The sequence below is a fragment of the Camelus bactrianus genome, chromosome 1 (genome assembly GCF_048773025.1).
Source record: "Camelus bactrianus isolate YW-2024 breed Bactrian camel chromosome 1, ASM4877302v1, whole genome shotgun sequence".
NCBI classification, from domain to species: Eukaryota; Metazoa; Chordata; class Mammalia; order Artiodactyla; family Camelidae; genus Camelus; species Camelus bactrianus.
The window spans coordinates 8,510,870-8,582,958 of record NC_133539.1 but is presented as its reverse complement, the minus strand read 5'-3'; the positions used below and the strand labels follow the sequence as shown (position 1 = coordinate 8,582,958).

Here is a 72,089-nt window from a genome sequence, read left to right as displayed (position 1 = left end):
CGGGATGTACGCAGAACTGCATCGCGGTAATCCTTTCACGACGCGCATGTGTATCAGAGCTTCATGCTGCATGCCGTAGCTACATGCCATTTTCATTTATAAATAAAGAAACCTCAAACTGGGGGGAGGGGGGAAACAGGACAAATGGGCACTGGGCCAACTGACATCGTCCAAACTACTTTGCCCCTGTCTTTTTTTCTGAGATAAAATATTCATTTGCCGTTCCTCCCTTTGCCCCCCACCATTTTTTGTACCCATAAGACGTTAGTCCCTCTACTTGTTGTCAGGCCACCAGTACTCGCAGGCTGGAAACGTTTTCTTCGTTGTTCTGTGAATTTGGGGTTGGGGCACACCCCTCATCTAACCCGTGGATGAGTTTGCGTCTAAAAGTCACCCCTATCCAATGAATGTCTTTTCTAACAATAGGAAGCAATCAGTATGATGTTAGAATAAAGCAAGATTTCTCAGCCGGGCACTACTGACGTTGTGGGCAGGGTGACTCTTTGCCTTGGGGACTCACCTGTGCACCGTAGTTCGGTTGGCTGCACCCTGGCCTCTACCCACTGGAAACACCAGTAGTCCAGCAGTGGTCCCCCAGCCCCCAGCCAGAAAGACGTCTTCAGACTTTGCTGAACGTCCAGAGGAAAACTGCTTCCACTGAGAACCACTGGAATAAAGATGCCATTTGTACACAGGTCAGAGACTTCTCTACAAAACCACACAACTGAGGCTTAGTCTTTTTTCTGTTTTGAATTGAAAAGGATCTATTTACTAATCCTACACTTTCTGGCTACCTCATCAGAAACCAAACAGAAAGCAAGAATGTTGATCTAACGTGATCATAAAGGCAACCACGACAAATGCTGATTCCTAACTCAAGCGCCTCTGAAGGGATCCTCTGAGACGATTTAACCAAGTTTTGCATATGTCATTCACCAGCCATCACTGAAGGCTACTTATTCCACTAAGGAACTTGAGTTCTTAGTTTTATGAATGTAGCCTATGAGGACTTGCAGGAGTCAGCCTCTCACTGACAACAGGTTACGCAGGTGTAAACACCCTCCCCGACTTACAGACAGAAGTCACTGAGTAAGAAGGTTTCCTCCCTCTCTCCCTCCTTCCCTCCCTCCTTCCTTCCTTTTTCCTCCTCTTCCTCCTTCCCCTTTTGACTTCTAGATTCTTTCATTCCTCTGAATAAACATCAGTTTCCTAGCTAAATGCCAAACTTAAGAACTCTTTTGAAACTTGAGTTTAGCAATTGATTTTTTTAGCATGGATTTTTAAAAAATTTTATATATTCAAGGCAGCAATATTAACGTGTAGTTAAACCTCTTAAATCTCATTTATAAGAATTCAATACTTAATAAAAAAGACAGATTTTTACTGTTGGCTCTTTAAATAATTAGATAAATTCACAGACACACACACACACACAAGAAAAAAGATTTCTGGCCCACCCCAGTACCTATATTAAAATGTTTTAAACTCATGCACTCAACAGCCCAAAGTAGAATTTAGCATTTGGAACTTTACAAATAATATGGAGTACCTCTCTGTTAAGCTGAAAACCATCTTGTTAGGGTTCCCCATGAATCAACCCCACAGTGCGCCCCCCACCAGCACCTGCTCCCTGACTGTACAACTGTACTCCTTCCAAGGCCTTCCCGAAGCATTACCTAATGCCCTTTGATTGAACTCCTTGGTTAGAGCCCAGCTCTGCTTGTGCAGCCTGATAAACCCTCTCAGTCCCATTTTCCCAGCCGTAATTTGTGAACTCACTTCATTGCACCCACTCCCAAGGGCACCCAGAAGAATGAAGGTGACGATGCACACCAGGCACTCAGTGTGGGGCTAGGCACTCAGTGCGGGGCTGGGCACGCGGCAGGCGCTCAGAAAATGTTAGCCGCTGTTGAACATCAATTTACTTTCACGTTGCATCCCACTGTTCATTGATTGTTATCAGTACAGCAGCCCCACTGTCATCTGGGACGCACAACACTCCCACCTTTGGGACACCAAGCCTCGGCCCCCATGCTTCATCCTTGGTATTTACAGAACCTGCTTTATGTCATCAGCTTTATCGTCAGTGGCTGCAGGCTGGGATGGGAATCATCCCTGGTAGATGCACAATAAACCTCATAGCTGGTACAGAGCACAGAAAGGATGCCGAAAATATTTACATTGTTTGGGTCTCTGTGCAGAGGAACTCCGCCGCTCACGTGACACTTCCAACAAAAGGGAATTCACCCTCTGTGTGCGCAGCACCTGCAGGAGCTTCACATCTGAGCTTCTGTAGTCCTGGCAAATACATTTTTCTCCCCATTTTACGGAGAGACCAGGGGCTGACTGAACAGAGGGGCCTGTGAGTCAGAGAGCAAGTGGGGAGTAAACCTACTTAGTCTTGCTCACTTCTTGTCTTGTGCCAGCAACTGCTCTAAATAATCCATATTTCTGTTGTTTAACCTCCCCGTGAGGGAGGTTACTGCTTTTATACATTTTACAGATGAGGAAACCGAAGCCAGAAGTTAAGCCCGTGGCCCAGGCTCTCCGCCCCTGCTCCCTGCTTGCTGCTTTTGTCCATCCCAGGACCTGTGTTTCTCCATTTGGTACCTGACATCCTCCCCTTGAATCTAGCACACAGGACACTGGCTGCGATGTCTCGCCTGAGCTTTGTACCGACAAAAACAACAAAAAGGAAACTGGAGATTTTGCTCCCCAACCCAATAGAGATCAGAATACACCGATGGGCACCATTTAGCTTTCTGTCCATCATGAGCTGTTTGTTTCCAATGCCGATGAGTTCTCCTGCTGGGAAAAGAAGGGATGAAGGGAACAGAAAGAGAAGTGGCATGGACGTTAGGACCGGAGGAAAGGTGTAGGCATGAAGCGGCTTCCAGGAAACAGAAAGGAGGTGAGGGAAGAGCAGCCAAGGTGTGACCTGTATCCGCCTCGTCCACCAGCCGTTAGCAGGCGGGGCTGCTCAGAAGGGCAGCGCTGATGAGGGGCGGCAAGCGGAGCAACAGCAGGCACCTGGTGGGTGTGAAGGGAGCTTAAGAGATAACTACAGCTATACTGCATTGGTTATGGGACCTGAATTTAAGTCTTTATTCCCTACCCACCTCCTTAATTTTTAGGGTAAATCCAAGCTACTCTGGCTCTTTGGGCTCTGGCTGACTCTAGAAGCCAGCAGTGACCAGGAATCACTGACCACACTGGACTGGAAAAGCAGGCTCGGGGATGCTGAATGCCAGGAGGTGCCACCCTCTGGGGAACAAGGCAAAGCGGATCTACGGTCATCTCACGGAAGCTGCAGGAAAAGGCAGACTCGGAAAGATGCATCAGAACAAGGAATCGTGGAGGTGAACTAACTTTGTGCATATAAGATGTCATTAATACCATGTTTAATGTACTATATACATTATACAGAAGTTTTATGAAAAATAACAAGTTTTAGGTCCTTCCAAGGGTTAAATCCCCTTTACCCTTGTTCCCTCTGGTTTTACAATTTCTCAGTTGTAAGTTACCTTTCAGGGGCATTTCAGGCACCTGAATCCCATGGAAGGCAGAGAGAACATCCCACAGCCACACGCTGTTTAAGCCAAGTCCTTGTGTAGTGTCTCAGACTCACAGGATTCAAGGTGGAGGGGAGGCCCGGAGTCTACGGCAGAATTTCACACTCAGGGGAACGGAGACCAAATTACAAACTGGATGAAGACACAGCTCGGGAGCGCGATCTTACAGGCTCTCTCAGAAAGCAGAAGAGAGCAGGGTCCTGACCTGGCCAGACCCTCTGTCCCAGGAGAAGCCCCTTTGAAGTAACAAAGCATGGCCACGGCTGAGTGGGCTGTCCACACGAGGGAAGTGTTGGGAACACCTCCTGTGCTTACAGAAGGACTTGCCACAGCCTTAAGTCCATCCTCCCTCATCTCCAAAGTGTCCAAGGTTTTTTTTCCCCCTCTGAGTACAAATTTCCAAATTTATAATGGATAAGAAGAAAACTAAATGTATTTCATAGCAATATTTTTGTGGTAAGAGATAAAAGAAAAATAGACTTTTTTAAATGCTCTTATTCAGCAGATGAAGACCCTGAGCAAATTCCTCAGCAGAGGTCACACAGCTCATTTGGGAAGGAACCTGGGCTAAAATATAAGTCTCATGAGTTCCAGCAAAGCATGAAGAAACATAATGTCTGCTCTCCTGTGTACAAAGAAGAGGAAATTGGAAAACATATGAACATCAGCTTATTTTTGTGAAAAGAAACACAGGAAGGAAAAACCAGGAAACCAAAAAACTGAGTTACCTCTCTGGGGAAGCAGGTGAGAGTAAGGAGGCAGGCAGGAGAGGTGACTCTCCTGGCATATTTTGACTTTTGAAGACTTGTTAATGGGATACATATTCAAAAAATAAAACAGAATTGGTAAGAATAGGAAGGGGAAAAAAAAATCTAAAATCAAAAGCAAACTGAAAAAATAAAATGAAGATAATTTCAAGTAAGTACCATACCACAATGCAGAGGGAGAAAGAAGAAAGTGAGAAAGAGGAAATCAGTGGATGAACGGATGGAAGGGAGGGAGGGAGGGCGGGCGGGCGGAAGTCCACGGCACTCACCAGCGTAGTGTTTGATTATAGATCCTCAGCTTTGGTTAGGGTGGGATGGAGGCAGGAGAATTACAAACAAATGCTGACCACTTTTTGGTAGGTTAGTGTCTTGCAGTGTATTTCTGAAATTCTGTGACTATTTTAGATGCATTAAAGCATTGAGCAAATGTGTAAGTGTTAAGATGCTGATGGGATCCAGGGACCTCACCGTGGAAGAAGAAATATGCAAATATGTAATGGGAGGAGGCAAGAAAGGATGCTGCGGGGACCGATGAGCATGAGTTCTGAAGTACGTGTGCGTGTCTTGCAGGTGTATTTACTTGCGTGTATACTGTCATCTGAAATAAAATGCACAACCTAAATTGAGAGTTATGTTTTATTTGGTGGACATTTCAGAGGACTCGAGCCCAGGATGACAGCCTCTCAGATAGCCCTAAGGGGCTGCTTCAAAGAGGTAGGGGAGGAGCCAAGATATGCTGGAGGTTTTACAACAAAGACTAAGTAGTCGGAAAATCAAAAGATTACTGTTAATTAAAGAAAACCAGACATCTCAAGTTAAAGAATTTAGTGCTTTTCAATGTATAGGAAGGCACAAAGTTCTGGGCTCATTGAAATCATTCCTTTGATATGCATCTAGCTGTCCAGGGCCAGTTTCCTGTTCTTTCACATCCTGAGTTCCCTTGGGGTGCACTGTTGGAGGTGGCTGCAGAGGCAGGCTGTCTGCTGCTCATCTGCATCCTGAGTTCCCTCCACACACTGTCAGGGGTGGCAGTAGCGGCTGATGACTTGATGGCCACAGCATCCTTTGTTTACTGATATGGCTTGCAGTATTTTCATGCACGGTACGTATAGGTGTACATACGTGCATATATGTCCTGCCTGTGTCCACAGAAAAGGCTGAGAACCAAAGCCACCTCAGTAACAATGAGCACACTTAGAACTCAGATCTTCTTTCTAATAACCTTCCCTGGATTCATTCCCTAAAATGAACCAAGAGTCTTCAGAGAAATAGCTAATTAGAAAGTTAGGATCAAAGTAAGAAAGTGCTGGGAGAAAAGAAAGTACTCAAAAAATGACAGCATGTCACAAGGACACAAGAGTCCCCTGAAGGGACCCCGCTGGCCTAACCAGGGACAACATGATCTCCAAAACGTTGAGGCAGAGGAAGGAACAATTGATAAATAGGAATTCATGATACCTACCGATAGTACATAGAAAGTGGGGGGTAAGGATGGAGCTCACTGATGGTTGAATGACTAGTAGACAGACAAGGAGTATAGCAGAGGGGAAAACCAGCATTCTGCACTTATCACAGTAAAGACTGGACCAAACAAGAATCAACAATGGATGCCAAATCGAGGGAGAATTTTTGATGAGGAACAGGATAGACACATAGTCTTAAAATGTCTTCCCATTCACTGCTTATTATTTGCAAGGGAGAAAAAAAACAGTAATTAAATAGTGGAGACATCAAACGTGACTTAAGCCGGGTGACCAATATTAACATCACCAGTGAGGCTAGATGACCATCGCGTGTCCCTGGATATGGTACCCGGAGAAGGACACAACATCCCCTATGCAGTCCTTCAGCGTGGAACACCTCATCCCCTGAATCTAATCACGAGGAAACAGCAGAGGAGCCTCGGATGAGAAATGTTCAAACAAAAGAAGTAGGGCTGCAGGACGGCTGTTTTCTTCGAAACATTAATGTCCTGAAACACACAGAAAGCCTGAGGAAATATTCCAGATTAAATAGCGAGGTTGAAGAGACAGGACAACAAATGCGATTCCAGACCCTAGAAGGATCCTGTCCTGGAGGGGAGATGCTCTAAAGGACATGAGTGGGTCAGCTGACAAAGCTGGAACACAAATGGCAGATTAGATGAAACATTTTATCAGCATTAAAAGTTACTGATGTTGGTAACTTTTTGATGGTGAGCAAGAGACTGTTCTGAGGAAATACAGAGTAAAGAGCTTAGGATGGAGTAAAGGTTGGTGACGTACCTAACTCACCCTCAAATAGTTCAGAAAAAAAGGTGTATGTGTATATACGTGTGTGTGTGTGTGTGTGCATATGTGTGCGTGTTTGTGTGCAGAAAGAGAGAGCACAAAAAATGAAGCAAAGAGGGTTAAAACGAATGTGGTAAAGGCTACCAGTTTTATTTTTATTTTTGCAACTTGTCTAAGTTTGAAATTATTCTCAAATAAAGGTTGAAAGTGATCCCTGTGCCAACTGAGTGTGTCTGTAAGTGTCTAGAATGAAACTGCACAGCCAGTGTTGCTGGGAACCCTCCTTCAGAAGTACGTGGTCATCAATATATCATTTCTGATGTTTTTTTAGGACACCTTTAGTTCTCCACTAGAACGCTGATTTCCAAACTTTGCTGATGGGCTGCACCAGAATCCACAGGGGTGCTGATAAACAATGCAAATTCCAGCCCCCGAAAGTCTGACCTAGAAGGTCTGAGATGGGCTTAGGTATCCCTTTTTGAAACGAACACTGAAAAGAAAAACATCCAAACATGCATGTATTTATAAGCCACATCTTCTTTAAATTGTAACCATTTTTTGTGTTTGTGAAGTAGGAACTCAGTGGAGTCAAGCCCTCACACTTACGCCCTTTGCCTGCCCCGGAGAGACAGACAGACCATCACTTCACCCCGGGCTGTCAACACCTCACCTACGACACGTCCAGCGTGGCTGGGTGAAACCTGGATCCAGGACGTCTTATGACCAGCATCTCTCCTCCCGGCTTCCTGCTTTAACCAGCCTATGGATTGCTGTTCCACCTGGGCTCATTACCCCGGGAATCAAATCTGAGCTACAATCATAACGTCCAAGCATCACAAGTGAATAAACTAGCTGCATCCAGGAGCTTCTAGACAGCTCAGTGATTCTAAGCAACCGATTTGCCTTTCCTGTTTGTTCTTTCTTTTTTATCAAACTATCTCCATGTGTTGAAGAGAGATGTTACCTCGGTTTCATTTTAGCAATTTGTTCATCTCATCCATCTGCCTAAAACATCTGTCGAGGATGTGGCCAAGATGGTTTCGCAAGGGGGCCGATCCCCTCTCCTTGTCGTCTTACCTCTAACTGCTCCCTGGGCTTGCTTGATAAACACTGCTGTTCTAAGATGCAAAACCACCTTGATGTGTTTTTTACACCCCACCAAATAGCTCGCAGCCATTCTCCAAAAAAAGGATGTTACGTTCTTTATTTGAAGTCATTGTTAATTGGTTAAATCATAGGCTTGTGTGATTTCAATGTTAGTATCTCTAAATTTAATCCTTAAAGGGACAAAGAAGTATCCAAGTAACTACTAAACCATCAACTCAAACGGCATCGCCCTAATTGTTTTGATGGCTGAGAGCACTGGCTCACAGGTGTTCTGTACCAGGCTGCCTGGCCTCATAGTGACTGAATTTTCTGTCTTGTCTTAGCTAAAACTAATCAAAAAGATGATTAAGCTGGCCTTAGAAGAACCTAAACTAAAAGGAAATTTCTCAGTTCATACATATCTTTGTTATCTAAATATCTGTTTAAAAAAATTTACTTCTTAACCACAGTGTCAAAGCTCCTCAGAATCAATAAAAATTCAAGATGCTCATATTTCACAATGAACATCCGACCACTCCTCTACCCAGGCTCCAGGGTGACTTGTAAAGGACAAAACTCTCAGCTTGGAAAAAGCAGCTGTGCCTACAGCCTCACTGTGGTTTCTCCAGCGAGGCTCCTGGACCAACAGCACCTTCATCCCTTGGGAACTTGTTAGAAATGCATGTTCTCAGGCCCCCACGCCAGATCTACAGTCAGGAACTCTGGGAGCAGGGCCCAGCAATCTGTGCCTTGACAAGTCCTCCAGGGAATTCTGATGTCCCCAAAGCATGAGAACTGCTGGCTAAAGCACATCACTGCCCACCTGCTGGACCCTGGAAGGTTGATCTTTGCTCCAGAAATCCTTTGATCAATGTGATATTAAATAGAAACAGAGTTGACATTCATTTTCTTGAGCTTCCTGAAGTCTAAACAGCACCTTTAATCATCCAATTGAAGTTAAATGTTGCATCATTGCTCCTGTTTTTGATATAGATTATTATAGAGAATATTTGCTACAATTTTTATTTGGCTAGAAGCAGTTGTGGAATGACTCACTTCTTGTTGGCTTGCCAGCTGGGCTTTGTTGAGTCTGTGGGGTTTCCAGAGGGACACTCAGGGGCATCAGAGAAGGAGGAAGGGAACTTATCTGAAGAGCTGGGAACTCATCTCTCACCTCTCCTCTAGCCAGACGCTCCGTGTGACAGTCATTGTCCTAAACTCTCAACACGCATCAACCCACTTGCTCTTACAATAACACTGTGAGTTAAGGACAATGTTTCCCCCATTTTAGAAATGAGGACACCGAGATCCTGGTGAATGCACCTTGCTCACACAGCTGGCAAATGGAGAAGCCAGACTTGAAACCCAGATGGTTAGAGTCAGTGCCCACATTTGGATGTCCACTCACATCTGAAGAAAAGGTTCAATAGCCAAAAATATATGAAAACTACTACACTAAGTGAGGCCAGAAGTGACACCTGTAGACTATAAATTTGAGGGAAAGACCCAAAATAACAGGCTGTGTATACATGCCCTTGCACACACACATGTGTGAACATAGAATGGAAGTAGCTAAGAGGGAAATGGAGTGCTAGAAGAAGGTCCAAAGAGAAATCTCACCACCTTACACGGTGTTCAGACTTGCCTGAGGATGTCCAGCACAATAGAGGGGCTGGAGCTGCCTGATGGTGATTTGCGTGCAGAACTTAGGGGTGTTCTGGAAAAGAGCATGTGCTGCTGGTGGAACACAAAGGCAAGCAGACAAGGCTGGCTTGACCCCAGGCCTGAGTCATCAGCAGGCATCCGTAGGTCTGAGTGTAGCACAGTGTCTGTTTTCACTAAAAACTGTGTGACACAGTCAGCCTGCAGGCTGTCCTGCTTCTGTGACCTTCTGAGGGCACGTACCACGTAAGAACCAAGGGGGGAAGAAGCTTCTCTGCGCTTCACCAGGCCCCTTGGGCAGAGAGGGCTTCAGAGCACAGAGCAGCTTTGGCGCTACAAGGCCCAGTGCTGGTGTAAGGGTGCCAGTGTGCCAAATGGTCATGGAACTGAGGGACCCAGGGCATAGGTGCTGGTACCCAGAAGAGCCAGCTGGGCACAGAGGGAGTGGTAAACCTGCCGGTGACAGCACAGAGCAAGCAGCATCTGACAAGTGCATCTGAGAACACCACCATTCACTGGGAAATACCTGGGGAAGCTTTAGCAGGGGACTGGGGACGAGGGCACTAGTGAATCTCCCCTGTGACGGGGGATGGGGATAGCAGAATATGGGGTTTTAACTACCATTGTGGGTTGAATCCACGTTGTCTCCCAAATCCATATGTTGAAGTCCTAACCCCCAGGATCTCTGAATGTGACCTTATTTGGAACTAGGGTCCACGCAGATGTAATTAGTTAAGATGAGGTCACACTAAAGAGGGCCCTGATCCAATATGATGGCTGTTCTTGTAAAGGGGGTACATTTGGACAGACATGCACACAGGGAGAACTCATGAGAGACTCAAGCGGCACGTCCACAAACCAAGGGACGCCAAAGACTGCCAGCAAACCAGCAGAAGCTGGGGAGAGGCATCCCGCCTCACAGCCGCAGAAGGACTTAATCCCTCCAAGACCTTGATCTTCGCCTTCCGAACTCCAGAACTTCGAGACAATACATTTCTGTTGGTTAGGCTGCCAGGTCTGCGGTACTTGGCCACAGCAGTGCTAGAAGATGAACACAGCTATAACTTAGCCTCATGTGTACCCTCAGACTGATGTGACCTGGGTCAGGCAACATCTACAGTTACAGGTTGAAAATCAAGACTCCTTAAACTCATCACCACGGCCTGATTGTAACAGAGTAACAAGGAGTCAACCAAGGAGCTCCTGCTGGGAGGAGGAATTAAAGTTTCCTGTTTTCACCAGAGTAAGAAGGTCTTGTTGTTCCTTCAGGAGCGATGCCATAACCCAGTTTTGAAGAGCTCGGTTTTTCCTGTTGAGCTGGGCCTTTTCTCTGGGGAAACACATGTTTTTCATAATCAAGGAAGCCTCTTCTTCACTTACTTACCTTTGGCTTGCCCCTTTCCCCACTTAGATTGTAAACTCAGGCATATATTTATGCCTCTTTATAAGCTCATTAAACAGTAGGCACTCAAAAATAAAGATTATTGAGGATATCAGTAAGATGATGGGGGTAGTGGCAATAATGCGGGAAATTCACCATTTCTTCAGGCATCTACACTTCACTCTAGGGGCTGGGTGGATGTGAAGCACTGACCCGTCCACTGGAAGGTGCCCCTGTCTCCTTATCCAACTTCCAGAATCATTCAGAAAATTTATACTCAGAGACGGGTGTTGTATTTGTTGAAACCAGACTTTAAAATATCTGGTATCAAATAAAAATATAAGCATCTTTCTATTAGTCACTGGAAGAGCTGCTGGCCTTAGAACATTGCTTTGAGCTCCTCTTTGATATGTGAGAAAATTGTGCAATCCCATCTCTTGCAGTGTAACTTTCACTAGGGTTTCAGGGAATGTTATTCCAATTTTCAAAAATTATGTAACCAAGAATTTATTTGGTGTCTTCTGTATGCCAAGCAACGCGTAACAGAGAATAAAGGAACTCAATACGTGGTTTCCGCTCTAAAGGACCTTTGTTGGTAAGCAGGGCAAGATCTCAACACCAGAAGCAATGATGGCTGAATAAGGCGACGTGTTGAATTTTGCAAGACTGAGTTCAGAGGAAGCATGAAATCCTCGGGGACAGAGAACCCAAAGCAATCTTACAAAACCAGTCTTGTTTTGGTTGGAGATTCAGTTTGGCTCAGACAATTCTTTTCACCTTTGTGTTTCTAGTTCAGTAAAAGGAAAATGTCATTGATACTCCAAAGGGTACTCATGAGAAATACACCCCAAAAATCTTTAAAACATGTGTATTTTTGGTGGTCAGCAGATGTTAAGTAAATTGTGACTGAACTTTTCCTGACAAAGTGGACATCTGTTGCCTTTACCTGTCTTAGTCTGCTCAGGCTGCCATAAAAAATACCATAGACTAGGAGCTTAGATAATCTTTATTTCTCACACTTCTGGAAGCTGAGAAGTCCATCAAGATGCCGGCAGATCCGGTGTCTGGTTGGGCCCTCTTCTCACTTTGCAGATGACTACTTTCTTGCTGTAGCCTCACATGGTGGAGAGACATTTCGTCTCATTCATGTCTCTTCTTATAAGGGCACTAATTCCATTCACAAGGGCTCCATCCTCATGACCTAGTCATCTCCCAAACCCCCGCCTCCTTACGCCATCCCATCAGGGATTGTAGTTTCAACATATGAACTTTAGAGGGACACACATCTTCAAACCATAGCAACATCTACTTCCCTGTTGCTGTTATAATGCACTTACTTTCCTTTGGAAACCACCTCTTGCCCGCTCTCAGACTAAGCACAGTGGCTGAGATGAACCCCGTTCATCCTGGTTTCCCTGTGGACCCCTGACAGTAGCCTAACCAGAGTATTCCATGCCTTGGGCCACAGTTGATGGGTTTAAGAACCAGTACTGTTTTGTCTATACGGAGCCAAAGCTTTTGGGTATTTTTGGAAGATGCAATGCTTTACAGCAGGTATTTACATCATCTGCCAGTCAATTTATAATCAGGTATTGAACTCCTAGTAAAGTATGAATTAATGTTATGATATTGAAAATGAAATTAATAGTGATATTCAAAATTATTCTATTGATGACTTGAGAGAACTGACAGAGCATTTTAGAAATGCTTTGAGTGTGTACCTTACAGACATTTGTAAAGATTTTAGATCCAGCAATCGTCAATCATGGGGCTGTTTGAGCTCTTTCGGAAGGTCACTGAAAACTTTCAGTAGATGTAATTAGTAACAGTTGTATCTATTTTCTACATATTGAAATCCCTGGAAGCTCCTTCTGTATTAAGTGCCAAAATCACTGAAATATTTTGAAGAATGTGTCAAGCTTAATTATGTTTTATAAAATACTGTAGTTAAATACAATTAAAATAAAAAATCCAAACTGTGTTAAAACTGCAAGTGCCAGTATTTCAGCAAAATAGTGTATATTTTTCTTAAAACCCAGGACTCCATCCCATCTAAATGTATTTTCCTTGGGCTTATGGTATATTTCCTCTACGTAAACAAATAGAAACAATATGGACAGTACTACTACTGTGTCACTATGTTACTAGAAAACCAGCCATCTTTCTACCCTCCCAGAGTTATTAACATGAAATTAGATAAATTAAATAAATCGTAAGAATCCTTTTTTAAAAAGTTAAATGACATATTTTAAAATCAGGGCTAAAAATTACATTGTATATATGGGCACTTTTGCTATGTTGAAAGCATTGCTATTTCTTAAGAATGAAAAAAAAAGGGCAGATGCTATGTCCTGGTTAGAGAAAAAGAAAAGATTCTGATGGCTGTGCCGACTTAAGATAAATAATCACAATTCGCCACACAATTGCAGCACATGACTGCTAGACTTCTCCCCATGAAAGCCCTTGGGACTGGGACCACTTTTAAAGGCTCTGGAGTGACCAGAACATTAGCTAATTTCAGAGAGTACAAAATGAAACACTATCTATGAATTCCAATAAGTATTGTCTCTGAAGATGACTTCTCAGAACTGCGGGATTCTTTATGGAGATTTTAGCTGGGATGATGGTGCTTGTAAGTAAACTCGCCCCAAAGCAGTTCATTTTCAAGAATACACTTACATCACTAATTGTTCTCACTCAGAGCTATTTAGTGCTCCCAGATCCTCCAGCCCCTCCCCTCTCCTCCCCTCGCCTTCCAGTGTCCATCACGTCTTCTCATAACAAGGCTCTGAGGCAGCACTGAAAGCAGCCCTGCCCCCGCATCTCCCGGATGGGGATGTGGAACTGCAGAGGGGGCTCAGAGCAATAAACGGTTCATCCTTAGTGAGGAACAAGGTCGACGAAGACTTGGTGGTAAACCTCTGTTAAGTGTGGACAGAGCATCTTAAAAAATGGTGACCAATCATAATTCAATGCAGATGCGAGTGGTAGCAGTTATCTACGTCTAAAGCAGAATTATGAATGATTTTTCTTTTTGAAAAAATTGAATTCTCTGAATAGACTCTTTTGCAATTAAAAAAAAATCAACTTTAAACCAAATTAAAATATTCTACCCCAAATAAAGGACAGCTATTGATATTGGAGAGTTTAGATCTTCTTGGAGATCTCTAAGTTTAAAAATTCCCAAAGGTGATTGTTTTAGCGCACCTCAATTTTGGTGTGAAAGTTAAAAAACTGCTTGGAATATCCAAGGAAATGTGCTTAGGGGGTCGTCTCTTGAGGAGTTCAAAGACTGTCTCAAGTAGTTAATGTTACAGGGTTTAAAATTTTAAAGCTTTTTAGCACTTAAAGGGAAAAAGAATTGACAAATTAGGTGAGGACTTAAATCATTTTAAAGAATTTTCTTGTACCAAGAGAGAAGAGGAAACAAAGTATTTTGCTTGGGGTCATGGAAAGGCATGGAACTGGTAAAAACTGTTCATTCCTTTTTTGCCCTTTTAAGCTGCATAACAGTGTGTCACTTATCCTCTGGTACAGAGCTCAGTCTAGGGCACCAAACTGCTTGAAGAATGCTGTGTTCTCAACGCGGGGATTCTCTCCGTTCTAGCAGTGAGCTTCTACAGAGAGATTCGTGAGTGACCCCTATGCTGAAACTGGGGGCGGTGGGCCTGGAGTACACAGACACTCGTGCACGTGAATTCAGATAATGCAATTAGCCAGATGTTGCCTCCAGATTTCCACTTTCCATGAGCCAATCCCAACTAAAAGAAAGGTTGGTTGAGCATCTTCAGAAAGATGAATGTTTATTGACTAAAGCAGTTCATGTTCAGCTGAGACTCCAAGAGACAGCCCCTACCCCCAGGTCTTACCAGTCAGCAGAGGAACAATGGCATGGGGACATCCCCAGAGGACAGCCAGGCTCAGCACTGACTGTGAAGACAAGAAGCACGCCCTCGGGAATTCAAGGGAGAAGGCAGTGCATGGGTCTCGGTTAGGTAGCCTCATTCTAAGCAGATCTTTTCTTTCCTTTTTAGTAAAACTTTTTATTTTGAAATAATTTTAAACTTACAGAAAAAGAATTACAAAAATAGTGCTGAGGACTCATTTATACCTGCACCAGATTTCCCAACTCTCAACATTGGATCATTTTCATTTTGTCATTTTCTATCTTAAGAATCCTTTGAGAGTAAATTGCAGACAAGATGTCCCTTTACCAAATATTTCAGTGTGTATTTCCTAAGAAGAAGGATATTCTCTTCAGTAAATTCAGTGCAATTAGCAAAATCAGGAAATGATCATTGATATGATACTAGTGTCTAACTTTGGGGATGATTTTTCAGTTGCCCCTTTTGCACCTTTTCACCCATTCCCTGGGTTTCTGTGCCTTCAAAAGAATGCAAGAGAAGACCCTCATTCTTAGATGGGTCTTGAGGATTCCCAAAAGGCAGAATCAAACCATCTACACCTCCAGCCTCACGAGTCTCTAAGGAGATGGCATTCGAAATTCTCAAAGGAAATATATTTTCAACTCATTCTTTAGCAGACTCCGTTTCTTAAAATTCCCTCTCTTTATTTAAACAGTTAAGCTTCTGCCAGAAAAGTTGTCTAGCAGTTTTTCCCGTCTCCATGCCCCTCCCAGCCAGCTTCCTCCCCCTCCCTGTCTGCCCTGTGTCTGACACAGAAGCCACATCAGACACAGGGAGAAGAAGCAGACTCACAGCCTGTCAACACATCCTTTGCCGCCTAACTCTCTGCACGGTAGTTGTAGGGGGTCGGTAGCAGACAGGACACTTCCAACACGGGGACGATTTAATCCGACGCTGTTTGCATCCAGGGAAGGCACGAAGCCCTCTCCTTGGTGGCCAGGTGATGGGAATTAGGTGTGAGCCCTGGTGAGAATAATGAGTGCCCTCCTGATTGACAAGCATCGCCCCCTTCTTCATCTGGGTTTTGCCATTGGAGGGCTCAAAATACCTGGCAACAAATATCCTCAGCTGTTAATCTGGGATTTTCATTTTAAAAGGACTTTTGAGCCTTTATATGCAGATGTTGAAATCATTTCAACATGCTTTCCCCTAACAGAGTTCAGTGTCATAAAAAACAGCACTTCCAGCAGGCTCTTCATGCTCAGTAACAGACACTCTTTGGAACTTGGCTCCTGGGATGGCCTGTTAACCGAGTACAATCATGTGATTTTTCTGATGACACTTCAGGCTCTTCCAGAAATACGAACGGATGAACAATCTAATGACCAATTCCTGGAACATGTGCTTTTCCAGAACTTTCTCACAGCCTAATACAGTTTTCTTCCATTAACAAAAGACATAACATTTAGCATCTTCTGACTTTAAAAAGAGAATAAATAAATAGAAATAGAATAAAGAATCCACAAAAATGGAAGAAGTGTGAATAAAACATTTTAATGCTAGTTTTATTTATGTTTTAGCTGAAAATGAGCAGTGGAATCTAGATACTTCACTGAAGTGTGGTCCAAAAGGCATAATGCTAGTGGTCCAATGACCAGCAGCACAGGCATCACCTGCCCAATCAGAAGCCAGGTTTTAACAAGGCACCTGAGTGACCTGTAGGCACATTACAATTGGAGAAGCAGTGTGATAGACAGTGTGCCATCCCAGGAAGGATGGTTAGCTGGTTAAAAGAAATGACTACAGGGAGAAGAGGGTGTAGCTCAGTGGTAGAGTCCATGCTTAGCAAGCATGAGGTCCTGTGTTCAATTCCCCAGCACCTCCACACACACACACACAAAAATTAAATTAATAAATAGACATAATTACCTCTGCCCTCCAAGAAAAAAAGCATTATTGGAAGAGTAGCTACTTCCTGAAGGACTAAATAACCATATCACACTTGATTTTTCCAAAATAGAATGGCCAGATTTAGCAAGTTCAGGACACTCAGTTAAATTTAAATTTTAGATCAATATTGAATAATGTTTTAGCATGTCTCATGCAGCATTTGGACATCCTTTAATAATAAATTTATCAGAAATCCAAATTTAATTAAGCATCCTATATTTTGTCTGGTAACCTTATTGCAGTCTCTAGCTTTAAATGTGTGTGTGTGTGTGTGTGTGTGTATATATATATATAATATATATATAGTGTTTCCATATGGCTTATTTGTAAACTGTGCTGATGATAAAGTTACACAAGGATTTGTCAACATATCCTGGCAACTTCCACATCCTTGAAAGCATGTTCAATTACCTAAACACATTAAAAACTTTTAAAAGAAACAAGAGCCTAAAATCCTAGTAAGATGAATAATAGTATTTTCCAGGAACATGAAAATTGTTGATTCCACCATTGTCGCTTCTGAGTTAATCATTTCCATCAGAACTGAAGCTGATCATCTGATCATCCAGTTTCCTTTTCAATGCTTGATATTCTCGCTTCCCCCTTCTGGTGTAAAAATGACCACCAAGTCTGCCTCAAGAGTTGGTGTCTTTTCTTTACCTGGTATAGTTTGTAGTTTTTTGCTGGTTCAAACTGCGGGTTCTGTTTCTGGGAACCAGCACAGCTCATGGCTCTGCAGCCTCAAAATCGTGCAAGAGGATAAACCAGCACTTCTGCCTGTCTGGTCTAGTCTGAAACGACTGCCTGTCAGAATCAAGGTCTGCACTGCGTTGCCTCAAGGTCTTCCTCCTGCCTCCTACACACCAACCGGAAACAAAAAGAAGAAACATCTTAACCCAAGAAACCCAAGGGAAGCTGACAGCTACCCTCCTTTGCCTCCACTTTTTGAAAAATAATTTTAAAAGACCCAAGTGTCCTTCTGAATGAAGGTTTTCCTAATAGATTTTGAAGAAACTCACTAATAAAACAGCAAACTTCCCCTTCCTCAATGATTTGCCTTTGTTTTTTTTTTTTCTCCTTTTTTTCTTTCTTTCTTTTTTCTTTCTTCCTTCTTTCTTTCCTTCCATGCCTCCTCTCTGTCTGTCTGACTTTCTGTTTACTTGCTTTCTTTTTTTGTATCTAAAATTCATCTGTTTCTCCATGTGCCTGAGACCGTAGCTCATCCCTTTTATTTCACCAAAACCTGGGCAGTTAAGTGCTAATTTGAAACAGTCCTACTTCCTGTGACATGAAAGCTGCTCACAACCAGAAGAAAGGTTTGTAACTTACTAGAGGGTAGGGGAGCGCCTCCAGCTAAGTTTGTAACCCACCCACACTTAGTATACTAACTGCTAATCTGTCTCTCTGTTGAAGACTTGGCAATGAGTCTCCCATCCTCTCTTCTACCCTCATACCAGACTGCCCTAGGAGAAGACTGAATGGTTTATAAAATTTATTCAGTCTGACACTTTATAACCTGGCAGTTTGGGTTATCATTTTTCCTAGGCGAGAGGTGATTCTTTGGTTTGTTCCTTTGTTCTGTCTTCAACACAGAGCAATTAACTCTGTGATTATGTTTATGATCGACGAGGCATTCCACTTCTGAAATGTAGTATTTTATTTTAATTAATTCACCAGACACTTACATGGTGCTCACCATGTTCCAGGCACAGGCAGATGACTACCTATGGATTTATGTAATAGTATAACAACCCAATCAGGTGGGTACTATAACCAACCCACTTTACTGGTAAAGAAACTGAGGCCTAGAGAGGTGAAGCAGCTTGCCCAAGGTCAACGATCCAGCAAGTGACAGACGTGGAATATTAAGCCCAGGCTCCATGACCCTCTGCTCCTTTTTCCCACATCACAATAGACAAGCTCATTTCACCATCACCTAAAGGACCATCAGATTTCGAGGATCCTTCTATTTCAATCATTCTAGGTCATCTCAGATAAACTTCACCCTGTCGTACACCACTGCAGCCGCTGACGTCACAGCGCATACCATTCATGAGCACCTCTGTAACAAGGCAGTCTCCCTCCCCATCACCAGAAATGAAAGACTGAAGCCTGTAACATCCGGGTAGCTGTCTTCCAATAGTTTAAATTAATTGTTAATGACATTTTCAAGAAAGAAATCTTAAATTAATAAAGTGGGGAATACATTATACATTTCAAAAACAAGCTTTTAACTTTGAAGGACAAAATGAAAACAAACAAACAAAATCTCCAAGGTCTAATGATTTCACTCAAATGGGAAACACAGATAATAAATGACCAGGGCCAATGACTGAAGTAAAATGCACGTAACATTCATAGAAGAGGAAAGAATTCAAGCATGTGTTCAAAGAGCAATAAAATAAAATTGAAAAAAAATATATAAAAGAATAGTAAGCCACAAAAACGTCTTTCTTTCGATGTTTATTCTTATATTAAATAGCAAAATGATAATACTATCAACTGACTGTGATCTTCAGAACAAAAGAGAATACTTTGAAGGCAAAAAACAAAAAAACAGACTTGAAAGACCTCGCCTTTAGTTCCCATCCTAAAATCATTGGAACAAGTGGACTGCTAATTTTCTCTCTATTACAACAACAGAAATAAAATCTGGCAGAGGGCAAAATGGTTACCATACCACAACCAACAGCTACTCATCTTTCTTCCCCAGCTGCTATTCAGATCAAGTTTAAGAAGCCACCCTTTTCAGTCTCTGAAAATAAAAATAGGCAGAAAAAGATGATTACTGAGGACCGTGGGTGGGAAAACCACGTACCCAATTTGTTCCCAAGGTTTTGAGAGAAAGCGAGATGGTTCTAATGACAGATTTTCGCCGATTCATCTAAAAGGAGCTTGCCCAGCACCAAGTGCAGAGCAGCTAAGCTGCTGGTGACAGTCGGGTTAGCATTCTTGAAGCCAGATGTTCTGGGCAAGTGTCAGCTCTGACTCCCTGGGGCACTGCACACTCTTAGGCTGATGATTTAGTCTTTTTTTTTTTTTTTGCTGAGTAGCAGATACAAGAGAAAGATTCACAGAGAAGCACTGAAAACTCAGTGCTGTCTTTGTCAACTGTACCATCAGAGGAACTGAGTTTTTCAGAGAAAAGATGTTTTTCCTACAATATTAGAAGACCTTGTCTATTCCTGATCACCAGATGAGTGACACCAGGGCTGTAAAATATGTTCAAGTTGATTTAATCTGTGTTAAGATTTAATCAGAGTGGTATTATTTCAGAGCACGATCAGCTGTGGAAATCTTCCTTCTCCATGGCTGCACAGACGCAGCCATGAGGCATCTGGGAAAGCATCCAGGAACTAGCACCTTATCATAGGAAGAAAAGTCAGATGTCCACCCTCCACTGCTGCCTTCCCGGAAGCCAGGGGGGCATCCGAGAGTTTCTGCACCTCTGATTTGGCGTGAGCTGCCACTTCGCGGACAGCTGCAGGAGGTAAGTCCATGCAAAGGGTGGGTCTCCCAGCTCCAAACCTGCCGCCTCCTCTTGTCCCCTGTAATTTCCATAGAAGACAGCAGCTTTCATTTCACAATTATTGATAGCAATCGCGAAACTAAGACTTGTGAGAAAGGTTGCACTAACACTAGCCATCCCACAGTGGTTTCATCGGTCCATTATTTCATTAGGGATTGGAAAATGGTGGTATGCGAACTCCTAATTATTTCTTTATTAACTGGAATTCTTCTAAGAAAGAGGAACTTTGCTTCCTCAACTATTTAGTTATCCTGTGGTTCAGCCCTATACAGACAAAGTTAAATGTTGAATCTATTCCTTTACTTGTCAGTTTTCAGAATGAGTTGGTTCCTAGCATACTACAAAGGGAGCATACATGCTTTTAAATATTGTTATGAATGCATGGATTTTAACAGACGCTCTGGGTTTCAATACTTTGCGATGTTGTTCTTTTTCTATCCATCTTTGGGACACAGTTGTTTTGTCTTTGTCTAGTAAGAACCTTTGCTTTTTGGCTCCTGTGGGTTTTGAATCTTTTGTCACAGCTCAGTAGTCTTTGGTTTCCTTGCTTTCCCATGTGACAAGATGTCACAGGCTCACCCTAAACTTTCCCCATCTCAGCTTGGACTCAACCAGTTTTTCCGAGGCACCCTGGGTCCTTTCAGCAGGAAAGGCATTTGAAGACTACAGTATAAATTCTAAGGAGCTCCTTGCTTCTGGACTGGTTGTTAGTTCTAAGCTTTTTCCGTGGACACAGTCAGAAAATATTTTTAAGAGAAATACTTCAGGATTCACACTGATATTTCCAACTCAAGTTTAAGGTTACAGGTTTTTATGTAATGTCTTTGATTTTCTATTTGATTCTCTTTTTCTCTTATGTCGAAAAACTTGGCCCTTTATGACATTAATATAATATTATGTGCTTTATCTTAATGTATGTATAAAAAGGTTCAGAATAACCCTATAAACATATCACTAACAATATAATTACTGAAAGTAGTTGGACTTATTTGTAGTTCTTTTTGTCTTACAATATATCCTACTGCAGCCAAATAAATGAAGGTTAAGGCCATTCGAAATAATTCCTTTCCATATGGTTAATACTCAGATTGGTTTTTATTCAATTTTGCTTTTGAATTAAGGGATCACTTTCTTTACATTTTGTTTTATAATTTCGTAAAATATTTCTGTGTTTCAAAATATACAAGATACATTACAAAAACTCTAGCTTCCATTTTTATTAATTGTTGTTTCTTGACATATTGTTTTTACATTTTAAATATTAAGTCAATTCTTTTCTTAGATAAAAGGTACCACACCGTACAGTCTGATCTTCACCTTGTGTTTTGCATATCTCCGAGAGATCCCTCTGCAACAGTGTGTGTGTTAGTCCTTCCTCTCTTGTACTCAGTCCGCTGTGTGGGTGTGGCATGGGCTGCTCCACTTTGCCCTCCTGATGAGCATCTCACTTATCGCCAGTCTTTCTCTGCTGTGATTACTGCCACGTGAATAGGCTTTTGTGTTCATTTTTTTCATATTTTGTTAGTTTATACTCGGAACAGATTTCTAGAAGTAAGATTATTTGATTTAAAGGTACAGACATGTAATATTGCTAAATTCTCTCCATCGGGGACGGTACCCTGATGCATTCCCACCAACAGTCTATAAAAGGGCCTGTTTCCTCACGACCTCTGCAAAAGAGACTATTTTCGAACTTCAAAAACAATCAGTACACCTACCAAGAAAGACCTTGAGAGTCCTGGAGAGGAGCCTCAGCGAAAATTTGTAAAGCCTTTGAGAGATACTTCTCAGGCATCTCAAGCTAAATTTGACTTGGAAATAACAGAGAAGTAGAAGAACTGGGAAGCAAACCAGAGCAGCAGCTCTTTGGAAATCGTTCTGCCTAACCCTCATTTTCCTGTAACCTCAACAGTGCATGGACAAGAATCATCCCCATTTTACAGGTAAGGAAATTGACACGGGGAGGAGCAATAGGTTGCTCAAGGCAGGGCCATCCAGCTACTTGAACTCAATAAGATGTTTTCTTTCTTTCTACTTTCACAAAGCCCAGTGGAAAAGCAGAGAAGTAGGGATCCACTGGCTGAAAGACTTGGAGAAAGGGAGGCTCCTGCTCCTGAACTAGGTGTGTGAGCTACACGCATCATCTGCATCCCTGCAAAATCAGGAGGTTAGGTAAGAGTCTGCCAGGTGCCCTGATCTACATTCGTGAGGCTGAAGGAACACGGGAGCTGGAGGACCTGTGTGGGAAAAGCTGGGGAAACCCCGCTTCCACCTCAGACCAGACCCAGATCAGAAGAACCCAAGACACTCCCATGCTGGGTGTTGTTTCCAAAGGCATTATTATTACTCTTCCTGGGACTTGGTACTGTGACCAAACAGAAGTTCATGTGCCCGCTGCACCGTGAGGCCAAACAAACTGAAGCGTCAGAGTTTGGAACAGAGAAAGGTTTACTGCAGAGTGAAGCAAAGATGGGCAGTTCATGCTCGAAAGATCTGCACTTCCTGGTGGTTTTCGGGGATAAGTTTTTATAGGCAAAAGTTGGGGTGAGGGCGGCAGGGTGTGTGACTTTCTTCTGATTGGTTGGTGGTGAGGTAACAGGGTGGTGTTCTGGAAATCTTGTGCTCAGCCTAAAGTTGCCATCCTCCACCTGGGTGGGGGCCTTACTTCCTGCAGAAGAACTCAAAGGTATTATGTCTGTCCCTTTAGGAGGAACCAGGACCCTGTCCCAAGGCTGTGCTATTGTTTCTTGACTTTTCCTCCCTTGTCTCTGCATCCCCTCCCTTCCCTGATTAGCAACTGTGTGAATCTGCCCTTTGGAGCTCAGGGAAGGTCAAGGAGGCCCAGTGAAGCCTATTTCTTGTAAACAAGAATACAGAAAAGATTGATGCCAGGGAGGACCCCACAGGGTCCTACCCCTTCAGTCCCTTTCAGTCCCAGGGTTGGGCAGAGGAAGGAGCTGGGACACTTGCCAGCTCCTGTCCTGTCCTGGGCATTTTGTAGGTGCCTTACCATTTACCGTGATGCCTTATCCTCACTGCAAACCTGTTCCTCAAAGGAAGAAACAGAGTCTCAGAGTAGCTATCTTCTAAGTCCACAAGCCATCTTCCATTATCATCCAGTTAAGTAAAAAGTCAGGGTTCTATAGTTCAAAAGTGATGGACATTCCGTTTTAAGGGAAAAATGGCACAGTCAAATGCTACTAGCACAGAGCATCCAATTTCCAGCCTCCCCGTCTCCAGTCCTCCTCTATCATGTCGGGAGTCACTGCCAAGATGGCATCCCAGGAGGGAAGAAGAGAAATACGCCATCTGTGATGATGGAGAGAAAGCTGGAAAAGAGCAGGACATGGACAAGGGCACCGATGCTCACAGGTGGGCTGTGTCAGAATCCCCCAGGGGGCTTGTGAGACCCCCAGGTTGCATCCACCCTCAGAATATCTGATCCGGTGGGTCTCGGGTAGGGCTGAGATTCTTCCTCTCTAGCGAGTTCCCAGGAGACGCTGATGCCTGCTGGTGCAGAAACTACACTTGAGAACCACGACATCCAGTATGGGGTGTTTCCACCTCATGCCTGTAGCAAACGGACCACCTCTACGCTGGGCACACCTGCACCGCACCTGCACAGTGTCCCTGCACCATACGCATGCGCTGCCACAGGCACCATGTGCACACCCACCATACACGCGCACACACAGCCTGTGCCCCAGAGACACACTGAACACCTGCATTACCCGTAAGCAATGCACACAGACATCAGGCTGTGAACAAAAAATACTGCAAACCATATCAATGAACAAAGAGTGCTGAAGCCATCAAGTCATCAGCTGCTGCCGCCACCCCCCAGTGAAGACAAGCCTGCAGCCCAGCCTCTGCAGCCACTCACAATGGTGCCCCCTGAGGGGACTCAGAATAAGAAAGGACAGGATACTGGCCCTAGATAGCTAGGTGCTTGTCAAAGGAGTGAATTCAATGAGCCCAAATGTTTGCTTCCTCCCATACATAGAATAGCACTAAATTCTTTAACTTGAGGTGCCTGTTTTTCTTTAGATAACAAGTAATCTTATTGTTCCAACTACCTGGTCTTTGTTGTAAAGCTCCTGTATATCCTAGCTCCTCCCCTGCCTCTTCGGAGCAGTCCCTCAGAGCCATCTGAGAGGCTGTCATCCATCCCGGCTCGAGTCCTCCCACCAAATAAAACAACTCTCAACTTTTAGGCTGCGCATTTATTTCAGTCGACAAGGCACACAAACACCACCTGCCTGTACCACGTGCTCACGTGCACAGACCCTCGTGTGCACACACATCTGCGCCAAAATGCGCACCAGGCACCCACGCATCTGTACCCCCTATAACACACACACACATCCTCCCCGTATGCAGACAGGCACTCGTACACACACACACGTGCCCTGGCCGCCTGCACCATGCACACCTCACACCCGCACACCCGTGCACCGTCCCTTTGTATCACACCCACTCTTCTGCAGATTCCAAGCTGCCAGCAGCTACCACCTCCCCACCCTGCTCTGCTCCCCTTCCTCCCTACCCTGTGTCCTCATCCCAGTTTCCCACTGGCCCAGGATGAGCCAGATACCTTTCCCAAGTGTCCACCCAAAAAGTCCCTCGTGTCCTAGACATCAGTTTCCTTCCCCACTCCTCGTATGACATGCCAACTCTTCGTGAACTGAGCTCTAATAAATTCTACTTATAATTCCAGTGCAAACATTTTCCATTCAACTTAAATAAGTACAACAAACAGTTTCAGGTCACTTTCTGTGCAAAGTCTTCATTCTTTCATTCAGTGCATACGCTAGTTCCCAGGTGAGCATCACACACCAGACAGCCATGCCCTGTGCCGTCTCACACTTCACAGTCCGGTGGTGTGGACCATCCTCTCCAGCCCCCACCCAGAGCGAAGCAGGTGACTCCAGCGCTAAGCAAAAGATGGTCGGAGGGATTATAATAACATATAATCCAACCAACATGGCTACGAGGAGTCTGAGGGTCTTCATCCCAGCCATCTCCCAACCCCACAGAGTTGGGGGGGTCCTCCTGCCTCCTCTGAGGTGAATTCTGGTCCCCATTGCCATTTGATTATTCTCCACAAATGGGGACACCATCCAGACTAGCAGGTGAAAATGAAAACTATGATCACATTAGCAATAACAATAGCAGGAAAAAAACTGATAACCACCTTTCCATGAGGATATATTATGCCCTATACATTTTAACTGCTGATTCTTACCCCAAGTATGATCATCCCATTTTCCAGATGGAAAAATAAATCCTCTGAAACACTAGCCTGAGGTCTTACAAATGGTAAATGAGGGTTTCAATCCCATGACTGGCTTCAGCAGCCACTTCCTGTCCCGTGGAGTCTGCAGGCAGCACTGACACCGTTCACAGAAAGACCTGCTCCGTCTCCACAGCACCACACACGGGAAGAACAGAATCCCAAGGGCAAAGGTGTTAAAGCAGACAGTCCAGATGAGTAGAAGAAATCACAGTGTTATTTTAATTTTTTTATAACTTGAAGCAAAGCCATAACTTAGAGAAAATCAGCTTTGAGAACAAGAAACTTTAGCTTTCCAAACCATGAATTATGTTCTCCTTGTATAACAGACTCCAGATTTTCAGAAGCCACACACATCCGTGTGACTGGTTAAACAGTGGGTAGGGAGGTCGTGAGGCTTGATTTAATTTCTCCATGATTCAGACTTGTCCAGACATGCATCCTCAAACTGGATTTGAGGGCTGCAAGGATAAATAGTCCCCTGACCAGAAGATGTTCCCCGGGTCACCTCCCTCTGGCCCCGTCTGCTGACCTCCGAGGAAATTCAGCCCGGCAGTTAACATCTGTGGTCCCATCAGCCAGGCTGGAGTAAAAGGTACTTAACCGCGCAGCTCGTTTTGCAAGGTTAGAAAGAATCAATAGGAGATGTGTTTAATGTGGTATCATATCAGGTCTCAACGCACTTTTAAAACTGAAATATCCACAGTGGTGTATAATCCTAGTCTCACGGTAAAGAGAATGGGTTGCGTGTGGTCTAAGATAGATATCACGGCTTTATTACACACGTGAAAGAAAGCTGCGGAGTGGCCTCTGGAATTTCACTCTTGGCTGTCTTCTCTTTCTCTCTTTACCCCCCTCCACCTTCTCTCCCTTTCAGATGTTCCCTGTTCTCTCTCCCCCTCTCCCTCCCTCCTCTCCCTTCTTCTTCCATTTGTTCCTTCTTTCATCCTTCCCTTTAATTTCCGATGTTTGATTAGCTCCTGTGGAAAATAGCCAGGACTTCAGCAAACCACCAGAGAGGCTGGGTGACTTCCCCTCCAGTTCCTGTGAGCACACATGTCGATTGTGAAATCCAGGCTTGGAAATCTCTCTCATGGCGGGAGCGGTGCTGGTTGGAACCCATCTGCCTAACAAAGCAGACATTTCCATAAGCTTCAGTGAAATTATTTTGAGACAGAAACCTGTCTAGACAGAGCATAATTAAACATAGCATCTTATTCTTTTGTTCAGTAGGCCACAAGGTAAAATTCTTTGGTGAGTCTAATGCATACTGAGTCTAATGCACACTATTGGAAAATTAGAGACAGGGACGGCAGTTACGTCATGTGCTTGTGGGGCAGCGGGGGTGCTGGTTAATTTCATAATTAGGCACATAGGGGAAACCACAGTCTATAAGAGAATGAAGTGTCAGAAAAGATGAAAAGAAGAGAAACCAAACCTGGGTTCACCAATCTCCATCACATTTCCACAAGCAGCTGTAAGGACATTTTCACCACTAGAAGAACTTGCCTGCAGAATCTTCACAGACCAACCCTATTCCCCGCGAGTGACTGTTGACCCAGTGCCTCGATCATCTGGCTTGAAAACTTACTGATAACTACCATTTTTAAGGGTTTTAACCCAAATGGCTGAACTGGGAATAGAGCAGCTGTCCTGCTTTGCTGGGGCTGCTGTGACAAACACAGTGCACTGAGTGGCTTCAAGAACAGAAATGTACTTTCTCCCAGATCTGGAGGCCAGAAGTCTGAGGTCGAGGTGTCAGCAGCATGGTTCCCTCTGAGGGCTGTCAGGGGGAATCTGTTCCAGACCTCTCTCCTAGTTTCTGGTAGTTTCAGGCATCCCTTGGCGTGTAGATGGCGTTCCTCCTGTGTCTTCACATTGTTTTCAGTCTCTGTGTCCAAATGTCCCCCTTTTTTATAAGGACATCAGCTGTATTGGATTAGGACCCACCCTAATGACCTCATCCTAATGATCGTCTGCAAGGACCTTATTGCCAAGTAGAGTCATGGCCATCGGGGCTGCGGGTTAGCACTTCGGCGTCCTTTGGGGGAACACAGTGCAGCCCATGACAAAAGCCATGTGTTCTCGTCCTCACATGCTCACACCCTGTTATCCTACTTTGAGCTGGAAATGCATCCTGTGTGTCCATTTAGAAATTCACACTCAATTCTATTTAACAGTGCCCTAACTACTTCAGAATTGAGGAGCTGACATGCCCAAAAGGAAATAAAATTTCCTTTCTTTGACTTTCTGGCGAACGAGCCTTTCCAAGGGCACAAGACAAAGGTGTAACCCAGACCACGTGGAAAAGACTGAGGTCCCGTTCAGAACGGAAGTCTCTCCCATCAGGGAATGGGAGTGTGGGCTGTGCTTCCTTTGGAAATTCACCAAAAACTGGGGAGGAAACCTCAGTAGCCTGAACTCTGTTATATTAACAGTACCTTTGTCTCCACATCAGTGATAGAATAGTTCAGTATCACATGAAATGGGTAAGCTACATGGAGGATTGAATCTTGTGTACATTCCGGCAACGTTATACCCAATCCAACGTGGCCTCTCATGGTCCTGGTCCTATCCCACTAATAACAAAATCAACCAGGGAGTCTTTCTCTAATTTTCCTCTACATGTTTGTAACATTAAATATGCAAAACATAAATAAATAAAAAGATACTTTTTCCTATGGCCTTTAAACTAAGGTCTTCACGATTTAAATATAAGTCCCAGTTTTGTGTCAAAAATGTGGTGAACTTAGAAATGTGAAAATAGCAAACAAAATAAGGGGACAAATCCTATGACCATGGACCCAAAAAGTAACAGCAGGTCTCCCTTCAGGGTCTGAGCACTCCTTGACCCCTGGCCACCTCTTGGAACGTCATGTTTCTAAAACAGAGTAGCGAAAGGTTGCAGCTTCCTTGATTTGATTAATCCAATTAAGGAGGCTATTTGAAGCCAGTGCTGATTATACTCAATCTTACTACTTTCTTCTACAATGGGGAGTATATATGTTCCCTGTTTAATAACTGGATGTGCCCACTAAGGAGGGCCTTAGAGCTGAGAAATAAGAAGGTTTTACAAGGGAAAACTCTAGACTAAACCAAAGTATGAGTGAAGGAAGATCGAAGAAGGGAGCTCTATGCCTGTAAGAAAAGAATATCTTCCTCTCTTGTCTTTACAGTGAATTCCTTTCTTCTGTAATAGAGGACATTGAATTTAACATGTAATTTATGGTTATTTGCAGATGGAGAGCTTAAGACTCTTAGAAACCATGACGGTGACTCTGACTCCTGCCTGTAGCATCCATCCCTCATTGCCTGTAGGGGACACTCGGAGGGAGGGAGTGACTGGGGTTATTCTCCGTCTTCTATCATAGACATAAAAAAGCATCAAGTCCCAGTGAAACGTTTTCATACAACTCACTCTGTGGAGGATGGCCATTGTGAAAACTTGGATAAAATTCTAAATCATGTTGACATTCACATAATCCATGTAGATCCAAAGTGGAGGTAGACACGTGACCAGGGCTCTGTCTCACTGCCTGTGTCCTGTGGGTGAAGAACAGCAGCGAGGCTGTTTGTCTTCCCTTCTCCAGCTCCTCCCCCAACACTACCCACCCACCCTCAGTTGTCCTTTAGTTCAAATTCACTGAACCCCGTAATTCCGAGTCTTCCTTCTTTAAGGGATCATTGTGCTTTGCTCTTAAACATTCTCATGCCAACTGTTGGTTTCTACCCTAAGAGCTAGTTACCCACGCCCTCTAGCCCAGATTGCTCAACGTCAGTGGGGGCAGCAAAGCAGAGCAACTGCGCACACGGATGGAGGCTCCCAAAGGACCACGGTTTGAAACCGGGCTCTGCCAGGAGCTAGTTATGTGAGTTGGATAAAGACCTGCCTCTCGAACCTTAGTCTCCTCATCTGTATGATGGAGAAACTATGGCCACAATCACAGTGTGGTTGTGAGAATTCAAGGATCCAGTAAACCTGGCACGTGCTACATGCTTGGAAAATGTTAACTTTCACTGTCATCATGGTTATTCTTAACTGCTCTTAATACTTGCCCACTTAGATATCTGTTATCCACTGTTTGTTTACAGTCATATCGCAAATGTATTTTTTTCTGTGACAAATGAGGCATTAGGGTTCACTTAGTTTATCCTTCTCACCTGACAGATGAAAAGCTAAGGGGTCCACGCGGCTGGCTACCAGCCATTCTCCTTCCTTCTTTGTATTTTCCCCAGTAGCATCAAAGGCCATCATGCAATGAAAGCTCATCCATCAAGTTTTGAAGGAAAAAGGTGTTATCCAAGAATCCTATGGTCCCCAAGTTGTCACTCATATGTAAGGTACCTGAGTGATGCGTTGAGAAAGCAGACAACTGTCCCAGAACATATTTGTGGAGGATATACTTCAGCTTAATGAGAGAAAAACCTTGTAACAATATGATAAAACTCATTAAAAATAATAGCCAACTCTAAAATCACAGATGACATGAACAAAAACTGGGTAGTGAGTCTGAATATAATATGAGAACAAAAGATTATTTACATCCTCATTTTACATAGAAGCCAGCGAGTAAATTATGCTTCACTTTTTACGTTGATAGTTTCATAAATATTGACATAAGTATTTTAACAACTTAAGGCAAATTATTAGTAGAATTTAAAACAGAATCACTAGAGATCAAGAAGGATTTATTCTAAGAATGCAAGAACGATTTACTACAGAAATCCCCAAACAACTCACCGCATTAGGCAAAAGGGAAGTCACAGGGATATTAACCCTTTAAGGTCCAAAATGTCTTTGATAATATTGACAACTAGTATTGATTTTCACAAAGTCTTTTAATAAACCGGGAGTAGACATCAATATTCCTCACCATATTAAAGACCACTATTACTCACATTTAGCCAACCATCATTAACGCTGAAAATGGAAACACCCACGTTAATGTTTGAAAAAGATGTGCTACCTGCTATAGCCACTATTTTTAAAAAAATTGATCTGAAAGTTACAGCAATGCAAAATTTTTTTTTTAAAGACAAATGACAATCTATAAAGATTGTAAAGAAAGAGGCAGGTTATTAGCAGTTGTAAAGAAAATATCAAAACTTAACTGAGGGATATAAAAAAAGCCCTGAATAAAGAAGAGAGAAGCCACATTCCAGGATAAAGGCAAAAACAAGGAAAAGTTCCACCCCCCCAAAAATAATTCATAGACACAATTAATTTTTTTAAATCGCATTTAGATTTTTGAAAACATGGCAGTGAAATGTTAAATATATCTGGAAGAATTAAATACTTAATAATTGAACATCTAATTGAAAAATAAGCATACCTGTTGATTTTAGAAAATATATAGAATTTGTGAATATATAGCATAATTATATGTAGGAGCGTATTTATTATAAAACAGTAAAAAAAAAATTGCAGAAATAAAAACAACTGAAAGTAGACAGTATTAAGTATAAGAACTATAAAGAAAGCCAAAAAGAGAGTTCACGCCAGGCATTAAATATCATGTAAATTATGTTCACATATTTAGAATGATCCCAAACCTGTAAATATTTACTGCAAATGTGCACATAAACTACGTGTGTGTGTGTGTGTGTGTGTGTGTGTATACTGCCCCCAAAACATTTTAAAATTTTTTATTTATATTAAAGAAAAGAACTGAAAGATAATGTCTACCAAAATTGTCACATGGGTATACGGGTTCTCTCTACGAGGTATGTTTTAGATAACTTATTTTTGTCTTTGAGCTTTTCTGTATTTCCAACTTTTTCTAGAAGAAATACACTATAAAACCATAAACGACATAATGTGTGCATAACTCTAGTGCTTCGCATAATGTTTTGTGGCAATACTTACCCTTTTTTTAATCACAGAAATCTCTGAAATTCTTATAACATTTTTAGCACTCACCCCCCGCCCCAAACCGCATTATATATAAACAAACACCAAATTTTGCGTAAAGTTAAAGGTCTGATAATCCTGTGTAAGTCCACTCGAAGACTCTAGGTAAAGAACAAACTGTACAAATTTCAAAGTAATTCCTCATGCATTATCTCCATAGATCTTCACCAAAATTTTAATAGAATAGCTGCTATTTTTGTCATTTTAAAGACAAGGAAAGTGGGTATCATGAGGTCAAGAACACACAGCTAGCAGGGACAGAAGCCCCACACAAGTGACCACGTCTTCTTGCCTAGCACTGAGTGTTTTATGTTATAGCACAGCTTCCGTTTATTAAATGCAGAATAGGATGTGGTCAGATAAAGCAAAGCAGAGCTTGAGTTCTGACTGACCCCTGAAACTTGGGAAAAATCTCCCAAGTTCACCGTGCTTTGGTTTCCTCACCAATAGAGCAGAGATACTAACACTTGCCCTGGATATCTCCCAGAGTTGATATGGAGACAAAATGTAGGGGAAAGCACCTGCAAAACAGAATTTATCATCATTATTATTATTAATACATAAATGTTTCTATTACGAACCTATTACAAACTCCGTCAGCTCTGGGGTAAATGCTGATGGGATGTAGGTGGGAGGGGGAAAAGAAAAGACAAAGCATCTCACTAAAAGGCAGTTAAAATGTGCCATTCTTGTTGAAAGAGTGTGTCTCCCTGTGTAATTAGCAATCTGCTGTGCGTTGAACAACGGTTTGTTGGTAGGATTCTGTTACATCAGTTGCATGTGACCATGCTGTGAAGTGAATTCACACAGTGAGGAGCTCCCTGCTTTAAAAGAATGCTCAGTTTCACAGATACTTGTCTCATTTATTGCTGTGACAATTTTTTTAAATTTTTAAAATTATTTTTTAATTGAAGCATAGTCAGTTACAATGTGCCAATGTCTGGTGTACAGCATAATGTCCCAAATTTATCCCTTCCCACCCACCTTCCCCCAATAACCATAGATTGTTTACTATGTCTGCAAGTCTGTTTCTGTTTTGTAGATGAGTGTGACGATTTTAATGATTAAAATTTTAGGTAATTTTCGAAGTCTTTCTACTGAATTCATCACAGACTTACTGAAGACTAAAGAATAATTAAGGCACGGAAAGGGATCCTCGCAACCATCTTTACTATCAGAGGTCATTCACGTGCCTTGAAACCCAACATTGTCCTTCCTTAAAGCTGGTCCTCCATAAACTGAAGCTGAGCCTGAGTAAGAGGCTGAGTTAGTGCTGAATGAGAGGCTCTGACAGCAAAAAGCTGGATGTCATTTCATCTCGACGAGGCTCGGTTTCCTCATCAGTCACCTGGATACCATGAAGCCTGTTTCAATGTGGAAAATCCCTGTGAACTGCAATGGGCCATGAAGAAAATGGAAGGAATCCTTTTTTAGTGCATTTGGAAATTTCCTGAGCCAGTTCCGTCCGACATCTTCTTCATCACAGGACACCTTTGACATCACCTAATGTGCTTAACAGTCAGTCCCTAAAACTGAACTGAGACTCATTACTGACGCTCCTATTTGGTTTTCACTGCTGATTGCACTCACCTACTTAGCTACCAGCTGTTCACTACTCACCAGGGGACGGACCATCTGGATTGATTATCTATTTTATTTCTTAGTACTCAACAGAAGGGTAGTTGAGCTCAAAACTTTATGTGATGATTCTTCCATCCTTAGCCATAACCCTTCTACAGTTGCTCGGGAGGGATGGTTACAGAGCCCATGAGTGTGAGATCACTCCGGGCTGCTCTTCTGACCTCTAAATGGAGTCAGTCCTGAGGGATGGATAGAATTTCACTGCGTTTTCCCATTTCATTTGTCTAATGAAATCATTGTTTGCCCTTTGTTCTGTACTTTTGCCCTTTTTTGGTCTTAAGGTGGACCATTCAGTGGCCCCCTCCAGTTTCTCTAGGAAAACTAGGAATTTTAAACAGACTCTTATCAAACCTCAAGAACTTGATTTTTTTTTCCTAAATGTATCATACCAAATAAATTCCCCCTCACAGAGTTAGGCCTTTTGTTATTTGCTTGCACATAGACGTGAATGGATGTGTAAATCTGTAATGTGTGAAATTGACAAAACTCACACCACCACCTGCAAATGAACCACTTATTGTCGCGAACTGGGTCATTTTTCATACTGCTGTAGTGTGATCACATTCACGCTAAAGAGCAACAGAACTTTAGCCTCACCTGGAGTCACCCGGGGCACTTGTTAAAATAGATATTACCAAACCTCACCCCAGAATTACTGAGTCGGGCTCTGGAGGTGAGGCTGAGAATTGGCATTTATAGAAAACGCTAGGAAAGTGTTGCCACGGAGAACTGGCTCAGCCTGGCTCCTGAATGATCCCGACTCTTTATGGGGAACCTACTGTTTATCCCAGAGCCCCTCAGGAGAACAAGCTCCCACCTAGACTTTGTTAACCTAGTCCCAGAAGGCAGCTCCGGACGCAATCTGACTTCATATCCCAGACTCAGAGGTTGGATCCTAAAGATCTTAGGCCAGTTGGGATCTTGTCTGTGACGGAGCAAAGTGCTGGGTTTTCAGACGGCTCAACTAACCTTCTGCTTTGTACTCTCCTCTTTCCCAAAAACAAAACAAAACACAGTGAAGACTTCCCTTATTTGATCACCATTACATTTTAGTTCCCTGGAATGAGTTTTACTGACATCACAACTCATGAAATTTAAGGAGATGCTCCAGTCTGAGATATCATTGACTATGCTAGAAATGGTGACCTTGTATCATAAAGAGACTGGCCGTGATGACTAAAACGCTCCCACGTGGAGTCTCCAAGTGCCTGCTGGACCTCCACGCTCCTCACGGCTCTCCTCCATCTATCTGCCCTTTGGAAGGAGGAGACGGCATACTCACCGGAGTAAAGAGGCAATGCATTTTTTTCTGAATTTAGCCAGAATGAAGATACTGACTTGAAGCAGAAAAAGTCATTATTTTTTATTTTCTTTTTTTTTCTTTAAATTCTAGGATGAGAAGTAATTTAAAACAGTCATATGCAATTGTACTTCCTGGAGTCTACTGAGTCCATGCTGCGATTCATAACCATTACTTCACGCAGCATGAGACCTCATTAGAATGCTGATGTTTATCTTCCTGACCCATCACTTCTTTTCTTATCTTACTGACCCATGACTTGCCATAGTCCTTGGGTGAGTAATTTCAAATACCTGCGGCCACTAACTCCAATCTATCCCAGAGGAAGAAGATTCATGCATTACAGGCAGTGAGGATTTGGGGGCATAAAAGGAAACTTAATTTCACTTGAGTATCAAATATTCCTTGACAAACGTGTTGACCACTGTGTCTTAAAATAAATCTGAGAAACTACTAAATGCCTATAGGGAAGCTTTCCTATCAGGTATATGCAGAGAGAGGTGAAGTGGCTTACGCTGCCTGCTTCCAGGTGTGCCCACCCCTAACCACTGAAACAAACTTAGGTCCAGGGAAAAGGAATTTGTTTCTGAGCTGGAACCTTATTTCAGTGGCCATGGAAAGGAATAGCTAATAACACTCTTCTCTCTTAATATAAAGCGGTAGAATCTCTCGTACGACAAATAAAAATTAAACCAGCCCTCGGGAGCTGTGTGGTCAGGCCACTCAAAACGGCTGTTCTCTTCCTCTCTGTTCATCCTCTGCTGGACAGTGCCTGCTTCACCACACTTACTCCCCTGGCTGGCCTTCCTACAAACTAGCCCTAGGCCCCAGCTAGGGATTGTTCTAATCAAAGGGGTGGTGGGGGGCATGCCCTTCTGCTGGTTTTCCTGGTAACCAAGGAGCTAGCCTGGTGTCACTTCTCCCTGCAGTAGGTGGGAGCCTCCCCCTGCCCTCTGGACCGAAGCCTGCCGCCATGCCCTGCCCACCACCCACTGCACACAGTGGGGTGTTGAACTAGGACCTTGCTTCCGACATATAAGCTCCCCCATCCATTAAACCATTGATGTCTCTGTCGCTGACTCTGGGCTCTTTCCTCAGTCTTGAAGCTGGGTGAGGTCCGCAGGGTGCCGTCCAACAGAAGCACACACATGTTGGTGTTACCCTCTAGGGAACACAACACACACACGTATACACACACACACACACACACACACACATTCACATCTCACATACTTCTACACATACCCTCACACTTACAAACTTGGCAGCATGCTGGCTCAGCCAATATTTCTGAATCATCCTCAAAAAAAGAATTGCTTTTAGTGCAAGTATATTCTTAAGAAAATGAAGTCATATTAGCCAGTTGTTTTTAACCAGCACTTGGAATAGAGTATAATATTTCTCTTTAAGTTTTAAATGTCCTAATTCAAACAAAAATTTTAAAGATCCAACAGATTTTTCTTTTCCATTTCACGACTGATACCTCGTTGTTGAATTTTTGTCAGCCTTTCCTTGCTAACTCGTTAAATGGCTAACTCTTGTTGAGCTGAGAAAATGTCCACCTGTGATGTAGAAGGTAGAATGCTGAATGCTTGAAATCTCCACCAGCAGATATACCGAGTGTCCAGATAATGGCAAATAGTTTGCACAACTGGTTACTTCTGGAATGAATCGAGGTAAATGTATTTCCCCAGTGTTAAATGGTGGGCAACAAGAAAGAGAGTTGTTGAGTGCATTACAGAATGTTCACTTAATGTAAACACCACAACGATAAGAAAGAAGCCCGATTAGCAAACAGAAAAATGCATGTGGTAGCATGCTGAATGGAAAAGTCAGCATGCCAGTCAATGGATCAGAGGGGAAGTCGGAAGCAAATTAACATATTTATGCAAATTTAGTGTGGGGCAAAGATGACAATGCAAATTAATGGAGAAATCATGTGTTATCCAACAAACAGTGCTGGGACAACGAAGTAGCTCCCTGAAAAAGTGTAATCCTCCCTCATACTTATACCAATATAAACACAGGCCTGCTGTACAGCACAGGGGACTGTATTCAATTTCTTGTAATGAGTTGTAATGGAAAAGAATCTGAAATATATATATACGTACGTATGTATGCGTATATGTGTGTGTGTGTGTATATATATATGTGTGTATGTATGTATCACTTTGCTGTACACCTAAAATTAACATTGTTAATCGACTACACTTCAATAAAAAATAAGAATTAAAAGAAAATTATACCATAAAAGCACTAAGACAAAGCACAGAAAAATATAATAATCTCAAAAATGAACGTCTTTCCAACTATAGTATAAAACTCAGAAGACAATAAAAAATTCAACTATATAACAGCTTTTATATGCCCCTCTCCCCAAATAAATATCCTAAATACAATTGTAAGACAACATATAGAGAAAATGTAAAGAGCTAATTAATATATAGAGTCCTTTAAAATCAGTGTTTTAAAAAACTCTATTGAAAATGGACAGATGTTAGTAAAAATGTATAGAAAATAAAATAAAATGGCTTTTAATCACGTACAAAGTTTCTCAACTTCACTTATACTAAGAAACAGACAAGTTAAAACTTCCAAGATACTTCAGTTCACCTATCAGGTTAACAAAGGTCAACAACTTGATGACATACCATGCTGTGGGACAATCAACACTGTCGTTCCTTGCCGGCTGCAGTGTGAATTGGCAAACCTCTGTGGAAATCAATCAAAATACAGAACACACTTACTGTTTGACCCAGCAATTCCATTGCCATGAATTTCTCGTGAAGATGACAATTTAAAGTTTGTATATTCCAAAGTCAAGAAAGGAAAATGATGACTGTTCTTTGGCCGCTGTCCCAAGACATAAACAAGTCACCAGTACCACTGTGTTCAAAGCCATCACAACTGACCAGTGACAATCGATTTAGCAACTGCATTTCTTAAAGGCACATGCCAATTGCCAAGGTTGCACAGCTCAATCAATCCTTAAACACTCTTGCTTCTAAAAGTCCATCAAGCCCTAGACTCAATGCTTCCCAAACCCTACATCATATTAGATTTGCTTTGTTTTGATAGAACTGTATCCCACAAGCAGACTTTTCCGTTGTTTAGCAAGCGATAGTCAGTTTTTGCTGTAGATTTTGAGTGGCAGCCTTTTCTTCCAATCCAAATACTCACACATATGAGAAACAATATATGCATAAGAATGTTCATAAAAGTTTTGTTTAATATAGAAACGGGTTATAAACAATGTAAATGATCTAAAATTCCAGTAAATTAGAAAACCAGAAATAGTAGATGTCTCCTTGAAAGGGAATTAGTCATCATGGTAAAGAAGGGAGAAAGAGATTAATACATTTCATTTAGTCAATTTTGTTGTTTTTTTAAAAAAATTTGCATGTATTACCTATTAAAAGGTAAATCACTTGAAGTCAGCATTTCAAATTGTATGTGTACTATGAAAAGAAAGCATATGAAATTGGTAGCAAAGAGATAAAAGTTACCACTTCTAAATAATTGGGTGATAGTTTCTCAAATGTCTTTTTCCTAATTGTTTCATAACTTTGTGACATAACTTGTCATTTTAAGTCAGAACTATTTATAAACATTCTGCTAGAGATCACACAAAAATACAGCAAATGCAATCACTCCATCGCAGGTTGGCACACAACAAAATTCGTTGTGACATGGAGAGAATCTTACTTATTAAAAGAAATGATCTAAGTCTAAAAGAAAGGAGGAATCCCAGATGTCCAAGGACATCACAAAAGCAAAACTGATGGAACAAGACCTTTCTGTAATATCAAGAGGCTCCAAGCAAAAGCCCAAAGTTCAACCAACTCGGGTCCCCAGAGCTCACACGCCTCCTCCCGGGGGCTCAGTGTGCATCACTTGTGATACACTGTAACCAAGAAGCTCAACACAAAACTTAAAGTTTGCAACATACATGCATTACTTGTCTATTTGTTTAAATTAACCTAATAAAAAAGAAATAAACACTTGGCTTAATTTTAATCTAGTCCTATCCCTCCCTAGCAAATACAGGGAAGGACCCAGCGGTACAGACTTACAGAAAACAGTGCCTGCTCACAGCACGACGCCCATCAGAAAGAACATCTCCTGATGCCAGTTTGCCGAGTCTGTCAAGCGTGCCAGAAAACAACTTCTAATTTCCTTGCCATTGAGCAGTGAGATCTTGGAATTCAAAAGCCAGGTTTAGCTTTTTTCTTTCACCAGATAATGCTTTAATGGGGGAAATTTTTTTTTAAAAAATTTAAAAAAATAAAGTAGAACAAATGAAATACTGCTGCATAAAAGCTATCCTGACCTGTTGACTTGGAAATAAAATAGCATATTAAAATGTCCGAAGAATCAAACAGAGAAACACTTTTATCAATCATTTAATAATGACATATTACTCAGACCCTGCCTACTTGATTAATGAGGTTGGTTGCAGAGTTTCAGGTAACCATTAATGCTGAAGAAACTCACTAGGTGTATCTTATTATTTTATCACTTAATACAACTTAAATCTAGTCCCCTTATTCCATTTTCACTGATGGCCTTGAAATACTTATCACGGGCTATTCTGACTGGAAAAAGTAACCCTCTAGGCACGCACGTTTTCTTTCATGATGTGTTTCTTGTAACTGATGTCTTCAACACAAACTTTGACAAACAGATGTTTGAAAGACCCGATAACTGGTAATCTGAACTTCCTTCTGAACAAAGAGTTGTAAATTTTAGGACTATAAAAAAGCAATTTTCCAATTTACCCATATTTCTTTTCATGCTAAAAATAATCACTGAAATAATCACTTCTATCTAGACTCATCCATTAAAGGTTTAGAATCAAATCAGTCTTATGCAGTCCATAGTTTTTAAAGTTTTCTCCAAATGCCATCATCAAGCAATCTCGCAGTATCTATTACAATTCAAAATATATGTGCCACAATTCCATTTCTGGGACTCTGTAAAAGCACATGTTAGTGCTCACTGAAGCGTTTGTTCCAGGAGGCCAAGAACTGGAAACCACATTCATATCCAGTGATGGTGGAATGAGCCTACGGAACGATGCTGTATGTACCCACAGAATATTAAGCAACCATTAGAAATAATTAAACAGTATTATACCATTGACTTCTGGGAAATGTGTCGATTTTTGATTGGGAACAGCAAGATGTAGGAAAGTGTACAAAATAATTCCTTTTGTGAAGAAGTAAGTTGTAAAACTAGCCTTCATGTCAGTGGTTTCCAACCGAGTAACTCTGCTCACTGTGGGACATTTGGCAATGCCTGGAGATGTTTCTTGGTTGTCCAATATGGAGGGAGAATGCTACTGGCATCCAGGGGATAGAGGCCAGGGATGCTGTTCAACATCTCACAATGGACCAGACAGCCAACAAAGAATTACCTGGCCCCAAATGTGGCTGGTGCCATGATTGACGCACCCTCCTGTATACGGAGTTATATAATTTTATAATTGAATTATATAAGTATAGAAAACACATGGAAACTCACACACTCCTGTTGTCAGAGCAGCTAATTTGGGAGAATGGGATGGGGGCAGTGATGAGGGTTAGATGCAGATGGAGGAGAAATGGGAAAGCATGGAGGTGCCCTCGACAAGACCAGCATCATGATATGATCTCAGTTCTTACGCCCGTATCAAATGAAGAATCAGTGCCACCTCCGAGTCACCTTTGCCAGGTTTATTCTTGCTCCTTAGATCACTTTCAAACTTCACTGAAACTACATTCTCTGGATGAAAAAAATAAAATAAATTCGATTTAGAAGAAAAACCCAACTCAAGGTCACTGAGGTCAGGAAAAAAGACAATTTCGCCAGCCTGGTCGTGATGAATCATGGTGCAACTTTGCTTGGATTCCCATGAGTAACCTTATTGGTCTCAGTGTGAATATTTTTCCCTCCTGTTTCAGTTTTATTAGGTAGAATTATTACATCAGTTAGTGTGAATTAACCTCACCTTCTCCCACCCTTCCTATCAATAGTTTGGTATTTTTATTACACTCTGTACTCTAGAGAATTCAGTATAAAATAGAGCCAGAACAAGAAAAATATGACGAGTGATTCGGTCACTTTGCCTCGATGAGTCTGGCTGTTTTGCTGTTCTGTGCCCGTGGTCAGCACTGTAACTTACAGCCTGTTAGCAAATGCACATCAAAACGGGCATTCTAGACGATGCCGGGGGCGCCCCCACACCGAAGAGATGCCTTTACACATGGAGAAATAGTCCATTTTGTCATCTGTCCTGAACGCTTCATCTCCGGGCGCTCCGTGTAGACTTTTACAAAGGCATAAAGCAATGGACTCTGAGAGAACCCCCCTCTGATGGCAGCCCTTCTGCAGTCTGTATGGGGCCCCCAGCGTTATCGCCCGGACAGGGAATGATCCTGAACACACCCTAGAGTGAAGGCTGCTGCAGCAAGTGCAGCGAACCCCTGGGAAAGTACCCGTTCCTGCCGCACGTCGCGGGCCAGGTCCCCGCGCACACAAAACGCCAGCGGGGTCAGACGGCCGTGTGGCAGGGCACATGGATTCTCACTATTCACCCGAAAAAAACATCTTTGTAACAGAGGAAACCCCAGTAAAGGCTGTTCCTTAAGCTCTGCCCATCCCCCACTCCTGTCTTCTGCAGCCTGAGCCCCCTAGAGTCATCCCCATGTGGCCTTCCTTGATGCGCTGAGCCTTCTGTCCCTGGGGACGTGATAAACTTTGTTTTGTTCGTTCTGTTTTGTTTTCCTGAGGCTCTCCTCAGTCTCTTTCTATGGCTACCCCTGAATGGTCATCTCATAAAAGAATCCAGTACACACACGCACACGCACACACACACGCACACACATGTGCACAACGTAGAACATGGAGGCTGTGGAAGGTGTTTGTAAGCTGAGGACAAGGACCCAGTAGAGGCGTCTTCCTGTTGCATCCACATTTTCCAACAAAATCCACATTCCTCCCCGCCTTGACTGCCTTCCCTAGCATCCTATTAAGGGGACACTATAGGGCCACCTATGGCATGCATCTTGCCAGGTTCCTTCACTGTATGCAAATATCTGCCCAACCATCACCTCCTCTGAGAAGCCTTCTGTGATATGTCTGGTGTTGCCTCCTGGCTGTCCCCACCACGCTCTCTTCCGCTGCCTGGCATTATTTTCCTCACCTCGCGTGGGCCATCTGATGCAACACTGCTAATGTGTCCTGGGTTACGAGATTCCTGTCCCCACACTCTCCTCCTCCCACCCCCACTGTAATGGGGCGGCCTTGGCTGTTCCTTGGATGGGCACCCAGCACAGGGCAAGGCACAAAGCAGATGACTGACAGGTCCATGGAATTCCTTACTTAATCCATTTCCCCCAAAGATGGGCTAGAAAGGCCCAGAAAGGGGGCATGGCCCAACCAAGGTTACTCAGAGACTTGAAATAACTGAACATTTTGTTCAAGTTCAGAAATCTTTGCCTTTAAGTATTTGTTCAGTTTTTTGTTTTGTTTTATTTTGTTTTTCAGGAAAAAAAATTAAAAGTAATTGATGGGGACTATTTTTTCCCCAAGGGAAGCCCAGAAAAGCAACTGTATATTCTATGAAGAACATAAATATTTCTTAGTCACGAACCAGAGATTTTCAAGTAATTCTCAGAAATTCCTAGGAATTTTGAGCCTTGACCTTCCTCTTCCCACGATGAGTTAAAAGCCACAAAGGCGGTGGCGCACACAGATTCTGTATATAATCCGGGGGCCATGCATGTTCCCCTCAAACTCTCACAGCTCCTCATGCAAAGCTTCACAGCCTCAGCTTCCAGACCCCTCACGCTGAGTAGCCAGGCTTGGGTTTAACACCCCTTCATCCCAGGTCCCTGGGACAATGAAGCTCCCTCCCCCATCCCCATGGTCTTCTGTGTTTTTTTCGAGTCTCTCTTTTGAGTCCTTCTTCATTTCATCATCTCAGTAAACTTATGAAAGCACGATCTGTATCCCATTTTAAAGATTGGGAAAACTGAGTCTCAGGGAGAGTCAGTAACTTACCCCAGGCTAGTAGAGCTCACCGAGACAGCCTGCCCCAGTGCCCAGGGCAGCTCCTCATTTCATACTAAGACCTGATGATCCCTTTTTGATTTATGGGAGATGCCGAATCAGGAGGGCTCCTGGGGAGAATGGAACAGAGAGGCCGCGTGGAAGGGGTGGAAGCTTGGGCTTTGGGGTAAGCGTTCGGTTTGAATTTACGAACTATGGGCAGGTTATTCAACAATTCAAAGTCTTAATTGTCTGATTCAAAAAATATAAAGAAAATGGTATCATCCTCAAACGGCTGATATAGGATTAAATGAGACAATATAAGAAAGGAGTACACAAATGTACATGTATGACTGACACATGATGCTGTACACCAGACGCTGACACAACATCGTAAAGTGACTATATATATACGACATGATCCCTTGGACGGGCGGTGTATTACCCCCTGTGGAGTGGATAAGTAATAAGTAAATACATTATCTATGAAATGAGGTGGGAGAATGACTGTGTACATCTGCAGGTGTATGTAAGTATATCGAGGCTGGGGGTCAGCCTGTAAGCCTCTGCGTGCAGAAGCTCTAATGGTATAAAGAGGGGAGATTCTCAGTGGACAACCTTGGAGACACAGGCTGACCTGCAACTGCTATAACCTAGATCTTCTCAGAAGGACCGACAAGCTGGAATACCTGAGAAGGCCACACTCCCAGGAACGGCCGGGAGGGCAACAGCATCGGATGATGGCAGAGGGTGGCGACCCAGAGCACGTCAGCAAACAAACTGGTTTCCTTAAAATGCTACTGTTTCCTTTTACCAGTGAGTGGGCTTGACAAATTGAGCAAATAAGAAGAGAAAAATAAAAAGTATGGCCAGTTCAATTTGAATTGGGAATAAATGAGTATATTTTTATTGTAAGTATAGTCCCTGCAGTATATAGTAACCCTTGCTTCGAGCAATACTGGGTTCTCTAAACCCTTTCTCCAGTTTAACCACCGTGCATGTGACTGTGTTTGAAATCATAAGTCTCCAGATGTTGTAGGACCGGTTAATCCAGGATGGAATTTACAACACTAAATTAAAGAAAGATTCACAAATGAACCGTATCGGGAAAACCAAAACAGCATTGCTAATATTATTCTTAATTTACCCTGTAGTTGCAATGCAAATCTCTTCCTCCACGTGTGTAAAATAACTCTGAAACATAAATTTTAAGGTTTTTTTTTTTTAATTCTCAAAATACATATTCTTCCCATTAAAATACCAGACATTTAGGGAGGCTGTATTTCTTTCTCCTAAATGAATAAAATAAACAACACTTCGATTCATGTTTTTAATCACTCCATTCCATAGAGGAGAACTAATAATCTTGATGGAAATTTCCCACAGCGTCAGTATTGTTTTAGTTTGTGCTATCAAAATTTACCCATATGGTCTGCAAAGATTTACAAATATTTAAGGTTTTGTAAGCACGGTGATTTCTTTAAAAGTTTGGAAAGCCCAGATTAGTATTAAAGACTATTTCGAAAGGTTTTAAGCAAGTGTCTATGAGTCAAAGTCTGTGAAAGGGGAAAAGAATGATTATCTGAATACTCGCTCAAAAACCCCATCTCCAGCAGTTTGGGGTACAACTAGAGAAGGCCAGTGAGAGATTCTGTCCTGTCCTTGACATATGTGAATTTCATCTGATGAGCTTGGACCCTGCTCGTGGGAGCAGCTAGTCATCAATGCGCATGGCCTTGACGTTGACCCATCTCAGCAGTACTTGAGAAACTCATTTAATAATTGTTAGCAGAGAAGTTTATTTCCATGAACCAGCAAACCTGTCAAGGGATGATTTGCAAACTACCTTGTGCCAAGGATCCTCTGAAGGTCTTCATTTGGAGCAGACGTACTCCCAGCCTCTCCCAACTCTGTCGTGCTGATTCATTTTGGGGGGTGGGGGTGGGGAGGCCAGGGGATCTTGCATTTTACCCACAACCTCATCTGACCCGACAGCCAGCGCTGCTCTAAACACCCGTCACACACTCTGAAGAACAGTGCTGTACCCTCTATAAGCCACTCATAAATCTATAAAGACGTGGGCAAAACTGCAGGGACAACTTCAGAGTGGCTTACAGGTTTCAAGTCTCAGCAGAACGTCAATTCAGGGTTAGAGGGAAAGTGAAACTAACGCGGACAGAAGGGAGCCGCAGGGACAGCCAGCTTTCAACGGTTCCCTCTCGCTTCCCCTCAGCTCCTGGGCTTGGGATTAAATGTGGAAGTGTCAAGCTTGAGAATTAAATGCAGAGCCTTTCAGAAAGGCTGCCTGGACAAACAGGCCAAGGAGGAACGTGGGTAGGAGGTGGACTTGGGGGCCTCGTGAGTCCCCCACACCCCGCCCTGCACAGCTGAGTTGCCTGGTCTAGACTCAGGAGCAGCATTTAATGCCACGCTGTCCTCCTTTGCATTTGAGCAGCCTTCCTGGCTCAGACGTCTCCCACGATAACAGGTTTTGTACCACCCCTCTCCTCCGACGTAGAGAAATGACCTAAAACAGCGAGTACAATTTTCCATTTCTTACTCACTCAAGACACGGGCTGCTTCTGTCTTTAAATGGCCACGATGTCTTGACGCAGTTACCCAGAGTCCTCTCAGTGTGACTTCTCCTAAGACACGGGTCACTGTTATGATGCAAATAAAAAGCTGTTGCCAAGGACCACAAGAGTGTCAGCTTCCAACAAACAGCGAAACTGAGATCAGAAACTAGAGCTGGAGGCAAGCACAGCTGGGTGAGCAGAGCTCAGCCTGGGAGCCTGGCTGCTTGGGTCTGAATCCTGGTTCAGCCCCGCTGTCGTTGGGTGTCTGTTTTCTCATCTTTAAATCAAAGAAAAGGCTAGTACAAGAACTGGAGAGGAATGAGAAGGAAACTGCCAGGGATGCTACAAGGTTTAAATGAGTCAACTGATAACAAGTGCTTAGTATCAGGTATGGATCAAGTGCTCAGTAAATAGCTATCATCATCATCATCAGAAGAAGAAGAAGAAGAAGAGAATGTTTACAAAATATTGGCACCCCCATCAATTCCATGGACCATCATTACAGTCTTCTTGCATCCTGCTAAATAAGAAACAGCTATTGCTAATTACTAGTTCCTTCCATCCATAAGCCATGCTAAGGGGCACTCAGCTCCTTTCTTCTGCCTAGAAACTGAGCATATTTGCAAGTGTCTGAAACTGACACTCTGTTAACTTTACACTTTTTACACCTAAGTAGATTAATGAAACTTTTTTTGCTACATTTTGAAAGCAATTTCTTTCCCTGAAATAAAACAAAGATTCATTCTTCTCCTTCTTTATCTGTGTTCCTCTCTGTCTCCCATCTTCTGCTTTTCCACCTTCTCTTCCCTTCTTTGACTCTCTGTCTGTCTGTCTGTCTCAGTCACACACACACACCATCATCATTATCCCAAAACAGAAGTATAGTTATCAAGAGGAAAATACCCAAGTGCCTGATTTCCTAACATAAACATTTTCATTTTATTTCCTCTGGTTTCTCCACGCACCCATGTGAAGAAAATTGAGAAACTCTAGAACCCTGGTAAATTAAATGACTAGAAATATGCTTACAACATCCAGTCTTTGAAATTCTCTCATCCCCTCCTTCCTCTTTCTCTCTCCCAGCAATGTCGCAGACACACATAAGGCTGAGTGTCTTGGAGAATAAATGAACAAATAGATTTACTCACATTGAAGTCATGTGTTCTCTGCATCTCAATTGTTATCAAATACTTTGGGGCCAAGGTTTACTAAGATGAGTTGTAAATCAGCAGAAAGTCCCAAATCCTTTCACTGAGGCTGCACCTGTACGCGTCACACATCTAAGTGGAACCTCAACTGATCATATGATAGAATAAGGAGAAATGATGCAGCAGTCGTTCATTTTTTCCAGCTTTTTGAGATATTATTGATGTATAACATGTACATATTGCAAAATGTATATATATATTGCAAAACAATTACCACAGTAAGCTTAGTTCACGCCTCCACTGTCTCACGTAATTTCCATTTTTTGTTTGTGTGTGGTGATATAACTTAAGACCCACTCTCTTAACAACTTTCGAGTACATGATACAGAAGTCATTTGAAGATATCGTGAGCAGAGCTGTACAGCTTTAGGACCTGGTGGAGTCCTTTTAGGGGGAAAAGGCAGTTGGGGAAGAAAAAGTAGAAAAGAGGTGAACTGAGATCACAAGTCTGATTCTGATGAGACCAAAACATTTCCTAGAAGTCAGGATGGGAAGTCAGTTTTTGCAGGTTCTGGCATTTCACAACTTCTGAGGATGTGCAGGTGCTTAAAACGGACTTTTTATTTCTTCAATCTCTCTGGCCTCTCGATTCGCAAGAGGACCTTCTCCGGGTCAGGATAGTCACAGTGCCAAAAGTTCATGGCACTGTTTTCCCATAAGAGTTGCATGATGGCCGGGCTCTCTGGAAGTGTAAAAGATCTCAAAATGCAGGATAATCTTTGTTTACTCAAAATCTCCTTAAAAGGTGGTGTTGTACAATGTTAATTCCTAGAATTACAGAAAAAAAAAAACCCTGAAATTTTAACTTCACGTGGAAGAAATTAACCACAGCACCTTGTACTTTCCAGTATTGCTTTGCATGACTCTGATGCAGAATTCCAGCAGATAGAAAATATTTTTCTTACTTTTCTATAACTAGGGCTTCCAAAAGGAACCACCCAGATATAATGGTCTGCCTAGAAAAGCTCAATCGTATTCATATCTACAAATTAGTTATCCAATTCAAGTTAATTATCCAATGCAAATTAGGATTTTTTTTCCCTGAAGTGTTGATAACACCCATAAAGAATGATGCACAATGAAAGTTTGACACAGTATATTTTGCCCAGTAAAAATCTGAGTTAAAAATGAAGACTGTAACTGAAAGAAATAAAATGCAGCATAAAGGTGGCTTGGTTTTTATATGGTTTTCCTGAAACAAATTTCTTTAAGAAACTTCTAGAAATGTAATAGCTTTATTAAAGAATTTATTAATTTAGTAGTTTATTAACTTCTGTTGCCAGGCTGTAAAATACTGAAAATGCCGAAGTAAAATGAGATCTCCATTTCATTTAGTTACTCAACTGAGTGACTGGTTCACTTGAGTGACTGGTTATCAAAATCCATCTCATGTATTAGTGGCTCAAAAACCTCCTCTCCATATTGCAAAGCCCTAAAAATAAATTAGAGCATGAGGAGGTCAACGGGAACGCAGAGGGTTGGACTTCCCACCCAGACAGGGCTCATTCTCAGTTGCTTTATTTCTGCGATGAAGCGCATTTCCTAGGCTCTCTGAGGAAGTCGGGCTGCTCAGTGACTTAAGTGACATGTGATGAGTTCTCCATCTTAGCCACCACATTAGCATCAGGGATGTGCCAATAGCTGTACTGTCCTAAATGCATACTTTCCAAAGCACTGATCTTGCCCGTTGCTTTCTGAAGCAGCATGGGTGCAGGCCTTTCTTGTCTCAGACGTGGGCAGCGGTGTCTCAGTGACACGGTCATCCGTGGCTTCAGTAAACATCTTCTTTTGGTTTGATTTCCCACTCTTCAGATAATTTATGACACTTTTCAGCCTCTTAAAACTAAAATCTAAATGCATTTTTTTTTGTTTCTTGTGTTTTCTACACTAAACAGGAAATCAGTGTTACTAGAATCAGCAGAATTTTAGAATAAAGAAAACTAACTGTACCCTCCAAAATTAACAACGAAAGGCCACCAAACTAATTAGCCGGAGACTACAGCCAGAAGTGCCACGTGATGTGCGAATGGTTTTTCACCCCAAAAAGACCAAGAGGAATTAGTATAATACAGAAAGATTTTCAATAAACACATTCATTTTAAGAGTAAATGGATTCTTTTTCCTCCACAAAATTAGAAAGTGAGAAAGTGTTGCAGAGACATCAGAAAGGCTAGGGTTATGTTTCAGACCTTACCCAAGGGAAAGAGACGGGAGAGTTGCCTCATCCTGGTATCATGTTTCCGGCTGTGACAGGAAGAGATAGGTCATCACAGATAAAAATGGAAAATGTTGTGAAAAAATCAAATACTTCTAAGAAAGACAAAACGCAAGATCCAGCTGTGGTGAATGTTAAAGGAAATGAGTGTTGCAACTTGTTGAAGCTCAAGACACATCCTTCAACATATTCTAGCGGTGGAACAGTTGAAGAGTGGTCCCAGAAAACAAAGCACCCCTGGGGTTGGGACCCCACTCCATGACCTTAGCACACCCTCACCTTCAAATTCCATGACTCATCTCTGCAGTTCTGTGCCCAACACCTCCTTGGAGGAAGTCCAAAATGTCTCACACTTTCTAGATATGCTTTCCCCAGGTCTGAGCTCAATCCTCTCTGAAATTTAAACTCTATTCTCTCTTAACTGACTCGCAACAGAAAAATACAAATACTTGCCACTTTCAATTCTCTTCCCCAAACTCAAACACAGTTTAGCTTACTTACTCTTCTCCCCATGGAATAGCTACAATTCTCCCGATAGACTAACTCTCCAAGTAGTGAAGGATCCTCTTCCTGGCACACGGACTCCCAGCAAACACTCAGTTCTGGCCTCCGTTTCTTCCCAAGGAGTTGCACACACCTGAAACTGCAAATGGCTTAAGAAAGTGTCCTTGCAACCACTATGGAGAACAGTATAAAGATGCCTTAAAAACCTCAAAGTAGACCTACCATATGATCCAGCAATCTCACTCCTGGGCATATATACAGAGGAAACTCTTAATTCGAAAACATACCTGCACCCCAGTGCTGATAACCAGCCCTGTTTACAATAGTCAGGACATTGAAACAACCTAAATGTCCATTGACAAATGAATGCATAAAGAAGTTTTAGTATGCAATGTTACTCAGCCATAAAAAAGAATGAAATAATGCTATTTGCAGCAACATGGATGGACCTACAGATCATCATACTAAGTGAAGTAAGTCAGACAAAGATACATATCATATGGTATCACTTATATGTGGCATCTAAAATATGATACAAATGAACTTAGGAGTTTGGGATTAGCAGATACAAACTATTATATATAAAATAGATAAACAATAAGGACATGTTGTAGAGCACAAGGAACTATATTCAATATTTTGTAATAACCTATAATGAAAAAGAATATATATGTATAACTGAATCACTCTGCTGTACACCAGAAACTAACACAACATTGTAAATCAACTATACTTCAATTAAAAAAAAAAAAAGAAAGTTTCCTAGTAAAGGAGTAAATGATGCAAGTGATTGCTTTGCATCTCCTTTCCACCAAAATACTAATTAGGTCCATAAAAGCAGAGATCCTGCCTCCTTCACAGCAGACCCAGAGTTTAGTACTGAATATGTATTTGTTGAATGGCTGGATCACTGAGTGAATGAATGAATACACAAACACTATTCAGGGCAGAATTTGTCTTTTCTCATAACCCGACATGTTCCCATCTATTTTGTTAACATGGGACATAATACTCCCCAGCAAAGTGGGCTAGTTAATAATGGGGTCTGAGGGCCCTTCAGAGAGGGAGCCAGTGTGCTTGGAAAAACATGATAGTAGTAAGAGGAAAAGGAAATGTATTTGTTCCAAGGGAACTAAGCCTAAATCAAACATGTCTGACCGCTCAGATGGACTCCGAAAACAAATACAGAAATATTTATTGCCCGAGTTGTTGGGTAGACTTAGAACAAGCAGACTTGTTTGGGTCTGCATTTATAAATAGACTTAAGTACAATAAACTTCTTAAAAATTTCTGGTTTTAATTGTAAAGAATGTAGTGATTGCCTGGTGGGCGGGAAATAATAAAAATACATAACATTGCTTCAAAATTAACCTTTATGTTAAGAAAAGACTCACAAATTCTTATCAAAACATTTTGGAATAAAAGGTATTAGTATTTGCTTTAAAAGTATAACCAACAAATCCAGGCTAGAGCTGGATTTAAGCTGAAGAAAGCTCCTCGTTGGGGTCCTCAGATGGAAGCAGGGATGGAATATTCTGTCACCATCACTGACAGCCTGCAGCACCTGAGAGCCAGCAGCCACTCCACACCTTTAACCCAGACACTACGCTGCACTGTCCTCTGCCAGGACCATGGCCTTCACTTGGATTCATATCAGAAGTAAAATGAAAACGAAGCTGTGCTCCATTCACACTGATAGTGGCTTATATGTTGCACTGCACTTTACAGTTTACAAAGAACTTCTATATATTTTTCATTTAATCACCCTGACAACCCTATGAGGTAGATATGACAAATATTATGAATCTTTTCTTTTTTTAACTAAGGAAAATATACCTAAGAAGGTGCAGTTTTGCCCACTCTCATGAGGTGGCCATAGGCCTAGACCTCAGATATCTAAACCTTGGAAGAGTGGGTATCTTGCTCTCTGCTCAAGACAGATACCAAAAATGCCTAGATTCATAGCCACAAAGTCAGCATTTATTTTGTCAAAACTTTGTTTACATAATGAAAAGCCAATTGAAATGAAGTAGAGCAGTAGAGAGGAAGGTGGTTCATGATGTCTCTGTGTCTCAATTTTCTCATCTGTAAAATGGACCTAACTATGAAACCAACTTCATAAACCTGTTGTGAGGTTTACACACCCTTTAGAGTGTAGACCCTGCACAAGGAAGGCAGTCATGTTCAATCAGTGCCAGCCATTATTATAAAAGAGGTGGTCAGGACAATCACAATAGGAAATATTTACTTTCCATCTCTTCTCTCATAGGATATCTAGACAGAGATGAATTCAAAATTTAAAAGGTGGATTGATTCTGTCAATAAGTCACTATCGTGTAGATCATAGGAGTGTTTTCCTGATATTATAACTAAACTATTTATTATTTAGCATTCCTGCTACATGGACAGCCACCTGTCTGGAACCAAACCAATGAGGCGGGACTGAAAAAAGCAATCTCTGTGCTTTCTGGGGTTGCATTCAGAGATGCTCTGATCTTCTGGTTCTCGTCCCATGTCCCCATCCACTGCTCATGAACAATAGAAATGCTAAGTTAGTACTAATGATGAGTTAAATATATAACTGTGTATGAAAGAAAAAAGAAAGAAAGAAAAATCACAGTTTCCAGAAATGAAGAGGGAACTGAAAGCAACGTCTGTGAGTGTTGGAACTGAAACTGTAGCTAGCCTGGCGACAGAATGAGAGAAAAGGGTTCTGGAGGAGGGAGATTCTAATGACTTGGGAATCGTGCCTCCCAGGGCTTAGGGATCAGGTTTTTGGTCAATCCAAGGTGGGATGTTGACGTTGAATCATTTGCATTAAGTCAGAATTCTCAAATGACCCCACCCTGATTCTCCTGTACCTGGTTAATCAAGATTACAAGGAAGATTATCTATACTCAGAGATCTTTGTGGTCAAAAAGAGATCCCCAAGAAAAATTGAAACCCTACAGATTGATATATAGGTTGAGATTGCATTCCACTACCTCTGTGGTTTACAAATTGTCAGAATGAGAATTTAACATAAAGTTTTTCCCAGCCTGGTGAGGTGCTGGGGTACCTAACATAAGCAAGTAAAAAATCACTCTAGAGGAACTTTCCTTAACCCAGATCACAGAGGATATTATGCTCACTGAAAATGAGTGCACGGTAAGGAATTTTAAAACACACCAACAAATTCTTTATTCTAAACAATGTAGAAGACTCAACAGAAATATGTGACATGTAAAGACATCAGGAAAAAATATCTGAAAAGAAGTGTAAATTTAAGATTCTAAAATAAAGATATGAAAGAATAAAAATCAATAGATAAAATATTTCATAGACCAAAAAAGTAAATTTTAATAATGACCAAATAAATGATAAGACATGAAAATTAAAGCTCAGTGGATGGGTTAATCAACAAATTAGACAAAGCTGAAGAAAGAATTAGTGAACTGACAGTCAACACAGAGGAAATTATACAGAATGAATCACAGGGAGATAAGGGCATGGAAATGGGTAAGTTAAGAGATGTGGTAGACAGAATGAGAAGACCCAGCATGAATCTAATTGGACTTCAAGAAGGAGGAAATCGAATGAGGAAGAAGTAATATTTGAAGAGAAAATGGTGAAGAATTTTTCAGAATCGATGAGAGATAAGTCACGAGATTAAATAAATCCAAGTCAGATGAAAAGGATATCCACATCTAGACTAAACAGAGTGAAACGGGAGAACACCATGTACAAAGAAAATGTATTCAAACAAAGAAACGAACAAATAAAACACCTGCACACGAATAGCAGTCAGATTGGGAGGAACTTCTGATCACAACTATAGAAGCAAGAAGAGAATAGAATATTGTATCCCATAAACTGACACAATATGGTACATCAACCATATTTCAATTAAAGAAAAAAGAGAATGAAATGACGTCTTCAAATGACAGAGATATTTTCCCACAAAAACATTGAAAGAGTTTATATGCCTAGGTCTTCACTGAAAGAACAATTAAAACATACTCCGTATGAAGAAGGAAATTGAACCCAGAAGGATGTGGTGAGATTTTTTAAAAATTAGCAAACAAAGACATTTGCAAGCAAACAGATGTCACTAATAAACATGGGCAATAGATTCAGTGACAATAGTGACTGATTTCCATTTCTATAAAAACAAGAAAAAATAAAATACTACAGCATAACAACATAGACTATTGTGGGTTATTACACTGAAGACCTTCTAAGGTCTTCATATTTGGGAGATAAAGTAGAGATGCAGATAAAAGTTAAATTTTGTTATATTAAGTTTACTTGTTAAAATTATGAGTGTAATCACTAAAAATAAAAATAAAACACATACTTTCCAAAGCAGGAAATGGCATAAATTGGGGGGAGGGGTGTGAGGAAATTTTTTTAACTCAAATAGAAGTAGGGATAATAATTTTTTTTTAAAAAAAGAAAGAAAAAGTATAGTAAATACCCAAGTTTCAACAACTAACTGTCTGTACGGAAAGAGAAAATAAAAAAATGGGGCCCTACCTTACACTATGTAGAGAAATATGTTTCCTACAAATTAAAATCTTAAATGTAAGAAAACTGGTATGTGTGTATATATATGAATAAAATTATGAGGTAAAATAATGATGTCCTAGAAAAAGCAATAAAGAAGTACAAACCAAAAAGGGAAAGGTTGATAAAACTGGCTCTATTATAATTAAAACTGTATCAAAAGATACTATTAAAAACTTAAAAAAAAAAAACAAACCAAGCAAAGACTTGATGGCATTATTATTACTCTCTGCTAATGAGGGAGGTTTCCAAAGACAGCTGCCATAATGTACCCCACCTCAAACATCCTATTTACAAAGACACTGACTCTTTTCCTGTAGAGTGGCAGAGCCCGTGACCCCTCCCTTTGGACCTGGGTGAAGCTTTGTGTCTGTCTTGACCAGCAGAGAGGCTGGAAGTGAGGCTATGTCAACTCTGAGGCAAGATTATAAAAAGTATCACGCCATTTCAGCTTTGATCTCTTGTGACACTCATTCTTGGAACCCCAGCACTTTGCTTCAAGGAAGTCCAGGCCACGTGGGGAACTTGCAGGTGAATATCCCACTGGCTTCCCCAGCTGAGATTCCAATCAATGACCGGTAGTACCGCCACATGTGAGTGAATGAATGAGCGTTCAGTTGACTCCGGCCCCAGTCACCATCTGATGGCAGCTGCTCTCAGGAGAGGCCCCAGGTGAGCATTCCCTGATTGGTTATTCCCAGTCAACGCTCAGAACTACGAGACATCATAATAAAGGTACCAGTGCTGCTGTAAGCTACTACGTTGGGGTGATTCATTACGTGGCAATACGCAAATGACGCACTAGCCAAAGTCAAAGAGGAAAAGACAACGTGACAGGAAAATTGGTAAAGATTATGAACAAGCCGTGCGTGGGAGAAGAAACCTGGGTAGACAATAAACACACAAAAAGATGCTAGTCTTCATTTGTGTACACCAGAAAGCAGGTGCATGCAAAGTAAAACAGCAAGGAAAGAACACGTTACACCATCTTTTTGTCAAAAATGTAAAGCGGTTTTAATACAAGCTGTTGAGAGAGACGACCTAGAGCGACGGCTAGCAGGACAGGCTCAGGCCAGGGTACTCGGCACCCACTTCCAGCTCCGCTCATAAATTGCACGGCCGTAGGCAGATCATCCAAACCTTGTGTGCCTCTGTCTCCTCTTCTGCAAAATGGGAGTTTGCCTGGGATTGGTGTGAGAATCGAGTGAATGAATACATGTAGCATGCTTAGAATAGTGCCCGCCAGGGGAAGCAGTGAGTGTTTATGATGACAGTCATGATGACAACAGTGGTGGAAAACCAGAAGTCTTGGGCAGTTCTAGGCAAACTGGTACAACCAAGATTTAGAGAACTGTTTGTCAGTTCTCTTGTTAACTTGCAGATGTCAATACTGCTCAACACATCTACTTCACCTCTTGGTTCATAACATAGAGAAGTGCCACCACACGAGCACCAGAAGACAGAGGCAAGCATTTTCATCATGTCATCGTTTTCTGACTGCAAACACTGGACTCTGCCTGGGAGTGCTCAGAGTGATTCTGAAAAGTATAGCAACCAACTCCAGTATCTAAGCCAGGGAGCTTCCAGCTTGAGGATCCCATCCTGGTCCTGGAGCAGCGGACTCCATCCAACCCATCATGGGAGGATACGTGGTGAGACCAGAATGAAACATGCATTGTCCAGCCTTCTACTAGAAAAGTCAACTACGGTCTGGAGGAAAAGTAGCGGGTACGACGGTGGTAGAGCCCCCAAGACCTAGCGCAGGAAGCGGAGCTGACGGTGGAGCCAAGACAAGACTGATGGTGGCAGGACGGCTGTCCCTGTCCTATTGTGCTCATATGTCCACTCTGCCCTGGACTTTCTGTGTGTGCACGGCTCTCCTCACTGGTACAAAAAGACAGAGAAACCACACATGTGAATTGTCATGGAGTGGCATTTAGAACCTGTCCTCTACTCCAAGGAACATGGAGGGACAGCCCTAGCCAGGATGACGGGTCCGAATTTAGTTCTGGTTTCATCAGTAGTTGGCAGTACAGTCAGCTAGCTTCTCTGAGTCTCAGTGAAAGAGAGAAAGAGAGAAAGAGAGGAGAGAGAGAGAGAGAGAGAGAGAGAGAGAGAGAGAGAGAGAGAGAGAGAGAGAGAGGGAGAAAGAAAGAAAGAAAGAAAGAAAGAAAGAAAGAAAGAAAGAAAGAAAGAAAGAAAGAAAGAAAGAAAGAAAGAAAGAAAGAAAGAAGGAAAGAAGGAAAGAAGGAAAGAAGGAAAGAAAGAAAGAAAGAAAGAAAGAAAGAAGGAAGGAAGGAAGGAAGGAAGGAAGGAAGGAAGGAAGGAAGGAAGGAAGGAAAGAAAGAAAGAAAGAAAGAAAGAAAGAAAGAAAGAAAGAAAGAAAGAAAGAAAGAAAGAAAGAAAGAAAGAAAGAAAGAAAACAAAAGGGAAAAAATCAAATAAGATCTCAGTGCTTTGGGGCCATAGCAGATGAAGAGTTGGACTTGAAGTTTAAAGTCCTGAGCTGAGCTTCCTTGGACAGGAAGCAGAATTGTAATAAACCAGCATGTACATCTGTAAATTGTGACTAGTCTTATCTCCTTTTCAGGGATGTTGTGACACTCAAGTGACACAGTTTTTGTTAAAACACTTTGCAAACTCTAAGCTCGGTGGCCAGATTTACTATTCTGCTTAGGAGAGAATCCATGGACCCCCATGATCCATTAATTCTACACAATGTAGCTTGGATACCAAAAATATCAACAAATCTAGAGATGAATTAATACGACCCTAGAGCTCCCATTATAAAATTTACATAGCCAATTTTTTGTGGTTCGCATAATAAATCCTGGTATTAGTCATCGGTCTTTGAAGACAAGCTATTAAAGCAATAGAATTCTTAATTAATTTAGTGCAGAGTTTATCAGTTCTGTGTACACAGCTTACTCAGAGCCCACTATATCACTCAAGTGTGGGGTTGGATAAAGTCAGCTCCCATGGACTAAACCTTATCTCCTGCTCTGCAGTTTCCAGAAGCAATTCTTCCTCAGTTAGAGATTTGTTATCTGCTGGCTCCTTCATAATGCGTTTCCTGGAATAGGTCATGAATAGTTGAGTCAAAAGCTTCTGCAGAATTAGCTCAATACAGACAGAAAAGGCTCATTCTGCTACCACGAGACTCACGAGCGTCTGAATGCCTATGTCAAAATTAAACCTCAAATGTTCAGAAAGAGACAGTAAACGTTATCACTAAAAAGGTAATTTTTAAAACCTTCTTTATGCTTAAAAAACTATAGAGCCAAGGGCATATATATGCTTTGCAAATATAGAAAAAATAGTTAAATAATTATCATTCCCGTATAATTACTGTCAATTGTGCATATTTCCTTTCAGTTTCAGCCCATGTGTAAATCTCGTTTTACATAAAAGGCTTGGAATGCAAAATACGTAAAAGCTTTTACACATCCTCACATACCACTTTGCAAAGCAAAGTGATATTTTATCACTTTCTTATTGCAAAGGAGTTGAGGTGCGGAGGACCCTCAATCCATCATAAACACTTTAACAAACAGTACCTGTGTGAAAACACCTGTCCCGTCCTTCGCTCTGGCCTCTGTTCTCTGTTCTTTAACCCCCTGCAGCAGAATGTTCTTTATAGAAAAAAGTCAAGCTAGGATTCTTAGGGGAAGGGTACTTCCCATCGCTGGTCTTGCCGAGAATAAACAAAAGGCGGAGGATGCTGCGTTGGTTAACACAGCTGCCCCACATCACCGCCCTCAGGCCCCCACCCACCCTCTCCCTGGCCCCCAAGCTCCTCCGATGACTTTATCTCCCTCTTTACCAAAAACTAGAGGGAATCCAGGACAACTCCGTCCTTCACTTTCCCCTCCACCTGGAAACCGATCTTAATCGCCCTTCCCCTCTTCTCCTCCTCCAGAAGACCTATCATTTCAGTAGCTCACCCTGTCCCCTGGGCCCTTGGTTCTCTCTCTCCCATCTCCTTTGGGCCTTTTCCCAGCAGTTAACTCTCTCTTGCCCTGTATCTCCTTCCTCTGCCTGATGCTTCGACTGGCTCCTTGTCTTCAGCTTATAAACACAGTTATAATTGTAAACAAATATATAAAGTACATTATATATGTATTTTAGATGGAGGGGTGTGTTTACAATCTTCTATTACTGCTTCCACAATTTCCAGCAAAGTTCAAATCCCTTCCTGTGTTGGCTCCTTCCCTAGCATCCTGTGGAGGGGACTCTCTAAAGGACCATGTGTAACGTGATTCTTGCAAGTCTCAAGGCCCAGTTTCAGCCCCTGCAACCCTCTGGGATGTCTTCTTACCCAAGTTGCAAAGCCATGTCTTCCCACTTTTCATCAACCTCTGCTCTTGAACGTTTCTTTTTCTTTGGCCTCCCAAGCTCAGAACAATCTGTCTTGCCCTTCTTTCCCTCTGACGATTGCTCCTCACTTTCTTTGGCTCATTTATCTTCTTGGTTCCATTTTCAAAGTGTACAAGGACCTTATCTGCCCTCCTCTCTCTTCTTCGTCCCTCACAAGTAATATACAAGTTCTTGACTTCAGCTATTGTCTCCTTATGGATAATGCTTACATTTATTTCCAAAGTCAAACTCTCTCTCAAGGTCAAGGGCAGAGCTCTAGTATCCATACACTAGACTTTAGGCTTCGTTGGTTCCAAACTTGATTCCATTCTCTTCCCTAACCAGTTTTATGTTCCTAATGTCCATCCTGCTTTTGATCACGGCATCCTGGCCGCCATCTGACCCAGGGCCAAACCCTGGAGAAACCTTTCATTCTTCCCCTCTCAGCCTCTATATCCAGTCAAATGTCAAGTCTTGATTCTACCTAAACATCATGTATCCTCTTCTCGACACTTACCTAACTTCCCATCTCGAGTTCCTTCTGCTTTAAGATGTTTCAAATGACTCTCAAAATTATCTTTGGCATGTGAATCATATCTCCCTGTTAAAAACATCCAACAAAGCCCCCATTGTTTATAGAATCAAATCCAATCTCCTTAATCTAGCAAAGACCTCCATGATTTGCCTTCCAACTACATCTTTACATCCATTTCCCATCACCCCTTCACCACATCAAGCTCTTCCTCTTGGCCACCTTGGGTCCCCCCATTGCCATGACTTGAAGATAGTCCTGCTCCTGAAATTCTCACTACCTCTCACTACCTGGATAAACCCTTCATGTCTTTAAAAGCCAGCTCAAATAATTCCTTTCCCTTCAAAGCGTCTCCTATTCCTCTCAGCTACTTGTAACCACCTTTCCTTTGCATCCCACGTGATTTTCCTGCTGTCATGATTACATAACTTGGTGCAATTGTATTTTATTATATCTCACCAATGTCTCTCTTTTCTTCCCTCACTGGATTAGAGATCATTCTTGAGCCACCTCTATCAGGTGCCCCCACGGTGCCCAGCACAACGCCTTGCACTTAGTAGATGGTCAATAAATGTTGATGCATCAGCAGTGACCGAGAGTGTCAGGCTTTGGACTCAAAGCCAAAGTCATGGGATTCTGGTCAAATTAACTCAAGCTCTCTAAGCTTTATCTTATACATCTGTTTAAAAAAAAAGAAAAAAGACAGCTGTACTACTGTAGAGAATGGAATGAGAACCAAGCGGGGAAAAATGTATTTAAAACCCTTAACACAGTGCTTGGCACGTTTCATATTGCGCCATTATTAATGCTGACCATAAAAGTGTGGAAATAGGTACTCCACTTGTTTATGTGAATGCAAATGGTACCATTTTCTCTGGGCAACTACGCAATAGGGATTAACAGCTTTAAAGAACGTGCGTGACATTTGCCCCTGCAGTCCTATTTCCGGGAATTTATCTTAAAGAAATCACTGACGTTCAATGCCAAGATGATCATGAGACAGAGACGTGTATGATGCCTAAGGAAGGAAAATGGCTTCATTTCCAACAGGAGGACACTGGGGAAGTAAATGGTGATTCATCCTTAAGAAGAGACAAGAGATGGCTGCTACATTTACCTCAGGAGAAGATGTTCACAGTTTATTGTGAAGTTCAAAGCACAGGGACAAAAGCATTTGAATAGTAAACCTTTCTTCTTTAGTAAGAATGTACACACAGAACTAGGATGTGTGAATTTGTGAATCTGTGTCAGTGTGGATGGAAGCGAATGAAAGTGTCGAAAGAGGCGTTACCTGGTTTCAAGTGATTTTTACTTTTTTTCTGTATTTTTTTCAAATTCTGTTTCATTCTTTATCAAATTTTCTGTTTTATACTTTGTCAAATTTTCTATACGTACACGCACATGTATTTTTGGCATCCAGAAACAAATGTTATTAACTATTCATATCTTTATCTTTTTCCCTTGGCTTTTCAAGCACTGCCTGAAAATAAATGTAAAACACTCTTTTAAGCAACTCATCTCTCAGAAAAAGAGCACCTTTTCCTTCTCTGAGATTAATTATTCTTCATTTGGGTGGAGGGCAAAACAAATTTAGGATGACTGACACAAGCCAAGGGATGTCCAGGGAAAAATCATATAAGGAAACACATCAGTGCACTTTTAAAACTTGAGTTTAGAAGGGTAGGATGTTCTGTGTTCAAGCCAGGATTCTGGAGTTTGTTGAAGGAAAGCATTATCCTGGGTGGTTCCATCAAAAACACAGCAATGTCTTTGAGAGAAGGCATTGCAAGCATCACAGTGGGCTGTACGAAACCACAGCCCAAGCATTCGAAGCCACAGGTATGTCCAGAAATGGACAATTCTTTGCCTCTTCACTGATTTCACGAGGGCAGGGCAAGTGGGAATGGGGACGGAGGACAAGAAGGTGGTGTTTTTATAAGCCACTTATTAATATTGGTTATCAAATCAAATTGATTGTTAGAACTTTAGTCTAAAAATATGAAGACCTGAAAGTAAATCATTACTAGAATCGTTTGCTATATATGTAAAAATCACACTGATTTTAAAATTTGAGGTATTTTTAAATCCTGAAAGGAGAGGCAATTTGTATCTAAGCATAGTGATCATCTTGGATGTGAAAGTAAATTAACTGGCAAGTGGCCTGGAAGAGGGTCACGTTTTGCGGTCACTCCCTGACACTGAACCATAGACATGTGTTCTTCTTCTTTCAAGATCTCTGCAGGAAAGAAAGTTTGATCCCAATCAACAAGTTGAAAGTAGCTATGAAAATGCAAGCAAAACTACTAGACTGAATGCAATTCGAGGACTTACACAATAATAGATAATCGCTGCATCCGGCATCCTGTCTCTAGTGACAGTTAATGCGTGAAAACTCTGTGGGGGGTGGGGACCCAAACCATACCACTTGCAACAATATAATTCTGATGTGAGAACTGATACGCTTTCCTGACCTCAGTGATGGGCGTGTGTCATTTGTCAAGCATTAGATTTAATTACCCTTATTTATTTACTGATCCAGGCTTCCTGGTCATGATGGCCCCTTCTCAACCAGCCATTGGAGAAAGTAACTCGAAACCCTGGTAGGAGACGCCTCCTATTGGACACCACCACCGATGGCTAATGCCCCGCTGTTGCCATTGTGATAAATGGCAGGGGAGTCCTTCCTTTTAAAATGCACCCCCACTGCTTGGCTTCCCCTGTAAGGGTCAGGAAGAAGGAAGTGGTTGGGGCCACAGTGGGCAGGTGGCACCTGTGGTCCTTATCAGATAGCTAGGGGAGGAGACGCCCCACTGCTCAAGAGCCTCGGAGGCAGAGAGAAGCGAGGCAGCGATCAGGGGCACCAACATCACACTTCATGCAAATGTTTCTTGTTCCTCTTGAGCACTAGACAATGAGAGCGGGGCATGTGGCTTGAACCCCCATAGATTGACTTGTAAGTGCTTTTTCCCCCTGAGGACATGAGATGGAGCGGAAGAGGGAAGTGTGTTTGTGTTGGGGGCAGGGGCTGGGTGGTGAGCCTCCAGGAGCCATTTAAAAAATAATCACTTGTCCCTGGAGTGATTTAGGAACAAGAAGAAAGGCGAAAGGACGAACACTCAACCCCAAACCAGACCTGTGCCGGGGACTTCCCCACATGTGGAAGAGAGGCTTCAGGGACACTTTAAATTAAAGAATCAAACCAGGATTCTCAAACTGCTTTTCCATCTCTACTTTACCCTGTTGTGTTTTTTTTTTTTCTTTCTTAACTATAAAATATACATTTTAATTACACTAAAATTAATAGACAACATTTCTACTGCTAAAAGTTAAATTAATTATTTTTTTAGTTTTAATTATTTTACCTCCAAACACAACAAAATAATTTTTTTAAAGCTTTTTTTTTTCTTTTTTTTTTTTTTTTTTTTTTGGCAGAGGGGGCAGTAATTAGGGTTTGTTTGTTTGTTTGTTTGAACAGAGGTAGTGGAGATTAAGCCCAGACTTCGTGCATGCCAGGCACACACTACCACTGAGCTATAGCCACCTCCCCCAACAAAATAACTTCTTAAGTGTCAAGGGACTTTTAAAAGAGATGCTCACGGTTGACCTTGCAATCGGCCTTTCTGTTGGAGAAATGTCAATAATCTTTGTCTTTAATGAACTTCACAGCTCCCCACATACAATGTCCAACATACAGCAGACACTGAACGCATGTTTCTAGAATGAATCGCTCGGTGAATGATAACGAAGGACAATGATTAACAAGGTCAAGTGTGGCAGGTACACGGACTCCTGGATACTTTGGGCTAGTCACTCCTAATGTAAAATTTCCGAGAGACTTTTCACGCAGTTTTTCTGGCTTCCTTGACGTAACTAAATTAGCTGTCCTGGTGCTTTCAATTCTTTCTATGAGAAAAGAGAAGAAGAAGAGAAAAAAAATCAAACGGAAGACAGCCACAGGAGTGAACGTACATTGTTGATGGCATTTAGCTGATTGGGGAAGAATGTTTTTAAGTTCTTAATAAATTATGCTGCATTGTTGATTAAGACAGGATATTTGTGCCTTGTGTCTATCTGCTGCATTTTCGAGATCCTTGGTGTCCTAAGAGGACGTCGCATCCTGGGAAGTCAGAGAGGCTGATTGTAGCAGCAGACAGCACACGCCATTAGCGGCAACGCTCCGGGGCAGTGGCCTTTTCAGCAGCTGGCGTCATTATAGGATGAAATGATTCCTAATTGCGCTGTTGATTCCTCCCCTCTTTAATGGATCATTCTCCCAACACGCTCCGAGTTGGGCCACTACCACACACAGCCCTGTTGCCAGGGATGCACGTCCAGCTGTGCATTAGAGGCATGCGCTGCATGGCTCTGCGGGTTACTTAGCAGGTAGGGAAACCGGGGAGGGATCCCCATGCCGTGGGGGGGCCACATGTGAAGTAAGCACATGTGGTCCCTGGGGTGGGCTTCCTTGCACTTCATTCAGCTCTGGCAACACCCCTGTAATTACTATTCTACCCATTTTGTAGACAAACAGCTGAAACTCAGAAAAGGTGAAGAAACGTGTTCGGGGTCACACAGCCAGTAAGACATAAAGCCAGGATTTCATCCCAGGAGAATCCGAATCCCTTTAAATCAGAACAGGGAGCCAGAAAGCAAGGGAGCCTGCTGTGAGGCCCGCTGGACCCTGTATGCCCGGCCAAGTGCCTTGTGCTCGGTTGAAGGCTCTGCATTCACTGACTTGAAATGCTTAATAATTTTTGAATAAGAAGCCTCACATTTTAATTTTTCACAAGGCCCCAGTCATGGACTGAATGTGAAATGGACTAAAATTCATCTGGTAAAGCCCTAACCCCCAGTGTGGATGTATTTGGAGTAAAGAAGTAACTAAGGTTAAATGAGGTCATAAGACGGGGGCCCTTTTCCAATAGGATTAGTGTCCTTATGAAAAGAAACACTAGAGAGCTCTCTCAGCCTCTCTCTCTAGCTCTCTCTTTCTGTCTCTCTGTCTCTCTCTCTTGCTCTGTCTCTCTGTCATATGGAGACATAGCAAGAAGCCCCTGTGTGCAAACCAGGAAGAGAGACTTCACCAGGAACCAGATCAGCCCACACCTGGAGCTTGACTTCCAGCCTCCCAAACTGTGAGAAATGCATTCTGTTGTTCAAGCCACCCAGGCTAAGGTGCTTTATTATGGCAGTCCCAACTATTAGAGCCCTTGAAAGTCATACAGCTGATCTTACTAGGATGTGGTTTCAAAGCAGAGCCTCTGTCAGACAGGCTGGGAGGGGATGTCCCCAGATGAGAGACTGTCATTTGGCATCCCCAGGAGGCCCAGGAGATCGAGGAAGGCACTCAGGTAGAGGTGGGTGTTCCGGACCCCGGCAGCAGTGTCATAAGAGTGAATGGAGCTATACAGATCTGTCCCCTCCCTGGGAACTTAATCATAATTTGCATGTATGTATTATCTGTCCACCAACAAAATTAGTATCCTTTCTCAAGAGAATGAGTTTTGTTGCAGACGAAGCTGTTATCTCCTCCAATACCTATGACCGTGCATCGGTATACATTAAATGACATTAAATTACATTAAACATTGTTGAAGTGAGCATTTGAGTAACTGGAAAGGGACATTTCCCTGGAGTTGTGTTTTTCTGGTTAATTTCTGGCTCAGTTTTAGAAGATGAGGGTGTCAGCTGTCCAAAGCGGGTTATTAGAAGGATCTAAAAGTAATTTCATGGAGAAAGAGAGGCATAGTAAAATAAAATAAATAAAAGAAAGGCAAAATAAAATACAGCTGACCCATAAAACTAGGAAACTGTAAGAAAGTCTCTCCACTTCTCAGCAGCCTCATGGCCTTCCTTCTTCTTCTATTTCTCATTGTCACTTGTCTCTTTTCCTCTCTGCCTTCGTTGTCTGTTCACTGGACTCAATGTAGCAACCAGTCCTGAGTCCACGAGGTGGAATACCCATCACCAGTTGGCTAGAGTCTCTGTATCTGTGTTCAGATTTTTAAGCATGAAGCTGATTGGTTACTGGCCAGCAAGCTAATTGGCTGGCATTGAGTCAGCTGTCCAATCTTGCCCCAGTCATCTGCGGCAAACATGGTAAGATGATAGAGCCGAGCATGGCCGCCTGAACCTACCCCTTCAGAAGGGATTATGGGTAGAAGTCCTTAGAACACAGGTCTGTGATGGGGGGAGGGTATAGCTCAAGTGGTAGAGCGCATGCTTAGCATGCAGGAGGTCCTGGGTTCAACCCCCAGTACCTCTTCTAAAAATAAAAATAATAATAATAATAATAATAATAATAATAAACCTAATCCCCCTCCTGGGGGAAGAAAAGAAAAAAGAAAAAAACAGGTCTGTGAGTAGAGTAGACACTCTGAAATGTACCACAAGGTACAAATGAAGATGAATTTGCTCGCGTATGGGATAATGTATGTGAACCGAATAGAGCTCACAAAATATATGCAAAATATACAATTAGGATTTGCCAGAAACTGGTCTTAGGAGAGCAGAATGTACCGGAACACTTGTAATCATGACCCGACCCATCTTGTCTGTCCTTTTACAATTGTGAGTTGCCCTTCCTACATCACCTGCTATCCAAGGTCAACTCTCTCATCAAAGACTAGAACAAACTGGAAACTGCTTTTTTCCCCAAGGCAGAAATATTGGATCCTGCAGCAACAAGTCTTCATTCACCGATCCACTCACCTAATTGTTTCTGGAGTTCCTTATTTGGGCCAAGCCTTGTTCTAGGTACCGAGGATGCAGTGGCGAACAAAACAAAATCCCTGCCCACACACAGTTTCCATTCTTGTCTGGGGAAATCCATCAAGAAACACTAATCACATAGATATCTGGCCAACCAGGGAGAGGGTTAGTAAGACAAATAAAACAGGGTAAGAAGCCACAGATAGGAAGTGGTCGTTTAGACAGAGTTGTCAGGGAGGTTTTTTGGGTTTTTTTCCCTGAAGAAATGACATTTAATCAGAGACTTATGGTACCAGCGTGTGAACCAGGTGAAAATCCAGCGGAATGTGTTTCAGGCAGAGGGAAGAGCAAGACCAAAGCCCCTAGGCTGGCGTGCTTTACATCCTAAACGTATAGGAAGTCAGTGCTGAAGAGAAGAAATGGCTGGAAATTACATCATAGTGGTACCCGGACTCCAGCTGGTACCCACAGTTGCCCAGTGCCATCTTCCACTTCAGTATCTGGCTCATATTGTAATGAGAGCCAGGTTCATGGCCGTGACTGCACAGCCACACAGGGTTCAGGGTTCCTCGTTCAGGATGGTCCCCCACTTGCTTTAATGCTATGTGGTCACCAACTTGAAATACTTAATTTTTGAGAAAGAGACCCACCATTTTCATTTTTCTCTGAGTCCTGCAAATTACGTAGCCAGTCGCTGTGGTCTGAATGTTGGTGTCCCCTCAGCATTCCTGTGTTGAAATCCAAATGCCTAATGTGACGGTACTAGGAGGTGGGGCGTTTGGTGATTAGGTCACGAGGGTGGAACCTTAATGAAAGGGAACAGAGCTTTCATAAGAGACCCCATAGAGCTCCCTCCCACTTCTGACAGATGGGGACACAGGAGAAGTCTGCCGCGTACAACAGGCCTGGTTTCATCTGGCCTCCCCCGTCCTTGTGAAATAACAGGCAGGTGCAGGCAAGGGCCCGGTTCCCCAGGAAGAAGACAGACTTCACAAGGGTGAGCCGAGGTCACAAGGAGCCTGTGTCAGGACACGGCCCAGCAAGCTAATGACTGCCCTGAACAGTAAACACAGCCACAGTGTCCAGGGAGGGCCGTCCTCAGACTGAGTCACAGCTCAGACTCCCTGTGTCTGCAAGGCTTCATCCTGCTGGTCAGTAACTGGGGTCACAGGTCAAAAAGGCAGCAAGGAAAACGAGAGGCACGTAGAGTCCCAAAGCCCACCTACCCCAGGCCCTGGTGAGCAAGGTCCGTTTGTAACTAGGAAACAACCAGGAGCTGGATCGCTGAGCTCTGGCTGCAGAGTGAATTCACGGGGCGGCCCTTCCTGTGCAGGTGAGGCATGGAACAGTGCCACCCAGTCAACGAATCACGCAAGCTGTGGATGCAACCTTATTTGCAACCTGGAAGTTTTTAGCAGCCACCTGTGAGGGGATGAACTGTGTCTCCCCAACATTTATATGGTGAAGCCCTCACCCGAGTAGCTCAGAAGATGACTATATTTGGAGACAGGGCCTTTAAAGAGGTGACTATGGAAAAATGAGGCTGTTAGGGTGACCCTAGTCCTATCGGACTGGAGTCTGCAGAGATCAGAGCACACAGGGAGACACCAAAGATGTGTGAGCCCAGAGGAGACACCATGTGGGCAACACAGTGAGAAGGCTACCGCCTGCAAGCCAGAGAGAGGGGCCTCTGGAAAAATCACACCTGGCAGCCCCTTGGTCCTGTGAGAAGACACATTTCTGTTGTTTAAGCCACTTAGCTGGTGGTGGTCTGTCGTGGCAGCCCTGTCAAGGTGCTTCTGTAAAAAAAAAAAAAAAAAAAAAAATCTAAAAATGTGAAAATGTCTTTAGGACGGGCTAATGGGGAGAGGCTGTAAAAGTTTTGAGGTGTATGTGAGAAAAAGTCTAGATTTCCTTGAAGAAACTGTTCAGGTCATTAAAGGTGCTTCTGCTGAGAACTCAGATGGAAATAAGGAGCGTGTTACCAGATGCTGGAGGAAAAGCAATCCTGTAGTGAAGTGACAAAGAATTGGGCTGAATCATGTTCTGGGTGGTGAGGAGGGTAGAACTCGCACGTGATGAACTGAGACATTTAGCTTAGGAGATTTCTAAGCAACATGTGGAAAATGTGGCCCAGTTTCCCATCGCTGCTTACAGTAAAATGTGAGAGAAGAGAGAAATGGAAGAAGGCATTATGAAGCAAAGAAACCCAGCAGAACGTGAAGGTTTGGAAAATTCTCAGCCTATCCCTATTGCAAAATATGCAAAAGCATATTCTGGGGAGACTAGCAAGGATGTGGCTGGGCGAAAAGCTGGTGAAGAGATTACAGGTGTGCGTCACGGATGCCATCAGCCATCTCTGTGGAAACCAGGACGAGAGATGGGATTATACCAGAAGAAATGCTGCAGACTTGGACCAAAGGGGACGGAGATGGGACAAAATGAAGGGAAGTGAGTGGACTTCCACAATTTTACAGGACGGAACAACGGAGCCATCCAGCAGTGAACATGGGTTATCCTTCAACAAAAGGGAAGAATGACTTCGAAAGTGATTCCGAGATTGTTATGTTGTTGGTATCTTGTTCGTCTGTGGTATTTCGTTAGGACAGACCTAGCAAACTAATCTGCCATATTCAAAAAGGAAAAAGAAACAGTTGAAATTAATTTTTACAACATCTTCTTGACCTAATATGCCCAAAAATATTATCATTTTAACATGTAATCAATATAAAAAATGTACAATGTTGTGTCAATTTCTGGTGTACAGCATAGTGTTTCAGTCATACACGTACATCCATATATTCCTTCTCATATTCTTTTTCATTATAGGTTACTACAAGATAGTGAATATAGTTCCCTGGGCTACACAGTAGAAACTTTTTGCTTATCTATTTTGTAATCAATATAAAAATTATTGACCAGATATTTCACATTCTTTTGTTGGCACAAAGTCTTCTAAACCGTTACAGCACATCTCAATTTGGACACATCGCATTTCAAGTGTCCAGTGGCCACAGTGGCATAGACCAAAAATGCCATCTTTCATATCAGTAAATAGGATGTTGTGGCCATCAAGCCAGGAGCCACTGCAGCTGCCCCAACTGTGCACTCTAAGGGGATTCAGGATGAGGAAAGCAGGATACTGGCCCTACATAGTGAAGGTGCAGATCAAAGGATTGATTTCAGTGAGCCCAGACTCTAGCATCTTCCCATACACAGAAAAGCACTAAACTCATTAACCTGATATGGCCGGTTTTTCTTTAATTAACTGTACTCTTTTGATGTTCCGACTACCTGCTTTTTGTTGCAAAAACTCCTACATATCCTGGTTCCTCCCCTACTTCTTTGGAGCAGTCCTTCAGAGCTATTCTGAGAGGCTGTCTCCCTGCCTTAGGTCCTCAGAAAGTCTACCAAATAAAACATAATTCTCATCTTTCAGATGGTGCATTTTTTTCAGTCAACAGTGACCACACAGCTGGATACTGCAGCCATAGTCTACACAACAACCCACCACTCACTGCCTGTTTTGCACAGATTTTTTAGCAATTAACAAATAATTGGTGCCTCTAGTCAGACATCAGTTTTCTGTCTAGACTTCTGCTTGCCCACTGAGGGGAGAAACAGTTACTGTAGATGAAGAACTTCTACCCAAATATGGAAACTAGAAAGAAATCAGGAAAACTGTTAAAACCAATGATCCAGCCAAATTTTGCATCTTAAAGAATGTGTTCAAGAAGGACCATTGGAGTATAAGACAACAGAAACAGAAGTCCTGTCTGTGTTGAAGCTCCCGCAGTGAGTTCCCCAAGAATCCACACACTTTCATGGCCCAGATTCCAGCTGTTCCCCCGCAAAAGAAAAACTATTTTCCTCTCTTTCCTGGACTCCTCAAGTCCATCCAATTCCAGCTCAGATCTGATGTCCTCTGTCCCCAGGCACCCCACCACTCCCAATCTGGTCCCCACAGCACACAGTCTGGGTATGCAGTGCCCTGCTTTTTAACTTCAGTTTCAGGTTAAAACTGAAGACCTTCTCATGTCCTCCAGGCTCAGTCTCTTACCTACTGCTCCAGGATCATCCAGAGCCTCTCACCTTTACTCTCTCCAAGCTCCAGCCTCGTGGTTTTGTAATCTTGCCACACACACCCCACCCTTCCGCTACTGTGGGTTTCAGCTTAAGTGGCACTTCCTCCAGGAAGCCTTCCTGGTCCCAGAGGCTTTTGCCACCACCCCACCTAACAAAAGATCAGTTGTATCGACCACCTCCTACCTCTCAAAGTGCTCCTTTTAATTAATAACTTTATTTTTCAGAGCAGCTTTAGGTTTACAGAAAAATTGAGCAAAAGGTACAGATAGTTCCCATAGACATCCTACCCCACCTCGTTTCCCCTACGACTGGCATCTTGCATTGGTGTGCTACATCGGTTATAATTAAACAATTCTGATACGTCATTACTAACTAAAGTCCATAGGTTTCCTTCCAGTTGATTCTTTGTCTTGCACTTTTTATGGGCTTTGACAAATGCACGACGTCATGCGCCCACCGTGACACTAACGTACAGAATCAGATTCACTGCCCTAAACTCCCCTGTGCTTCATTTCTCACCATCCCTCCCTCCCCTCAAACCCCTGGCAACCACTGATCCTTTTACTTTCTTTTTTTTTTTAAGTTTCAGTTTTGCCTTTTCCAGAATGTCATAGAGTTGGAATCATACAGTATTAGCCTTTTTAGATTAGTTTCTTTCACTTGGTAATACACATTTAAGATTCTTCCATATTTTTTTGTGGCTTACAGCTCATTTCTTTTTATTGCTGAATACTACCCCATTGTATGGATAGAACACAATTTGTTTATTCATTCAGTCACTGAAGGACGTGTTTTCAAGTTTGGGTAACTGAATAAAATGTCTATGAATAGCTGTGTGGACTTAAATTCTCAGCTCATTTGGGTAAATACCATTTACCCAGAGCGCCACTGCCTGATCACGTGGCTTTGTAAGAAACTGCCAACCTGCAAAACGTTTTTCTGATTGCCATTATCATTTTGCCTCCTTGTTTTGGAATCACGATGTTTGAAAGCTAATCCAACCCAAACTGGTCTTGTTACAGCCACAAAAATAAAGCTTCAAGGAAGAAGGAGGGGCAGCAGCAGGAGAAAGAAAGAAACCGCTTCGGTGAGCGAGAGCCCGTGAAGAGCCCGCTTGGTAAGAGCGAGCGTTTCCTGTTTCCTCCCGTGTTGCAGACCACGCGTCGCTGGGCTCATCATCACGAACAGCCACGTCTGCCAGCGCCGCTGGGCAGTCCCAAGTACGGACTTTCTGAGTTGCAGACACACCTCTAGATAAATTCCACTCCTCCAGGCACAGTCAGAGGGTTATGTGTCCTGGGCAGCCCTTTGGGACACAAACTGAAGGAGAGGAAGCAGCGTCCTTCCTCTGCATCTCGGCTGACACACACACACACGGACAGGCGAGCAGGAACCTGTGGTCTGCGCATGACCCCAGCACAGGGAGCCACTGCCAATGTCACAACCCTGAAATTCACCCAAAGCAGCCGCTCCTGCAGCTCCTTCCCTAAAAGGTCTGGGGCTAAACCCAGATGGAGCACGTGGCATTTTGTGGGTGCGGAGAGCCACGATGCAGCCAGTTCAGGGGCCACTTGCCCGCTAATCTTACAACCTTCTCTGGCTTCTCCGCCTCCCACCTCCGCCGTCGGCCGCCAACCTTAAACGGGAATAACATCGAAAACCATGTGAGCCACTCAGACAAAACACAATTTATGATCTTTTAATCACTACCGGGCTAGACAAGCTTCTTCCAACACAAACATCCCACACATCCTCCGTGTCTTTTATTTTACTCCCACAAATCCACAAGGTCCCTCCACGGAGGAGATATTGCAAAACCTCTGCAGCAGATAGGATGTAGCTCCCAGCCATTTGCATGTCTTTGTGGGAACTGTTACAAAAATGCTGTTTCATGTCTCAGGAAGGCTTCTTCCAAAGCAGGGGGGTGACGTTGCACATTTAAGGTGTCAGTTCAAGACCAGTGGCACCGCTTTGCAGGATATGTCCAGACTAGGAACCTAGGAGTCAGGGCTGGGATCTGCAGCTGACTTCTGCTGAAGCAAAATGCCTATCAATTCAGAGACAAAACTCAGGGACCCCACCTTTGGGGTTTTTTGTTGTTGTTGCTGTTTTTTTTGTTTTGTTTTGTTTTGTTCTCTTACAAAGGAATTGCCCTTAGGGTTCCCCTTAAGCTTCTGATAAACTGAAAAGTTAGGTTTTTTTTTTTTTTAGTTTTTCTTTTTTTTTTTTTTTTTAGTTCAATAGATGTCAAAAGATGCCTTTCCTTTATATCAGTCAGAGTTAAAATATGCTTCTGCCTTTTTTTTTTTTTTTTTTTTTTGGCCTGGAAAAATTCCCGTGAATTGAAAAATAGGCCTCTATTCTTTTTATAAGTCACAACAGGGCTTCTTTGGTGGCAAGACTCTGTCTGCTGCTCTCAGACAGAATTTTTGCAACAAGCTCAGCAGCCAGACACAGCCGCACCAAGTGCCAAGTCTTCTCCCAAATTATTATTATTATTATTATTATTTTTGCCTAGAGCAAGTGTAGAAGCATAGAGGCTTCAGAAATACTCTGGATTCCACTACAAAGAAAATCATGAATATTGCATCACTGCCTCCTGCTTTTATTTCATCTCAAGCGGTGGGAGATAGAGGGGCCGTTACCGTGTCCAGCTGTCCTCCTGGCTCCGGAGGCTAAGAACGCAGAGCCAGGGGACCTACAAGACCCACAGCGGTGTGCAGCACAGAGCCCTCCACCCGGCAGTCCTTCTCCAGGCTTCAGACACGGGGTCCAGCTCACCACGGACTCTTCTACATCGAGCGGCGCTGCAGAACCCGCTGCGGAGCTGGCGCAGCACATGTATCCAAGCTTTACACCTTCCTTTCTCTGTTTACCTAAAGCCATGTCATCTTCTAATAGAATGAACAGCCTACATCATTAAAAAGTCCACGAACGATAAATGCTGGAGAGGGTGTGGAGAAAAGGAAACCCTCCTACACTGTTGGTGGGAATGTAAATTAGTGCAGGCACTATGAAGGACATTATGAAGTTTCCTTAAAAAATTGAAAATAGACTTACCCTATGATCCAGGAATCCTACTCCTGAGCGTATATCC

General features: G+C 42.6%; 2 long non-coding RNA genes across 4 annotated transcripts; one reads left to right on the top strand and one right to left on the bottom strand.

Annotated features, from left to right (window-relative positions):
* Positions 1 to 18,857: 18,857 nt before the first annotated feature.
* LOC123617324 (uncharacterized) lies at positions 18,858 to 25,443 on the top strand. Its single transcript, XR_006725425.2, has 3 exons — positions 18,858 to 20,044; positions 21,724 to 22,026; positions 22,129 to 25,443. It is a non-coding gene; the product is annotated as an uncharacterized LOC123617324 (long non-coding RNA).
* Positions 25,444 to 25,575: 132 nt separating this feature from the next.
* Positions 25,576 to 44,905, bottom strand: LOC123617325 (uncharacterized). Of its 3 annotated transcripts, none has more exons than XR_012504518.1 (5): positions 44,824 to 44,905; positions 36,880 to 36,940; positions 29,538 to 31,808; positions 28,795 to 28,919; positions 25,576 to 26,503 (listed from the first exon to the last, which is right to left on the bottom strand). It is a non-coding gene; the product is annotated as an uncharacterized LOC123617325 (long non-coding RNA). The 3 variants fall into 3 exon arrangements; XR_012504534.1 differs by having other exon boundaries at positions 29,538 to 29,721; XR_006725426.2 differs by lacking the exons at positions 36,880 to 36,940; positions 44,824 to 44,905 and having other exon boundaries at positions 29,538 to 32,516.
* Positions 44,906 to 72,089: the final 27,184 nt, after the last annotated feature.